This window comes from Populus trichocarpa, chromosome 15 (assembly GCF_000002775.5).
Source record: "Populus trichocarpa isolate Nisqually-1 chromosome 15, P.trichocarpa_v4.1, whole genome shotgun sequence".
Taxonomy (NCBI): Eukaryota; Viridiplantae; Streptophyta; class Magnoliopsida; order Malpighiales; family Salicaceae; genus Populus; species Populus trichocarpa.
In genome coordinates, this window is record NC_037299.2 from 1,571,620 (window position 1) to 1,643,063 (window position 71,444).

The following is a 71,444-nucleotide window of genomic DNA, read 5'->3' on the forward strand; positions in this document are numbered from 1 at the left end:
CAATGCAGCTTACCTTAGGTAGGGTGCACTAGGGGTTATGTGTCTTCCCCTTGCACAACCAGTCCCTTACCCAGACTCTCGTAGACCATAGGTTCCTAGTGACCATAATACGAGGTGGCGAGTCCTAAAAATTAATCATAATTTTATGATTAAATCCAAAAACCTTTTCCAACACAACACCTCTCATCAGGAGCCACGACAGAGAGCCTCCGCCGTCCACAAACGACATCGCACCCCCCGCGACACAAGTTTCGGTAATTTTTCATAAAATACCAAAAATAGAAAAAAAAATTGAAAATCTAAAAAATACATCTTTTAATATATTTGCATCGTTTTTAGCATTTTTAACGTCGTCTAAAAAGAATTTAAATTTTCAAAGGTCTTTCAAACGCGTTCAACTTTTCACGCGTTATTTTAAAATTATTGATTTTCCTCATTGAGTCGACATTGATATTGCTCATTTTCAAAAAATACAAAAAAATTAAGAAAAATCAAATTTACAAAAAGCAAGAAGTTGATGGACCAAATTTGAAAACCTAACAATATTTTTGCCGATAAATACTAGCCCCTTCAACACACTAAAAAAAAAAAAAAGGCCAATTTTGAACCATTAGATAACAAAAACACAAAAAAAAACCTAACTCTAAACCATCACTTTCAAAACCAGCAACCGCCCCCTCCCGCTGGCCATTTTTTTTCCCTTCACAGCCGCCTCTAACCCTCCTCCATAGCCGCTACCCAAAGCAACCTCTTCACCGACTATCCCCTACAGACCCTCACCAGAACCAGCCCCCCACACTGCCTCCTCTCCTTTTCTCTCCACAGATCCTCCCTCTCAGCAGCTCCCTCTGCCCTCCGCGGCCTTCATTCCATCCGGCTCCTCCCCACTTGGCGAAACAAAATAGCTGCAGCAACCCCGGCTTGGAATTTTTTGGCCTCCACACCGTAGCCCCATCTCCTTCCTCCTCTCGAGAAACAAACAAACCAAACAGCCGCCCCCCTGGTTTTGATTTTCTTCTCCAGCCGCCCCCCTGGTTTTGATTTTCTTCTCCAGCCGACCAACCGGCAGCCATCACAGGCCGCTACCACCGACAAGGGTGAAGACCATCCAGCAGCACGCCCACCGAGCCATCAGCACCGTCCACACCGTCAGACAGCAGCGCCGCCACAGATCCACCGTCGCCCTCTGCACCCTGCAGTGTCGCCCGATCTGCCACCAGAAACAGAGAAGAAGATGGCGAAGCCCCAAGAACAGACCTGAGAAAGAAGAAAGTGAAGCAGATAAGGATGGAAAGCAGAGGAAAACAGATCTAAAAAATTAACTAAAACAGACTGCCTGTGCGTTTTCTTTTGGTTGCAGGTGACGGTGATCTTCATCGCCGGCGAGGAAGGAAGAAGGATGAAGCCGCTCCAGATCCCCCTGCTGCCTGGAGTTTATTGCAGCGGCAAATATTTGTTTAGTTTGAATTTTTATTTGTATGTTGGAAATGTGGATGTAACAAAGAAAAGAAAAGAAAAAATATAGTGGAAGAGTTTGTGTGTGTTTGTATTTATTTTATTGGTGTTTTATTTTATTTTATTATGTATGATAAAATTGTAAAGATTAAAGTAGAATTTAATATTTTGATTTCGTCTAGAATTATTAATTTATATGAAAGTTATATTTTTAATATTCGATTAAAATTAAAACTTTTTTAACACGTTAAAATTATAAAGCAGTTTGAATATCTGACAAGATCAATATATTCAGTTTCTTACTGGTCTTTAATAAATTACTCGGTGGCAGATTCCAACAAACCGATTCAAGCAAACGCATAACAACGATAAAATTATCAACCGATGCTGCGCGGGTTATGTGGGAAATGGCATGTAATATGCCAGAGGCCAGTGATGTGAGACTGCAGATAAATATATATTTAAAAAAAAAAAAAAACAAGAAGAAAGAAAGAAAAGATATCAGAATACAAAGTGTATTAAAGAAACCAAAAGGATAATTGGTGTTGCTATTAGATGATTCTATAAAATCATGGCTGGCGAACAAGCACATCCTTGTAAGGAGTTGTTGCAGGAAGAGGTGCTGCTCTCGTTTCCGCTGCTATCATTTTCCTTCTCCTCTCCTCTTCTAGGATGAGTGGTCAGTGACCCTCCCTCTCTCGTATCAAACGCTCTTGAGCCCCTCCTCTCAATTTCTCTAACTGTAGTCCATCAATTTGCTGCATCTTGAACACCTTGACTGCGTTTGCTAACCCCCCTATAAAAATCATTAGACTTCCACAGATGCCTGTCCAGACCTAAGTCTTGCCCTGCATTAATCAAGAAACTTTGCTGTACGTTAAGAGCTACCATGCAAAAGTACTCAAAGATTCGAAGATTTTCTATTTAGATTGTGATGTTTAAACCATCTTTTTTTCTATCCAATTAGACTGCTCTTTCAAAAACTCGAGCAGATTGCCTAAACTATAACTAAACAAATTTACAGCTTACCAATAGCTTCAGTCCATGATGGCCCCGTCCTGCTTGCTCATGAATATTGAGAATGGAACCAACCAAGAATAGCGAACTTCCCATTAAAAATGGGATGTGGACGCTCTGTTGCAAGATTTGTACATGCCCATCAGCTCTTTCATATATCTGGCATGAGTTGTGTATGGATCCGAGCACCCACAAAGCCGGTCCAGCAATAAGCAAGTTTAGAGCATGCCTTTCCAATTTGAAGTGCCCATATCCCTTGTATTCCTGCAATTGTGGATTGCCTCAACATTCAAATTATTTGCAATATGTACTTAAAACTTATAATTGTGCTCCTAAGAATACAGGATTTTAAGAGGAGACAGTAGAATGTTGTGGACTATATAGGCCTTAATTTCATAACGAAGCTACAAAAAGCTTCTCTGTGAAAAGATGAATTCAATGAGACTGAAAAGAGGCATCTTTACGTTGGGTAATTAATGTCTGGCCCAAAGGAATAAGTTTTGACATGCACATAACCTAGTGCAACGCTCTTTAATTGGGTTTTTGAGGAAATATAATGGGACTTCTAATCGAGATTAGAGGCATAAGATAAATTAAATCATAGATTGATCCTACACCTTTAATTGGCAGTAAATTAATCCTTTTTTTTTATCTTATAATTATAAATATAACAATTCCTATACTAAATTGTACTAGAACTCAGATAATATCAATTTTTATGACACCACTAAACAAAGAAATTAATTAATATTTAGTACCTGAATAAAAAGAAAAAGAATACCGAAGAAAGAAAGCAAAGCCCCCGAGGCCTGAACCACAGGAACCGCAAACACAACAAGTGCAAGCTGTGTATCAAACCCCATTAAAGGAAACCGATAATCAATCCCGGCTAGATGTGCAACAAGATCATGAAGATTAACCACCATGATAAGTAGGAGACCTATAAGCAAAAGCACAAGACCTGACTTGGGTTCCTTTGACAATTCGGCCACAAACCCACCAACAAGCACAATAGCTGCAAACACACAGAGCCCTGCGTTCATATATTCTCCTCTATTTCTAGCTAGCCTTGGCCCGTACATTCTATTCTCTCTAGCTGATGCTAGTTTCACCATTGTCAACAAAATTTGTAGTGCTAAAAAGATACAAGAGATTCAAGAATAGCAAAACATTAGAAAGATTGAAGTATATTTGAAGGTTTTGATCAAGATGGAATTAAATTGAGACGTGATCAAATAGCGTGAGAGAGAAGAGATGAGAAGATTGCTCAAGGTTGTGTGGAGTTGAGGGATACGGACGTGTCTTCCTGCATGGAGTTTCTCATTTGTGAACGTTGAGTTGGTGACAAGTAGCGATCTTGCCGAAAGAGAAAATGATTACTTTAGGTAAAACAAAACGTGGAGCTCTTTTTCTCTCTTTTTTTCCTCCTAGTGACGTTGCGAAGTTTACATGTGTTTGTAAATTTTCAAGATGCTTTTAGTTAATGTGAAATGATAGAAAAAATATAAATACTATATAATAAACTAAAAGAAAACGCTATTTCACTAAAAGGATGGTGATTTTATAATTATGTTTGGGATTTTAACTATTTTGGATATTGTAGTAAATATATAGTGTTAATGCAGCGTAAATTTCAGTTTTTATTTTATTTATTTTAGAAAACAAGTTTTTTTTATGTTTTTTTTCTTTATACTTGGTATTTTATTTTTATCATTTTACACTTGGCTTATTATCATTATTTTTTTCTACTTTGTTTTAATGTATTTTTAGTTTTTTCTTTCATTTTTTAAAAAATATTATTTTTTATTCTTTTACTTGGTCTATTTATATTTTTTTAATTTGGTTTTATCATTTATCTTTTATAATTTTTTTTTTACTTTTTTTCTAAAATATTATTTTACAAGGACTAAAAAAATAATGTTTCATTGTAGAAATTGCAACATTGTTTTTTTTTTCCCCGGTTACGTTAAAGATTAGTTTGAAATTTCATATATTTTTATTAATGCATATAGTCTTTATTTTATATATATATATTGATTTTGTGATTCACAATTATATATTTTTTTACTTAATGTAAAAATAAAAGCATTAATAACACATACATATTAATTCTTTTGCATTAGAAAAATAATTATTTGACCTGCAGTTAAGCGAGTTGAATAAACATGTTAAAACTTTATTTTTTGCATTTATTGGCATAAATAGTTCAATGTATTTAATTAAATACATGCATATCTTTTTTTACTTATAATCAATTTATTTTAAAAAAATAAAAGCTTGCATATTTATTTTTTTTCAAAAAAATTAACCAATCCACGACGAAGCACTAGTCAAATAATTAGTATTTAGTTAAATGAATAAAAATAAAAATATAAAATAAATTTATCTTTCAAGTAGTTTTATAAGAAGTTTTTGTCATTTATTTAGGATATCCCTTTAATCCTAAATATCTTAGTCTTTTATTTTGAATCAATAGCTAAATATGACGTTAATTAAGGCTACAAGGGATAGTCTTTGTTACACGTATCACGTTGCATTATTGTAGTCTAAAAATAAAATTCTATTTTAATTATGCAAAAATATTATTATCTAACATCCAACAAAATTAGAATAAAAAAAATAAATTTTATCAACAGAATCAATGATCTAGAAAGTAGAATTAATTTAATTTGGTAATGCAATTAGGAACCCGAAGCACTGATTTGAAACCCATCCCATTACATATATTTATTAAAAAAAATTAAAATTAAAAGAAACTAAAAGGTGGGGTTTGAACAGTTCATTTTATTGTGAGGGTAGTTTAGTTTTTTTTTTTATCAAAATTTTTATCTCTTCAAATAGCATAACAAATTTTAAAAATAATCAAAGTATAAAACACAGAGAAATAAACTTTGAATTAGCCATCAAATAAAAAGATTTTATGCAATATCCTTTTGTCTTTATTTACTTATATTCGCAACCCTTGTCTCTTTTCATTTTTATTCAAGGTATGTTCCCGTCGTCCCTTCTTTTCTCTCTTTTTAAATATCCTGTCCTGTATCAATTCTTGATTTGGGTTTTTCCTGTGGTAAAGGGCTTATGGCTGATCGCGAGTTCTATACATACCTTCTCAACTGCTGCTTTAATTTAATTTTTTGGGTACAAAAACTTTGTCACTTGCAAAGTTCTTAGATCTGATTATTGTATTTTCTTATTAATAAACTTGACTTCATACATTAAGAAACTTCAAAAATAAAAAAAGGGGAAAAAATCAGCTGAACAAGATGATCATCACTCTCACTCCACAGAAAAATAATATAAGAACACATGCAGAGAACAAAACAATATTTTATGAGTACTGGTGCCGATTCTTAACGTTGAATGCCAGCTGAACAAGCAAAGAAATAAAGAATGAAAACGAGGCAAAAGTTAGCCAGACTGAATCAAAAGGCATAACCTCCAATCGCAACCCCCAGTTGTTCCCTTCATCCGAAACAACTAGTGATCAAGTGGGAAATCAAGACCATTTCCCCAAGAAAGAAAGAAAGAAAGAGAGCAAATTAAGCCGTCACTGCAGCAAAACAAGCCCAACAAATATTCCAAATTCTAGATGTTTCCATCCATGTATATATAAGGCAGCCGCAGCAATCCTTTCTTTTGACAATTAAAAAAATAAAATTTTTTGGGCATATCCAAATAAATTGTATAATCCTTAGTGGATGAGTAACTAAAGTCATTCTATTATTTATATCTTGGAGTCCACTTTAAAAAAATAAAAATAAAAGGATTTAGGTGAGATATATTACAATCTCTCTCTTTTGAAATGATTTTTTTATTACAATCTTTACCAACTTAATCTTGTTATCCCTCGTAAGAAATATTTATTTATGAACCTTTGCAGGAAGTATAATGTCGGGATAGCACAAAATCTTGACAATTAGCTCTATTATTTTATTTTACATGGGATCAAGTGTACAGGAGGTTATCATGTTGGTTCGTCATTCTTGGGGTTATTGTGGAATAAAAAACAAATCAGTCCTGGATAAAAATGTGCTCGAGTGAAAGGACTAACAGGTCTAGAAAAATGAATTTAGCAAAGTTACTCGACATATTCGATATTACAAAGATGTGACATGGGAAAATTAATACGCTAGCTAAGGTATAATATAACCCTTTGCAAATACCAACAAAGAACTATTTAGCAAGGGACTGAACCCATGTCAATATAGTCGGATACATTTTTTTAATAATATATATGGTCAGATAATATATTTCACTGCTATTGAGAGTTAGTGGGCTCTCATGCATAGAAAAAAAAAAAGTTGTGAGTTCTACGCTGTTGCCTGCAATATTGTTTTTAGTCTGCAAACGAAAGCAACATGAAATCTGGACGTGGTATTTTTGTTAAATTAATTGAGATCAAATAGAGAAAGAAGGCTAGAATTCTGAATAATCTGTATATTATGAATGCATAGTCTTAACCTAAATACAAATAAAGTATATATAGGTCAAACTGAAAGTACTATTCTACCCTTAATAAATAAGACTACATAAATATTATTTAACATCTCCCCTCAAACTCACGATGCGGCAGCTACAAGCATCGAGAATTTGCCAACCAGAAAAAGAAAACGAGAGATGGAATGCGCCTTGGTAAAGAAATCTGCAATCTGCAAGGAAGAAGGAACAAAAGGCAAAGCAATGGTGCCATGTTTGAGATGATGACGAGTAAGATGACAATCGATCTCAATGTGCTTAGTGCGCTCATGAAAAACCGAGTTATGAGCAATCTGAATAGAACTCTGGTTGTCACAATACATAGGAGTAGGATGAGAAAAGGAAATTCCCATATCAGCAAGTAACCAACGTAACCAAACAATCTCTTTGGTAGTAGATGCCATGGCACAATATTCTGCTTCGGTGGATGATTGAGAAACAATAGATTATTTCTTGCTCTTCCAAGAAATAAGAGAATCACCTAAAAAGATACAGAACCCGGTAACAGACTTGCGATCTGTGGGATCACTACCATGATCAGCATCAGAGTATGCACGCAACTCCAAAGAAGAGGTGGATGAAAGTAAAAGACTCTGAAAAACTGTACCCCGAAGATATCGCAAAATACGAAGAACAGCTGCCCAGTGAACAGTAGTAGGAGAAGCAACAAATTGACTAACAACATGAACAGCATATGCAATATCTGGACGAGTGATGGTGAGATATACCAAACTCCCAACAATAGTGCGGTATAAAGTAGGATCTATCAAAGGTAAACCATCAGAAGAAGAGTACCTTGCGTTAACCTCAATAGGAGTATCTACAGTCTTGTTATTAGTAAGTCTAGCCCGCTCAAGAATATCTGCAACATATTTCGACTGAGAAAGAAGGTAACCTCTAGGTGAGTATGCTACCTCAATACCCAGAAAATATCGAAGATAACCAAAATCCTTCATTTCAAATCGTCTAGCCAACTCTGTCTTCAAAACTGAAATACCATCAATATCATCACCAGTAATAATCATGTCATCAACATATAAAGACAGAATGATACGACCTGCATCAGTGCACTTAATAAAAAGAGCAGAATCATGACTGCTAGAAACAAAACCAAGAGACGAGATCACAATAGAGAATTTCTCAAACCAAGCACGAGGTGCTTGTTTGAGACCATATAATGCTTTCTTAAGCTTACAAACATATCCAGAGTCATGTGAAATACCAGGAGGGGGTGCCATATAAACTTCTACTTGAAGATCTCCATTCAAGAATGCATTTTTAACATCAAGCTGAGAAATATGCCACTGACGAATCGAAGCTACGGCAATAAGAGTACGAATAGTAGTCATTTTTGCAACCGGGGCAAATGTCTCCTCATAGTCCATGCCATACTGTTGAGAGTATCCTTTTGCAACCAGCCTAGCTTTGTATCGCTCAATAGACCCATCAAAATTAGTATTGATCTTATACACCCAACGACAACCAACAACACTCTTACCAGGAGGTAGAGGAACCAGATCCCAAGTATCTGTCTTATGCAAAGCAGAAAGTTCCTCATCCATAGCTTGCTGCCAAAGCGGATCAAGAATTGTCTCTTTATAGGAAGAGGGCTCAAAGAGACAATGAATAGAAGCTAAAAAGGAAGTAAATGATGAAGAATAACAAGAATAAGCGAAATTTGGTAGTTTTGTGGACTTACGAATGCGGATGGACTGACGTGGAGGTGGATCCACAATCTCAGATGAAGCTTGAGGGGCTGTAAATGAGAATGGAGCTTCAGGTGTGCCAGAGAGTAAAGTACCAGTACCTGCAGAGTTATGAGTACAAATTGATCGAACATAGGGAGAGGTATCATTACCAGAATCCTCAGAAAAATGATCTATATGAATAAGATCAGATTTTGTCAGGCTATGAGTAGTGGATGAAATAGAAAAGAAAGGTATATGCTCAAGGAAGACAACATGACGAGACACATAAAGTTTCTGAGTTATTGGATCAAAACAACGATACCCCTTTTTACCTTCACCATAACCCAGAAAGACACAAATAGCGGATCGAGGGGATAGCTTACTGCGTTCTACATGAGGATGAAGAACGAAACAAGTACAACCAAAGACTCTAAATGAGGAATAATCAGGGACATACCCATATAACTTTTCAAAAGGAGATAGACCCGAACTATGAGAAGATGGAATTGTATTAATCAAACTTACAGCAGTAAGAACAGCTTCTCCCCAAAACTCACTAGGAACAAAAACAGACAACAAGAGAGAACGAGCAGTTTCGACAATGTGCCTATGTTTTCTTTCAGCTACACCATTTTGTTCAGGAGTATCTGTACATGAAGTTTGGTGGATGGTTCCATCTAAGGCAAGCATTTGACAAAATTTATTAGAGGTGTATTCCCCACCCAAATCACACCTAAAGCATTTGATCACAGCAGAATGTTGAGTTTTGATAAGAACTCGAAAAGCTGCATATATCTCAAAGAATTCAGAACGATGTTTCATTAAATAAACCCAACAATAACGAGTATGATCATCAATAAAAGAGACATAATATCGAGACCCTCCTTTTGTGGAAATAGGAGAAGGTCCCCATACATCAGAATGAATCAAATCAAATGGTGAAGATGAAACAGAAATACTTCGATTAAAAGGTAAAGCAGAAAATTTTGCCAGTTTACATCCACTACAATCAGAAATGTCACAAGTTTTCAAATTTCCTAAAGCTCCTGTGGATGCCAAAAATCTCAAACGAGATGATGAAACATGACCTAGACGGGAATGCCATAAATAAAAACTAGAAGATGAAAGACTCAAACGAAAGAAAGACAAATCAGCAGTAGTAGCAGCAGCGGCAGCAGCAGCAACTGACACTTTTAACTCATCCAAAATATATAGTCCATTCTCCCTACGGTCTGTCCCAATCAGCTTCTGAGATTGCAGATCCTGTACACAACAAAAAGAACCAGAAAACATGACTAAATAATCACCAGAATCACATATTTGACCAACAGACGCAAGATTCAATTTGAGTTTTGGAATAAGATAAACATTAGGGAGAGACAAGTGAGGTGTGACAACAGAACCAACACCTGCTAAGGGCATAGGAGTGCCATAAGCAGTCATAACAGGAATGGAGGACAAAGGGGACACTGAGATAAAAGATGAGGAATCTGGAGACATATGATGGGAAGCACCAGAATCCAAGACCCATTTAGAGTGTGACATACCTGAGGAACTATGAGACAACTGACCTATGGAAGAAGCAGACATTGCTTGTGGCTGCAAGGAGAGAAACTTCTGAAATTGCTCAGCCAAAGTATTAGGATCGGTAATAGAGCCTGAGGAAGCTACTGCTGCAGTATTGTGGTGTGGTGGTTTATAACCCTGAGGTGGTGATGAGCATTAGATTGTGACTGACTGCCAGACTTCCAAGCTTGATTCTGCTATCTCAACTTAGGACACTGAGCCTTCCAATGACCTTTCTGCTTACAGAAACTGCACTCATCAAAGCCAACCCTTGTGTAAAGCTTGTTCTGATGATTAGAGAATGGCTTAGAAGGTACTACTAGTACAGAAGGATTTGAAGCAGAAAGAATTCCCTTTTCAGAATAAGACTGAAGACGTATTTCTTCAGCCAATAACTCACTGACAACAGAGTCAACAGAAGGCAGTGGAGTACGATGCAGAATTGAACCTCTAAGTCCTTCGAAGTCACTGCGAAGTGCTGTTAAAAACTGTACCAATCGTTGCTGCTCTCTACGCTCAATATAGGCACCACATGCCTTTAATTCTGCTGATTCTGTAAGAGCCAATTGATCCCAAAGATTTGTCATAGCAGAATAAAACTCTTGAATACTCATATTCTTCTGATGAAGAGCTCGTATGTCATTCTCTAATTGATACTGTTTTGCAAAATTTGATTGCGTGAATAACCTTTGCAGATGATCCCAAACCTCTTTTGCTGTCTCATACTTCGCCAACTGCGCACCTATCGAATGCTCAACAAAATTGTTGATCCAAGTAATGATCTTTGCATTATTTGCTTCCCATGTATCTATCAAAACAACATCCCCCTCCTCCATATTCTTAGGTATTATATAATTTCCACTAACATACCCCCACATCTTCTTACCCTTAAGAAAATTTCGCATTACATAGCTCCAATACGAATAGTTCTTCCCATCCAACCTCACACTCACAGACTGAAGCGAATCATCTCTTTCAGCAGCCATAATTAACAATCACAGAGAACCAGAATGCAAAAGCAGCGGAAAACAAAATACCAAATTGCAGAAACTGAACAGAGATTGCAGAAACTAAACAAATATCTTCTCAAAATTATACGATTACTCTAAAACACAAAACCAATTTGCAGAAACTGAATACAAATACCAAATTGCAAAAGCTGAAGGGTAGACGAAATACCAAAATAATTGCAGAAACTGACGAAATACCAAATTTTGCAGAAGCGGAAGACAAAATCTCACTCCAAAAAAATTTTACTTGGGATTAAGCCTCGTTTCATAAAACCAGCTCTGATACCATGTTAAATTAATTGAGATCAAATAGAGAAAGGAGGCTAGAATTCTGAATAATCTGTATATTATGAATGCATAGTCTTAACCTAAATACAAATAAAGTATATATAGGTCAAACTGAAAGTATTATTCTACCCTTAATAAATAAGACTACATAAATATTATTTAACAATTTTAACACAAGACGTGCAGGATTAAAGGCGGTAGAACTCGATCGATTATCCTTTAGAAAATTGCTGTGGATCCGAAGGCCTATATATTTACTTTTGCGTAGAGATTCCATAACATCAGGAATTCTTATATATACAAATTCTTACATAAGTCCTATTTATTTTAGCTGTGTATCCGTAGGCCTATTTATTTTTCTTTTTGAATAAGTCAATGGTTGCTGTTAGACGGGGTTTTCAACCGTGCATTTCATTCAACGTTCGAATTGAGGCAGGGGGCTTTCGAAGGCTGCAGCTGTAAATTTCAAAAGTTATTCAGATTTTAATCCTCGGGGGCCATGGCTCCGGCTGGTCCCCCCAACCTTGGATTATTCTCTGATTTGCTTTAATTTTAGGTGTTTTTGTTTTGTGTCCAGAGAAATCTAGTGTGTGTTCTTTTGTGGAGCCCAAAAACATACGTTGTTTGTTACTTCTAAATATAAAAATAAAGAAAGTATTTCGGATCCAAAAGCTAGGCACAACTTTTTTTTTTTTAATAACCATGTATAAGTTGTGATTTATATGTATGTTTAATTAAAAAAATATATATATAGCTAGAAGAGAAAAGTCGATTCCAACAAAACCAAGTTTTTTTTTTTTTGTAATTAAAATGTTCGGAATAGTTTACGTATCTCAATTAGTACTCAAACTCTTGTGCTCCTGCCCACCAAAATTTGTCCACATGAATAAACATTGTTTCTTACACCATCAAGCTTCACGACCCCAAGAAAATGTTGTCAATAAAATTCGAATCCTGAACGTAAAAAAAAAAAAAAACCGTATCTTTTAAGCCAAAGACCTTTATCATTTGAATAACCCTTGAGGTTAAAAAGATTGTTTAAACTTTAAACAAAACCGAGTCCCTCAAAGCCATACGTGTGCTTCACTCTCATACGTTACATAGTGTGAAAGGAAGGCATGATGTGATCCGCACTGAAATCAGCTTGCTATTTATTAGTCAATGAAGACCTAAGTCTTACAATTAAATTCTAATCTTCGACATATAATTGTAAATTATTTAATTTTTTTTCGACATAATATTTGCCTTGGCATACTTAACGAGGAAGAGAAGGAGCTTCTACTTTAAATCGGAAATAATCCTTAAATATTCGGTTTTTATAAATTAACCTCTGTTGAATATTGGCAAAAAAAAAAAACAAAAAATGTAAAAAACATACAAGAAAATCATACCTTCATCCCATCATATCTGGATCGAGAAATTTTTTATTTTTATACCTCTTGCATGGATATTTAATATTGTCTTGACTAATATTTCTCAGATTATATATTGTGTAATTGACCTCATTATAATAATTTATCTTCTACAAACTTTAAGGTGAATCTTGATATATTCATAAACAATCATCAATCACTTCTATCAAACCTATATCAAATAATGATGACAACATGTATTAATTAATTATATTAACTAAATAAATTTGTAAAATTTTTGGTTTAGCTCAAGGTTATTCAATATATTTTAATACTTCTCTTAATTTATTGTCATTTATTTACATAAATGCAATTTTGGACACATTTATCAGAAATTACAACCCGACAATAAAATTAACAAAATATAAAATAAACTCGTTAAATAGGTCATTATTTATTTTATCCAAAAACACCTAAATCGATAATGTAATATAAATTTCAATAATTTACAAACAAAAATATTTTATAAAATTTAAAACAAACTCTAACAAATATATATATATATATATATATATATATATATATATATATATATATATATATATATAAAGTTAGTGGTCTTCATTCTCGACAGGTTAAAAGAAAGTTTCTTTTAAGCCTGTCGACCTCGAGAATGAAGACCACCAACTTTTTGTCTCGCAAAGTTGAGTGGGACCAGGCTCCACAGATGACCACTCCCACAAACATGTACATCGTACATATATAAACACACACATATAGATGACACAATTTTAATTAATTACTTTTCAACTAGGGTTGATTTTTTTTTGATTTTTTTTGGTTTTTATTTATAAAAATAATTAAATTAAAAATTAAAAAAAAACCAAAACTGGTTCAAACCGACTGGTTTTAATTTGATTATTTTAGAATAAAAACTGAAACCCTACCGATCAATTTTGATTCGGTCAATTTTAGTTTTATTTGGTTCGGTCGATTTTAGTTTCAATTTTTTATATTAAAAACAAAAACCTATATTGTTTTTTTGGGTTTTTTATTGTAATTTCTAATCGGTTCAGTTCGGGTTTTCAATTTCAGGATTATGAAATCGAACTAAACCAGTCAGTTTTTTAAATATTTTAATCGATTTAATTTTTTTAATTTTCTTGATTTAATCAATTTTTTAGTTTTTTGCTAATCTCTATTCCCAACGCACACTTTTTAAAGAAAGACTTAGGAAGGTATCCTTCTCATGGTATCCTTTTACATGTTTTTTTTTCTAAGATAACATGTTGTATTCATATTGTAATTTATTTATTTTTTTTGCTGGGTCAAATTTTAGCTTTCTTGAGAATTTTGTTTGGTCGTTTGAGAGAAATGTAATTCTCTGTTTCAAAGGAAGAAATCTCATAAAAAAGCTGCTGAGCTATGGGGTGTTTTAATTGATATTCATTTGATTACATTTCATCCATTCATTTTTTTCTCATAAACTAACATGTGAGTTGGATATGTTTCCATGTAAAATATCAAAATATTGGTAAAATTAATATATTAAAAAAATAACATCCACTAATATTATGATAATAACATAATTTACCATTCAAGTTTGAAGGGAGGGGCCCGAAAGTACAATAGTTTGAAGAAATAATTAAAAAACATCTAAAAACATTAATTTAATATTTTTTAAATAAAAAACATTTTAAAAAAATAAAAATAAAAGGTACGACATAAACAAATACTTCTGTCCGAAATACTCCCGTGTACAAATACCGAAATGCTCCTGTATAACGAACCCCTAAAACTTCGTGGCTACAGCACCCACGTCATCTTTTTGACAATTCAAACACTTGAAAATGTTTTTTTACAAGGAGGCCTCCTCAATAACACCTCCTCTCACAAGCCAATATCAATTCAACACCCTCTCTCTAGTCTACACTCTATAGTCTATACTCTTTGCTCCTGCTTTTGCCTCAATTAGGTAAGGCATCCTGTCGATTTCTGATCTCACTGTAAACATTACTAGTTGTCTTTTAATCGTTTCCTTTTTTTTTTTTTAATTAGTTGAGTTATGGACGGCGACAGCAATCACCCGCCTGCCCAAGACTCCCCCAGTATCGGAGGCCAACCTTTGGCTCTTAAAGGAGGAGCTGCTGGGAGCCTCCTCTTTCTACTGGCTTTCATAATCTACGTGTTCCTCAAGAAGTGCGACTCATGCACCATCATCTTCAAGGTGAGAGCTGATGATGCTTCCAGCAGGCCAGTGGAAGAAGCCTGAAACGAGGAGGTAGGATGTAATTATAACAAGCTGGCTTATACATATATATCAAAGGACTTCAAGGATGAAGTAAAGTGAAGTAATGCTTATGTTCCTTTATTTTCTGATATGAATAAATTTTATAGCATCAGCATGGGAACTTGTGCAGCCAGGACTAGGCAGTTTGCTAGCTACAATATCTTCAAACTTGCTTTTTGTAATGGTTGAACTGGTTTCTTTTAATAGAATGATGATCCTTTTGTCCTTTTGTCCTTTTTTATTATTATTATATTTGGAACTCTCTCTCTCTCTCGTTTCATTAATTTTTATTTAAGGTATGTTCCTGTTGTCTCTTCTGTTTCCTACAAATGATTGAATTGGTTATGTTTCTTTTTATTAATAATTGGCAAAAATGAATATGTTTTAGGGATAAGTTAAGCCTTTTTTGGGAAAAAAAAGGAATGCAAATGTATGGTAATTTTTGTTTTATTTTTTATTTTTATCGTGGATGTATCGTATTTTTACCAGGGAGGAAAGTTTCCATTCATTCCGAAGAAATACATATTTTCTCAAAGAAAAAAAAAACATAATGTTATATTTATTCTTGTCGTAGTGGAAAGTTGAAATAAATTTTACAGAAAGTGTTCAAATTAAATGTAATAATTATAATAATTACTTTTCAAAATATTTTTCATTTTAAAATATATTAAAATAATACTTTTTTATTTTTTAAAATTATTTTTAACATTAATATATTAAAATATCTAAAAACATCAAAAATATATAATTTAAAGTAAATAAAATAATTTCTTTATAATTTTTTTTAAAATATTTTTAAAACACAGTACCAAATACTAACCTAAAATAAAAAGGAACAAATATGTAGTGACGTGTAAGTAAATAAATAAATAAGTGGATTCCACACAGAAATAGAGATGCTCATATGCAACGAGCAAAAAGATGCAAAAAAATCATAATAGCAATGCGGTGTTTTCCTTTTCAATGGGGCCTTCCTCTTGTCTCTATCTGTATCAGTGGTAGGATGCAAAAACTAAATTTTTATGTGTATTAGAATCTGATGATTAAATCTTGGAATTCAATAATTAAAAAAAAAGCATTTATACAATACTAAATTATTAATAATCATAGTGTTAAAAACTCGGTTTTATTTAATAAATAAATTTACACGATATTATTTGAATTCTAAAAAGACGGTAAAAAAATTCATTTTTTACATCATTGAATATAGGGGCGGCTAGGAAAAGCACGTTCTCCTTTTGCGGACATCCACCAAACACGAGGGTATATCTAAGGAAACAAGACAAAAAAAAAACCCAAAATAGTCAAAAATCAAAAAAGGAAAAAACTGACAAAGACTTGATTGCAAACATGATCCAAAGCCATATCCAAGCAGCAAGGGAAAGTAACAAAAACAACTAGCTAATCATGCCTTACGTACTCATGCGTTAGTGTGTGTGTTCGCATTTCCTTTTGTGTATATGCAATTTAATGTAGAAAACTAGTCCTTCCTTTCGACGTTGGCATTTAATACTTTGAAATGTAGGCCCTATATTGTTTTTCTGGTTGGTCTGTCGTGGCGAGCCTCCGGCGTCTGATCTGGCAGTAGATGAGTTTTGGCAGGGGTGCGTTTTATTAGTGTGTGTGTGTGTGTATAAACCTACATTATTTTATATTTAATTAATAAATTGAAATAACTCTAATAACTTAGGCTTGGATATGTCACATCGCCTAGCTAACCGAAAAGTGATAGGTTGTGAAGAAACCGTGTCCCTTCTGGTGTTCCACCAAAAGCATATCAAATCAACTATCTATTTTGACAATATTAATTTAAGTACTCATCTGTCATCTATTAACATCAGACCGTATCAAGCTAGAAATTAAACTAGTCTAGACATAGAATGTTGCTGATAAATGATTGAACTAGTCTTGACATAGTGAAGAAATCAACAAATTAACGTTGTGGTTGGATAAGTGGTTTGTCAAGTGTATGAAATATAAAAAATTTAGTTTTTAGTGGATCGAGCTGGCTTCATCAAATCAAATTAATTGAGATGTAATAGGTTTTAAATACCATTGTTTTTTAAAAAAAATTAACATTGAAGAAAAACCAACAAAAGCTCCCAAATCCCATTATTAAAAAATCAGACAACAGAAGCAGAATGAGATTATTTAACTATATATATATATATATGAAGGTTTCCGCAGGGATGTGGTTTATTTTCACAAGACAATGTCATCGAGAATATCATCTCAAATGTCAATCTCGGCCAAACACAATTCACATTACAAAATTCCATATATGTCTACTGATGAAAATCCGTGTCATCTGTAACATGAATATAAACTGGACAAAATGGCATGTAATATGCTAGAGGGCAGTACTGATGGGAGACCAAAAGAGCAGATAAAATTTTCAAAAAAAAAAAAAAAAACAAGAAGAAAGAAAAGATATCAGAATACAAAGTATTAAAGAAACCAAAACGATAATTGGTGTTGCTATTAGATGGTTCTATAAAATCATGGCTGGCCAACAAGCACATCCTTGTAAGGAGTTGTTGCAGGAAGAGGTGTTGCTCTCGTTTCCGCTGCTATCATTTTCCTTCTCCTCTCCTCTTCTAGGATGAGTGGTGAGTGACCCTCCCTCTCTCGTATCAAACGCTCTTGAGCCCCTCCTCTCAATTTCTCTAACCGTAGTCCATCAATTTGCTGCATCTTGAACACCTTGACTACGTTTGCTAATCCCCCTATAAAAATAATTAGACTTCCACAGATGCCTGTCCAGACCCAAGTCTTGCCCTGCATTAATCAAGAAACTTTGCTGTACGTTAAAAGCTACCATGCAAAAGTACTCAAAGATTCCAAGATTTTCTATTTAGATTGTGATGTTTAAACCATCGTTTTTTCTATCCAATTAGACTGCTGCTATTTCCAAAACTCGAGCAGATTGCTTAAAACTATAACTAAACAAATTTACAGCTTACCAATAGTTTCAGTCCATGATGGCCCCGTCCTGCTTGCTCATGAATATTGAGAATGGAACCAACCAAGAATAGCAAACTTCCCATTAAAAATGGGATGTGGACGCTCTGTTGCAAGATTTGTACATGCCCATCAGCTCTCTCATATATCTGGCATGAGTTGTGTATGGATCCGAGCACCCACAAAGCCGGTCCAGCAATAAGCAAGTTTAGAGCATGCCTTTCCAATTTGAAGTGCCCATATCCCTTGTATTCCTGCAATTGTGGATTGCCTCAACATTCAAATTATTTGCAATATGTACTTAAAACTTATAACTGTGCTCCTAAGAATACATGATTTTAAGAGGAGACAGTGGAATGCTGTGGACAATATAGACCTTAATTTCATAACGAAGCTACAAAAACGCTTCTCTGTGAAAAGATGAATTCAAAGAGACTGAAAAGAGGCATCTTCACGTTGGGTAATTAATGTCTGGCCCAAAGGAATAAGTTTTGACATGCAAATAACCTAGTGCAACGCTCTTTAATTGGGTTTTTGAGGAAATATAATGGGACTTCTAATCGAGATTAGAGGCATAAGATAAATTAAATCATAGATTGATCCTACACCTTCAATTGGCAGTAAATTAATCCTTTTTTTTTATCTTATAATTATAAATATAACAATTCCTATACTATATTGTACTAGAACTCAGATAATATCAATTTTTATGACACCACTAAACAAAGAAATTAATTAATATTTAGTACCTGAATAAAAAGAAAAAGAATACCCAAGAAAGAAAGCAAAGCCCCCGAGGCCAGAACCACAGGAACCGCAAACTCAACAAGTGCAAGCTGTGTATCAAACCCCATTAAAGGAAACCGATAATCAATCCCGGCTAGATGTGCAACAAGATCATGAAGATTAACCACCATGATAAGTAGGAGACCTATAAGCAAAAGCACAAGACCTGACTTGGGTTCCTTTGACAATTCAGCCACAAACCCACCAACAAGCACAATAGCTGCAAACACACAGAGCCCTGCGTTCATATATTCTCCTCTATTTCTAGCTAGCCTTGGCCCGTACATTCTACTCTCTCTAGCTGATGCTAGTTTCACCATTGTCAACAAAATTTGTAGTGCTAGAAAGACACAAGAGATTCAAGAGTAGTAAAACATTAGAAAGATTGAAGTATATTAATTTGAAAGTTTTGATCAAGGTGGAATTAAATTGAGATGTGATCATATAGCGTGAGAGAGAAGAGATGAGAAGATTGCTCAAGGTTGTGTGGAGTTGAGGGATACGTACGTGTCTTCCTGCATGGAGTTTCTCATTCTTGAACGTTGAGTTGGTGACAAGTAGCGATCTTGCCGAAAGAAAAAATGATTACTTTAGACATAACAAAACGTGGAGCTCTTTTTTTCCTCTGCTTTTAGTTAATGTGAAATCATAGAAGAAATATAAATACTATATCAGCTATAAACTAAAAAAGAAGGGTTTTATCGTAATTCTCCTCACAAAGCACTTGGAATTTTGATTTTTTTAATTTGTTTTTTTCTTTCAATTTCATCATTTAATATTAATTTAATTAAGAATTAAACTTCATAATTTATTTTATTTATTTTTCATTAGATTATCCTAGTCTCATGATACGAGAATAATGCTTAACGGATTAACCTGAGTTAACTTGGGTTGTTTTTTTGTGTCTTTTATTTAATTTTTATTTAATTTTATCATTTGATATTGGGTCAGTGGGGAATTGAACTTCATAATCTATTTTGATTTGCTTTTTATGATAATTTCTTGGTCATAAAATCAAGATCACGAGTTTTGGCATTTTAACATGTTAAATCAGATCATTTTTTTTTCTAAGATGATATATTGATCTTATTATCTGGGTCATGAGTCCTTTAACATTGGACTTGCTTTTTATTGGGTTGCCTCTGTCTCATAATCCGGGTCGCGAGTTAACATAATTGACTCATTTTTTCTCTTGTTTTTTCAATTGACCTTTCCCCTCAATTTCCCCAATTAATATTGTGTTTCATTGAGAATTATACTTCATGATTTGTTTTGGTTTGTTTTCAATTAGGTTATCATAGTCTCATGACTCGATAATAGTGCTTAACAGTTAACTTGGGTTAAGTTGACTTATTTTTTATATCATTTTTTCAATTAAGATTTTTACAATTTTCATCATTCAACATTAGGTCTGACAAAAACGATTGAGAATCAAACTTTATAATTTGTTAGGACTTTCTCTCTACGGGGTTATCTCAATCTCAAGACCAAAGTCGTGGATTTGACAGGTTAACCAAAGTAAAATGATGTTATTTTTTTATAAGGTTATCTCAGTCTGATGACCCAAGTTATGAGTTTAGTGGATTGACTCAAGTTGTTTTTTATGTTTTTTTTAATTGGTTTAATTTTTGAATCTCAACTGTCGCGGGGTGTGCCGCGACATCATCGGCGATGCCAAAGCTTTATCGTGCCTCTTGATGAGGTGTTGTGTTGGAAAGATTTTTGGATTTAATCATAAAATTATGATTAATATTCAGGAGTCGCCGCCTAGTATTATGATCATTGGAAATATATGGTCTGCGAGAGTCTGGGTAAAAGACTGGTTGTGCAAGGGGAAGACGCATTACCCTCAGTGCACCCTACCTAAGTTAAGCTGCATTGTTGTTTGATTGTTTTTTTAGTCGGGTTTCTATTCATTGGAGTTTTCTAAGGTTCAAGACAGATCTCTCTTCATGAGAGAGTTTCTATCTTATCGGATTAAATCCTAACCATTCTACAGTCAAAATTTTAGCATCACATTTATTTACACCTTGCATCTTTAATACCTCAGGTTGTACTTTATCGTGTAATTTTATACCCCACAAATATTAAAGTTTACATCTAGACCAAAAAAAATGATTGGAAAAGAGTTTTTGATATTTTAGCCAAACCCTAATGGATGATATTTTAGCCAATCATTTATTCTCCTCGACAAGGGCATCTTTTCAACAGTTAGTTGAAGTCATATGCAGACCATTCTCGACCTACTATCACCATAGCTTTATCTTCAAAATAATTGATTTCTAAGAGTTGGTGTGAAGAAATTAGCTATAGGAACGGTAAGTGCCTTGGCAACCCCCTTCAGTGTCCTTTCCTTTTTCAGTGAAACCATTCTTTTCAATCGAATCAGCAATTTTACCTAACCCAATGGCTTGTTCAATCCTCTTAGCTATAACAACTAAGTCAGTAAAATGTTGTGCAGAGCTTCTGTTCCCAAGTATACAAAGTACAGAGCTTTAAAGGTGTTGGAAGATAAACTGATCATCTCTTTTTCCAACATGAAAGGGTTAACTTGTGCAGCTACCTCACTCCATCTTCTGGCGTATTCTCTTATGGACTCCTTGTTGTCCTTCTCCATAGCTTGCAAGCTTAATCGATCAGGGCCCACGTCTATATTGAACTTATATTGCCTCATGAAGGCATCAACTAAATCCTTCCATTTTTTAACTTATGTATTGTCCAACTGCATATACCAAGTGAGGGCAACGTCACTCAAGCTGTCTTGAAAAGAAATGATTCAGCAGTTTCTCATCATCTACCACCTCAGCCATTTTGTTGCAGTATGCTTTGAGATAAGTTATAGGGCATTGAATTCCCGTATATTTGACAAATTCTGACACTTTAAACTTTTTGGGAATGACAACGTTGGGCACCAAACACATCTCAGCAGCCTTTATAGGAACATATAAGCGAATTCCCTCAAATGCCCTTAACCTTTGCTCTAGGGCAACTAATTTGTTCAGACCATCTTCTTTTACCATCTTGCTCTTTTGAGATTCCTTCTCTATGGAATCAATGGTAAACGACATTCTCGTGGGGTATGTTGGTTGAAAATGCATGGCTTGATGAAATTCAAATGACAACCCATTTGCCCTCATATTCTGTGGATTTACGGGCATAGGTTCAGGCTGAGCTATATGTGTTGCTTTTTCGGATTTGTCTCTCAAGGCCTGTTCGAGTAGACTAGTAAGCCTTGCGACTTCTTCTTTAAAATTGTCCACCACTTTTTGATGTTGGACTTCCAACTGGGCTCTTTCTTCGTTTTCATTTGTCTTTTTCTCGAACGAGTGTTATAGATGGGTTTCAATGGTGAACCTATATTTTAACCTGCTAAATGTAAATCATGCAATTTATGCAAAAATGTTGATTAAAAAAAAATACATATGAAATACAAACTTGCCCTTCACAGGGTGACAACCTAGTAGGAAGATCCTAATTGTTGAGTGCATCAAGGGGTTGGTCATTATGCAATTTCAAAGGGTCTCTCGCATGCTCAGTGATCGTCCTTGAAAGGTCGATATGAGGCTTACAAGTAGTGTGAAGATAGAGGCCCTGAGTAATATCAGTTTGGCATATCAACCACTTCCAAGTAAACAATCAAACAAGAGTTGGATGGTTTCACGAGTCTTACCCAGGCTAAAGCCATTGGGGTACCGTTACTCCCCCACCTATCCTAGATTTTAAGGTGTATGCTCTTAACGTGATGCATGACAATATAAATAAGGATGCATGCTAAAGCAATAAATGCAAGAAAAATAAACAAATAAACACAACATAACAAACATTATAACAATTGACAAACAAAAGGCAAAGCTTAGTCCATTAATCCCCAGTGGAGTCGCCATTCTGTCGCATCCGGATATCGAGGCGACCTTAAAAATTAAATCTTTGGAAAGAAAAGATTTCTGGTATCCTATTCTTTGATGAGAAATGGTATTATTTAAGGAGTCGCCACCTAGTATTATGGTTACTAGGAACCCTAACTAGTCAACAGAGATTCTATGGTACGAGACTGGTTACACAAAAGAGAAGATATTATCACCCCTTGAGCGTCCTGCCTAAGGCAGACTGCATTGCTGACTTTGTCATAAATTGCTAATGTTTTGTTGGTTTATGCTACAGTGGTTTTGCATGTAGTATTCCTGACTCTGGCGCCAATGAATATTTAACTACGGATATTTCCAACTCTGGCGTTGGTAAATATTACGTAGCTATAAAAACAAAATAAATTTAACTCGGTATTTTTTATTCCTGACTCTGGCGTCAGTGAATAAACAAATCAAATAAATTTATTTTTACGCATCACACAAAAAAACAAAATAAATTTAAATCAGTATTTTTTTTATTACCGACTCTGGCGTCAGTGAATAAATAAATCAAATAAATTTATTTTTCACGCATACACATTTTTTATGTAACTAAATAAAAGTAAAATATAATAAAATAAAATAAATTTACATCAGTATCTTTATTCCTGACTCTAGCGTCAGTGAATAAACCAATAAATTTACTTTATTTTATTTTATTTTTGCATGCATATTTTTTTATTTTAATGTAATTAAATAAAATACAATGAAATAAATTTGAATCAGTATTTTTATTCTGACTCAGGCGTCAATGAATAAAAACAATAAATTCATATTTATTTTTTTTATTTATACATACACACATCTATGTTTTTTTTGTTTTTTTATTTTTTATTTTTTTGGGCTGGGCTGGGCTAGGCCCAGCTAGCCCATATTTTTGGGCTGGGCCCAGCTCAGCCCACGTGGGCTGGGCTAAGTCCTGCACGCGTGAAGTAACTTCACGCGTGCTGCACTGTGCGAAGGTAATTAAATTACCTTCGCACAGTGTTTACAAACACAATATGCAGAGAATGGAAGGAGAAAGGAAAGAGCGTACCTGCTTCGAGAGGCGAAGATGCTTGCAGCGCTGATGGATTCTCGCCTATTGCCTCCCTTTATCTTCCTTCTGTCTTCACTTGTCTGCGTGTTCCTTGTGTTTTCTCAGCAGCTTTTGAAGCCGAGAAGATGATGAAGAGGCCGGCCTGCTGGGAATTTGCTTTGATTCTGGGTTTTCGTTGTTTGCAGGGACGAAGGCAATGGCAGGGCCAATACTCGTCTCTGTGTATTGCTGCTCTCTTGTTCTCTCCGTCTCTCTGTTTTTTATTTCTTTCTCTGGATTTATGCTCTGTTTTTCCTCTGTTCTTTTCTCCGGTTTCTGGTTTTTCGTCTGGGTTTAGCTTCAGTTCTGCCCCTCCCTGTTTTCGTCTTTCACCCCGGTTCTTGGCCTGTTCGTCCCTCTCTGTTTTCTGGGTTTTTCCTCTGGGTTTTACTTGAGTTTTTTCTCCCCCTATTGCTCTGCTCTGCTCTGCCTTTTATAGAGCCAGAGAGCCTCAAAACCAGTCCTGTCTTTGCAGGACTGTTATTCAAATCACGAACGGGATCGTGGGCAGGAGACGTGGTCCACGATTTGCTGCAGATTTCCTGTTGAATCGGCTTTCTCTGTGCGAATCGAAAGGGATTGATGAACAGTGCTTCCAAACGACGCCGTTTGTGTCCCTGGGGATGGCTATTTTTCACTTTGGCCCCTAAACGTTTTAAACTCAACAATTGGGATCTTAATCAGTAATAATTAATTTCTAATTGTGCCCTTGGATTAAATTCAATTTGAATCCCTGAGTTATAGCGCCATTTACACAACAGTCCTGGGTTTCTGGACTATTCAATTTGATCCTTGGACTTTAATTTTCTAGCAATTTTCCTTGAATCAGCTCCAGGTATTTCTTCAATTAAATCCCTGATTTCTTTAATTAATTGAATCAAAGTTTAATTAAGTCCTCAAACTCATTAATGCTTCAATTAAGCTCTTGATTTCATTAATTAAAATAATCTCAATTTTAATTAAATTCTCAAACTTAGTAATTCTTCAATTTCTGACCAATTAACTCTCAAATTTTAAAAATTTCAACCGTGAATTTTGAATTTGTGTTGTCTTAACCCAATTCTCAACTAAATTTATTTTTTTAATATTTATTCAAAAATTAGGTTATAACAAGGTTAATTGAGAATTAGGTTTAATAATTTATTTTGATTTGGTTTTCATAGGGTTATCATAATCTCATAACCTGGGTCATGAATTTGACACGTTAACCTGAGTTGTCTAAGGTCAATCCAATATGTTGTTATTTCAATATTAAAAAAACATATTATTTTGAAATTTTGTTTAGTCAAAATTTGTTTTAAGGGTTGTATGGGTTGTTTTTGGATCAGTAAAGTCAACCAGGTTATATCGGGTAAACCCTCACACGATTTAATTTTTTTTTCTACTAAAAAAAATCAATTAGTAACATTTGAATATTTTTTTTTACATTTAAAAAAAAATTGACTTGACTCGAAGTGTAGCACAAGTTAGTCATCTAGTAATAAACTAAAAGAAAACACTATCTCACTAAAAAGATGGTGATTCTGTAATTATGTTTGGGATTTTGATTATTTTAGATATTATAGTAAGTGGTTGTAGCGTTACGGTAGAGGTGATATAATTGTAAATTTTTGTTTTTATTTTATTTATTTTATTTTATTTTAAAAACAAGTTTTTCTTGAATTTTTTTCTATTTATACTTGGTGTTTTTTTTTTCATTTTACACTTGATCTATTTATCACTATTTTTTTCTCTTTATTTTTTAAAAAGTATTTTTAGTTTTTTTTTCTTTATACTTTTTTGAAAAAAAATATTATTGTTTATTCTTTACACTTGGCCTATCTATACCTTTTTTGCTTATCATTATTCTTTTATAATGTTTTATAAATTTTTTTCTTTACACTTTTTGTTTTCTGAAAAATTATTCTACACAGACTAAGAAAATAATATTGTTTAACTGTAACAATTGCAACAATTTCCCTTTTCAGCTATGTTAAAGATTTGCTTGAAATTTTATATATTTTTTTAATGGCTATGATTTTTATTAAATTTTATATATGTAAGCATCAATTTTGTGATTTATGATTATATTTTTTACTCGATGTAAAAACAAAATGTATTAATAACACCTACATATTAATTCTTTTGTGTTAGAAAAAATTATTTGACCCGTAATTAGGTGAATTGAATAGACATGTTAACAATTTATTTTATATATTTATTGGCCCAACTAGTTCTCAATGTATTTAATTAAATGCATGCATAGACCTTTTCATTTATAATTAGATTTTGTTTTCAAAAAATAAAATATTTAAAAAGCTTGCATATTTATTTTTTGTCAAAAAAAGTAATTAACACATGACGAAGCGCGAATCAAATAACTAGTATTTAGTTAAAATGATAAAAATATAAATATAAAAATAAATTTATCTTTCAAATAGTTTTATAATAAGTTTTTTTGTCATTTATTTAGGATATCCCTTTAATCCAAAATACCTTACTCTTTTATTTTTAATCAATAGCTAAATATGACGTTAATTAAAGCTAGTAGGTATGATCTTTGTTACACGGTATTGCACGTTGCATCATTGTACTCTAAAAAATTATATTTTAATTATGCAAAAATATTATTATCTAACATCCAACAAAATTAGAATAAAAATAAATAATTTTTTTTTATCAAAGAATCAATGATCTAGAAAGTTGAATTAATTTAATTTGGTAATGCAATTATAACCCATCCCGTCAGTAGTGTCATTACATATATTTATTAACAAAATTTAAAATTAAAAGAAAGTAAAAGTGGGGTTTGAACAGTTCATTTTATTAAGTTGTTGGTTGGTACAATTTTAATTATAAAAAAGTTAATTTTGATGTTATTAAGTTCTTTGTAAATAAATTGCTGTGAGATGTTTTTGAATCTTTATTTTATTTGAAAAAATAAATCGAGGTTCAAATTATATTTTGAAATCAGGTTAATTTTTTATTTTTTTACCAATTTAATGCTATTTTTGGATTTGAGGTCTTTATGTTTTTATTTCAAGTATTTTCAGTAAAAAATAAGTTTTTTTTTTTTTGGATCTTGCAGTAAAAACCTAACTTTTCAGCCACCTAAAATAATAATAGAGATGAAATGCATCTGATTGTCTTAAAAAAGAAAAGAAAAGAAATGTTGAGCAAACTAAGGATACTTCTCCTCACTCACACACACACACACACACATATATATATAGCACACTGGCATGACCTGTCGTTTGGTCTCAAGCATGCCCATTACGCTAAGATAACTAGGCTATTTTAAAAGGCCTTTATTTATTTAATAAAATTTAAAAAATTAAATAACTAAGAATTGTTCCATTATATGGTTTTGAATTTGTTTTCAAATGAAACTACGATATTAGGAAGCGATGTTTTTGTATAGCCCGACTTGATTTTTTTTATAATGTTTTTCTTAAAATTTGATCAAGATTACTTATAATTGAATAAATAATATTATATTTAATCTATTATTTCACTAGATATCAATAAATTCAACAATAATTTTTAAACGAGATTCTTGCCTTATTTTTGTGCTATTAGCAATCATTTTGTTTATCATTTTATATGAACTTCATATCCATTTTATTTTCTAAATTTTTGTGCTCGTGAAAATTCTATAAAAATAAAGTTCAAGTTATTATGGTTATCAAATATATTTATTTTTGAATTTCTTTTACTTTTTATTCAATTAATTATGGTTCTTATAAGAAAATATTACATGAATAATGAATCATAAAAGATAGTTTTGGAAAATAAAATGCATTTTTACTTCATGGATTTGTTTCAAGTCTTTCGTCTCTCAATCCCTTCTACCGAAATCATAGAAAATCCATGATTGGATCATTTAAATTACTAGCAAACTCTAAGAGATATGGTGAAAATATTGCTTAGTACACCACTGTTTACACAAACACACCACAATGTCCTTTTTCTTTCCCCAAACTTTTTTCTTTTTTGATTTTGCCCTTATAAAAAAAACTGATAGTCAATTTAAGTAAATTTGTTAAGAGATGGAATAATTAAAAGAGATAAGATTAAAATAAAAAAAACAGACGTAATGGGTCGTAGTTTTAAAATTCATTTAAAAAGTTCATTTTGATCATCTTACTTTCTAAATTATAACTTTTGGATTCCTTAATATTTTTTAAAAATAATTATGGTATAAAACTTTTATTTTTATTTTTTAGTCTCTAATTTAAAAGAAGAAAAAGACTAAATTTATTTAATTTACTTTTTTAAATTTGACAAACTTAATTTGTCGCACACCTTTGAATATTTACACATGACTATTATAGATGAATTTAAAGAATCCAGTTTGACCAAGTTTTTTCCCTAGAGAATTCTCTTCTTGACCTATTATTCCTAAAAGATAATTCACCAAAGTTTCTATTGTTTCTCAATGTTGTTTGTATAATGTCATGAAAGTGCACACACATGCCAGACCAAATCTATCTACACATGAAAGGAAAGCACCAATTCAGCAATTCAATGGAAAGGAAGGTGGCTTCATAGTAACTTTTTTTATATATATTATTAACGTGGGTGTCCGGGGCAGTTTGCATGCATCTCGACTAATCCCACGAGCCTTGAAGTTAATGACTATGTAAGTTTCCAGTAGCCATCATATTAGTAACCACATGGCTCGAATCTGAAACCACAGGGGAAGTAAATCCCTTAGTTCCAAACTCTTATCATTAAGCCAGCTACTAGATGGTTGCTTCATATTAACTTTGAAGTTGAAGGATATGGAGGTTGGGAACTATTATGGGTATTTTAGGAAAAAAGAAGATGAAAGGAGATAATAGTCTTGATGCAAATCCTAATGGAATTTTAATTGAATTATGGAATTTTTTTTTAAAGTAATGTGCTTCTAACTAAAAAAAACAAAAACATTATGCTATGGTTATTGAAATATCATTGAAGAATTTCACATGTTTACAAAGTCTACAAAGGGTTGCAAAACAAAACGAGCCATCTCCTAAAAAAAATTCCGTTATTTCCATTTTATATATATATATATATATATATATTGAAATTATAATAATAAATACATAACTTTAATAGTTAACCTACCTAACATTCCATTGAATTTGAAAGAAATCCAAATTCTAACTTATTTAAAATATTATGAATTATGAACAAACATTAAAAAGTAATTTTATGGACAAAAACAAACATTTAATTACCATAAAAAAATCCAAATTTTACAAGATATTCCACAATAATAAAATATATACCACCATAAACCTTGAAGGTGTAAGCAACCGTAATATTGTTTCGTTGTAAGTAAATATTAATACTATATAAAATTTACAAAAAAGAAAAACTTATTTTCATTTCGCATATTTATTAATTACCATCTCCTTAAAAATAAACTACTTTACAAAAGAATATTAATTCCCTTTTCATACTTTTGTGTAAAACTTTAAATTTCATTCGATTCCTATCATTTAATTAATTCCTATAAATATTCAGTAAACGGATAGATTTTGATTATAAGGTAAGTAATTTATCCCTCGATGATGGATTCAACCATATTTTCAGATATATATTTGGATTTAGATTTGGTGAGAGAAATTAATATTGAAATATTTGGATTTGGATTTGGATTTGGATTTGGTGAGAGAAACAGTTTCCATTTTCATCATACATTAATTAGTCCTCAATATTGGTTTAAATTCAATGATTTTAATTGAAGTTACAAGTTTCCTGCACGATAAAAATAATATAGACTTAATATTCATTTTTATTTTCATGTCTCTTAATTTAAATTCTCAAATTCCAAAATTAATTCTCAAGTTTTGATATGATTATATACCCAGTATTATCAAGGCCCCACTGATGGCTGGAAAAATAGTTTTTTTTTTTGGAAAGTAATTTTTATGAAAAATAAATTTCTAAAAAGTATATTATTTTTTATATTTAGCAGTATTATGAAAAATGAGTTGGAAAATACTTTTCGGTATTTAGTTATGTCATAAAAAATAAATTAAAAAATAACCCATTAATGTTTTTTCCAAGTTTATCTAATATATATATATATAAAGAACATTAAATATAACTTGACCACTTATAAAATAAAAGAATGAGACATAAAACATATAATGGTAATTGTTTTTATTACATCATTTATTTATATATAGATTATTTTATAAAATATAACTATATACATAATATAAATATTTTAATATATAATATTATAGATATATAACCTTGTTAAATATTTTTGAAGTAAAATCTATTAATATTAATTTTTTTTTTCATTTTTAAAACCTTAAAATAGTTTTTTTTTCATATTAAGATGAGTTGTTTTTTTTTAAGTAAGAAAAGTATTTTCCAAAGATAAGAAAAGAAAAACCGTTTCCTTTTATAAATGCTCAACTTTTTCTTTGACCGGAAATCCTTTTTCTTTGTTGATTTTCCTTAAGTTCACCGGAACTGTTTTTCTGGAAACAAACAAAGTAAAGGATTTGATAGATAACAATGCAAATACATGCATCTATCTATATATATAAGCCTAAATCTTCCTAGCTAGACTTCCCATCAAAAACAAAGTGAAGACAGTACCCATTATCAAACATATATCTCAAGAATTAACCACACCAGAAGATATGGAAAAATCTTCCATGAAGATGGCTTTCTTTGCCGTACTCTTGGTTTTTGCAGCTGGTATATATATATATCTCCCTTCTTTTCTCTGATATGTCATTTCCTCACCTTGCACCAGCACCACATCACACGTACTGGTGTATTTATTGACTTATATATATATAATATCATATACGATTCTCTGTAACTCATTGTTTGTATCTTGGTTTTGTTTGATTAAATTAACCAGGAACACAGCTTGGAGCAGAAGCAAGGAATATAAATATTCCGTGCAAAACTGTGAAGAACTGCGTACCGGCAGGTCATTGCAAGTGCATTATGAACTTGTGTTTCTGCCATCCTGATGAACAAGTTCTTAATGCTCAAGCGCTCATCGGCAATAATCCATGAACGTTCAAAAAGCAGTTTCTTTGCTAATAATTCAATATTGCAAAGAAGCTGGCTCTTCCTTGTTGTTACATGTTTTATAATTAATAAATGTGTTGGAAATAAATGTCAGAAATCTTTATTTATTTATTTATCCTCACTCTCTACAAATCTACAGAAAGTTCAGCTACACATCAAACAATATTTCCATCAAAACATACTCTGATAAATACATATTTATTTATTTATTTTTAATTTTATAGTGATAATTAAATTGACTAACTTGGACGGAAACAACCACAATTTAAGGTTGAAAGGTTAAAAGGAAACTCTAAAAGGGCTTTAGAAACCACAGTCGCGTACACTTCTCATAATAGAAAAAAAAATTACTCTTGAATTAAATTTCATCTCAATAATCAAAATTAAATATTTTTAAAAAAGGATGCAGAGTTAAAAGTGGTCCAAATCTCCATTGTTGGCTAGCGGTGTGCATCACTGCTTGTATTAACAGGTAGAAGTGGCCCTGTAAGGTGACAATATTTGTTTTTTTTTTAAATAAAATAAAATGTATAAATACCTGGGCATATTATTTTGATTTTTCAATTTATTAAGAGTAAACGGTAGTTTTTAGGGTGTTTAGAAGTATAGTAGCGATTACCAATAAAAATTTAATTTGAAGTTAAAAAAAAAATAATCAAAACACAAAAACAAAAAAATTCATGTTCACATTTTGAATGTAATAATTTTTTTTTTAAACCCAATTAATTATTCATCATCCACAACAATAGCAGTATAAGTATTTATTGACCTATAATTGCCTTTCTAGTAGCAACATCAACATCAATTGTTTATAAAAAAAATTAAAAATGTATATATAGTTGTACATATTATTTTAATTTGTAAATATTATTTAGATGTTTACTTTATCGTCTATTATTAAATTTGAATTTTAAATATATGTGGATATTTGTTTAGGGCCGATGTTATATTTTTTTTTTAAATTTAAATTGGGTCATCACAACTCCAAATTAGCCCATTAAGAGCAAGTTGTGGTCTTTGGGCCATTTTAAAGGTAATCAAAGCAAACAATTATAAAGTTCATTTAATCATCCACCACCCGTTACGAGTATTTCTTGATGCATAATTGCCTCTCTAGCAGAGGCATCACCTGCATGATGACAGCATTTATTGGTAACTTCATATCTAAGAGCTCAGCTCCTCTAGAATCCCATGCATCAGTGCCCTGGGACAGGGAAGAACTCACCTAAAAGCTCAGGTCAGCCACAAAGCAAGGGTTCAAGTGTAAGCACAACTCATACCAAATTTCCGACTTCAAAAGTGACCCTCTCCTGCGATGAAAATGCCTTGTATTTTGCATTCCTGTCAGTGGTTTCGTGCTTCACTTGATCATGAACTCCACGAAAATATTCTATGGTGTCCTCTACCCTAACACTTGAAAAGCCCAGTACGAGAAATATTTGCTGAGTCATGTACACTCAATGATTTTTTGGCCATCCACAACTTGAAAAAACCAAAGCTGAGTACGTGTGGTGCTGTTTTTATACCTGTTCTTGGCAAACTCAGCTTCAAACAAGACAAGATCCATCACTTCGGTGTAAATAAATATTGATTGTATGAGAAACCATGATATGGTTTCGATGTGAATAAAACTATTAACACTGTATAAGATTATCATTTCTTATTAGATTTATTACCATCTTGTTCAAAATAAACTACTCTACGAAAGAATATTAATTTCATTTTCATACTTTTGAGGAAAACTTCTAGTTTCAACTTAATGGGATAGACTTTGCAATTATAATGTAAGTGATTTATCCCTCCATGATAGATTTAGCTATATTCTCACTCATATATCTATCCCTCTCCATGTTAGATTTATCCATATTGTCATACACATCCGTTTTACAAGTCCGAGCATGATCAAAATAGAATAGACTTGGATTCATTTTTAATACCATATCTCTTAATTTTTGCACTTGCAGCTTATTTTTAATGGGAAAAAAATCTGGGTAGCAGATTCGCAATTTCCAAAATTAATGGTAATATTGTTTCAGTACTGTGTATTTATAAGATCATATACCAATATTAACATATTTAGTCGAGGAGTTGTTGGATAGTACTGATGTGAATACATCTATATATATAATAGAAGCCTAAATCTTCCATGGAAAACGAAGTGAGCACACCCATTATCAAACATATATATCAAGGATTAACCAAACCAGAAGATATGGAAAAATCTTCCATGAAGATGGCTTTCTTCGTAGTACTCTTGGTTTTTGCAGCTGGTATATATATAGCTCCCTTCTTTTCTTTGATATTGCTTCTAATATATATAGATGCATTCATATTTATTGACATTTATGGATTTGTTACCATACGTAATTTCAAAATATGAGATAGTATTCTTTTGTTTGTTTGTCACATGGTTACTGACCGATCAAAGTTCTACGTTAACAGATTATTAGGTTGGATTTAGTCAAACCCGGATAACCTAGCGAGTAAACTTGTAATCTAGTTGACTTGCTTAAAAAAAAAAAATTTGTTTTATTTTTGTTTCTCTCAAAAAACCATTGTTTCATTAAGAAAGATCCCCCAAAACAATATCATTTTGAGGTCGGCCCTACGATTCAATGATTCGAGCTCTTAGCTAGATCAAATACTGGCCGAGTTTGATAACGGTTTGTAACTCATTGTCTCTATCTTGGTTTTGTACTTTGATTAAACCAGGAACACAAATAGGAGCAGAAGCAAGGGATATAAGTATTCCGTGCAAAACTGTGGCGGAATGTGTACCACCGGGTCATTTCGATTGCATTATCAACCTGTGTATCTGCCATCCTGTTGAGCAGGTTTTTGATGCTCAAGCACTCATCGGCAATCATCCATGAACGCTCAAAAACAGCTATTAATTTGTCTGCTAATAATTCATTTCCAAGAAGCTATAGCTCTTTTTTATAAGCAATAAAAAGATAAATGGATGGGCAACACATGCGCTGAAGAGTTACATATTCATCAATAAAATGATGAGTTCAGGCCAGAGTACGTAGCTAGCCTGATTACTCTCATTCTCTACACGTACACTATTTCCATCAAACCATAGTGTCATAAATTTATTTTTATTTATCTTTTTATTATGCGAAGAATCCACGCCAATGGTTTAAGATTAACAATTTGAATTTCACCAACATGATAATCATGTTAACATTAACTTGAGGTGAGCCAAATCCCATAGAATCCCTTCTCTGTTTGCAGCAACAATGGGCAATAGAATCCCTTCTCTTCCCTTCCAAAATGCGATTACATACTCTCCTTGTAAATGGAAGCACAATCACATAAAGAACTACATGAACCATTACCAAACACCAAAAACCCCATTACTCTCATATGGTTTTTACAGACTTCGCTATACCCTAACTAGCCAAAATTGGCCAACTAGACTTTGCTCGCAACTGTTCGTAAAATGAATGAGCGAACTTTAATTTCATGGAACGCCATGACTTGTGGTTTCTCAGATGGGGAAAGTTCAATGAGTCACTTTCTTTACTTTTACTAAGGTCGTGACTTCTGTTGTAGATATGTATTCTAAATGTGGGGGCATGTTTGATGCTCGAAAACATTTGTCATTGATCTCTTTGGCCCAGTCTGGCTCTGTGGATAGCCCTTTTTAATGGATATGCACGCCATGGACTTGGTTCTGAAGCAATGATGCTGTTTAAGAACATGTTGGAGCAAAAAGTGGTCCCTAATGGAGCTACTGTTGTTGGCAATTTTATCTGCTTGTGGTTAGGGATGAGATTCTTCTACTCGATGGATGAATATTATGGAGTAACTCCAACTTTAGAACATTTGTATTTGTGGTGAATCTTCTGGGTCGAGCAGGGGAACAACTGGAAGCAATTGCAAATGCAGTAGATATTGTCATTTGGGTAGCTATTCTCACTGCTTGTTGGTTTTAAAAAGAGATGGAAGTGGGTGATAGGGTGGCTAAGCTTTTGCTCGGTTCAGATACCAAGCCAACCTCAGCTCATGTCATTTTACCTAACATATATGCAGCATTGGGTAGTTGAGGGAGAAGCTGAATGTGAGAAATGGATTGAGAGACTTGAAAGTGAACATGGATCCTGGCTGTTGTCGTATTAAGCTGAACTCTGGACTTAATGTGTTCCTAGTCGAAGATAGAACCCATCCACATTATACTGTAATTTATAACACTTTGGAACATCTTACAGCAAACGCAATATCTTTTTCCTTAATGTAACTCTGTTTCTCTTTCAATAACAGAGGATTATTGTTTTCATGCATCATAAGTTCAATGGCCAAACTTATTTCACGGTTGCTAAATTAAGTTTCTGTCTACTAATAAAAAAAATTCAATGATGCTAATTATACAAAAGAACTAGCTGTTCGACATAAATTCATTTTCCAAGCAATTCAAGCTGTAGATTGCTGATTATAACTAATTCCAGGTTCTATATTCATGCGAAAAGAGCAAGTTGTTAAATACCATATTCCTTTCTGTTTCTCTGCCGAATAGTCTGCTATAGTGTCTACTTTATTACAGCTGTTGTATTGTGATTTGGATGCCCTTTAGACGTTGCCTTTTTCGTTTCCTCAACCACTTTTATGTTTTTCAATGTTGATCTGCTGCAGTAAATGTTCCTCATGAGTATTCACTTTTCAAAATCCTTTTTATGGTTCTGTTCAAGTTCTGACCTATGATCAGTTGGACTCATTCAATCTATTTGCTTGTTGATGGTCGGCCTCACATCACAAATTATATCATTCCATATTTCAGAATTGAACTTCTGTTTTTCTTCTGTTTCATGCCTGTGATTCATCAGGATATTGGACAATGACAGCTGGCTGGCAATTCCAAAGGCTGTGGGTTCTCGGAATATATCCTGTGTTTACGCTTCATGCACATCAAAGTAGGTCCTGTTATTCTGCTCGTACTAATAATTATAACAGTGTTTCTGATCAACTGTTTCTTTTGCTCTTTTCAGAAATTGATTGTTGAACTATATAAAGAGGTAAGACTTAAGAGCAGCTCCATCTCTCTGTCTCTAGGATGTTTTAAAGCTGATGCCTCCTTTTCTTCAGCACACATTTTTGTTTAAACCCTATATAAACGTGGTGTTAAATCTGTCTAAGTTGACAGAGTTTAGCCACTTTTTCCCTTTTGCTAGTGAGTGCTTGAACACCAATCATTCCTCTTAATTTTCCCCAAAGATAAAAGAAGTTGTTTATGTCTTTTAGATGGCCTTCTTAGCAGTCATTGGAAGGGCACTGTTCTAGTCTATGATTTAAAAAAAGTGGTTGCTGCATAGAAAGTGGACAGTCATGAGTGATTAACATGTGGGTTTCCAACTCAGGTGATGCTGACCTGGAAATAAAGGAAAATACAAAAATCCCAGCTGACTACCAAATCAATGTGCATGATATTTTGTTAAAGTTGTAATCTACATTATTTTACTACTGTTTCCTTTTTCCTCAAGGCGTGTACACGTTTAGGAATTCTTGCAAATGCAGGGAACTGATAAAATATTATCTCAGTTGGGATTTTCATTATATTTTATGTGGGAGCAAGTATAAAAGACCATTAAATCTTCAGTGGCATCTAAAATGATGAATGAATCTAGTTTGTTGCATCTGCAGGCTCAATTTTCCTTTAGGATTTCATTGGAAAATGCTGCTCCTTTATTTACACTCATTTGTGGAAAACAGCTGTCAATTATAGTGGTACATCAGATACATTAGTCTCTACCATAGTTCTTTTTACTTTTTTCTTCATGGTATTTTATTAATTTTACAACATTAGTAAATTTTATATATCATAAACATCTGTCACCGCAAGAGCTCCTTTTTTCTTAACTTCAGCAGCTCTTACTGCCTCTCTGAAGTTCAGGAAAAATTATTCGCAATGAAATACACCCTGTTACAAACAAGCAAATAATTAAAGTTTTGTTAGTAGCCAACTGTGTGTGTGTATGTGCATGGAATCATACTTTGTTAGGAATGAAAATTAATTTTAGAGATCTAATGGAGGATATGCACACAAAACAAAACTCATTCTCTTACATAATTTTGTTAACTTTTGTCATTATTACTGTCGTTAATCACTAGCTGCAACTGTTTGGATTTCTCTTCATTCCTAATTTCCAGATCCCATTTGTGTGATTCTTCCTTGATTCCTCTTTTTCTGTACTTGCAGTACAGCACAAGTTGGAGGATCCCTAAGGGGATGCCAACAAGATTTGGGAACTGCCGAAATCCGAGAATTTAAGTTAAAAGAAAATCCAAGAGTGCATGTACTATTGGAAAGTTATTGTTGTCACAAAGTTAAGATTGAATAATTGTACAAACCGTGAGAAAGGGATCATGGCTCAGTAGTCCATATACCATCCAAAGAGAACTTGAAAGGAAAGAGAAAAACGAAAGGTTGAATGGCATGTATTCTACGCTCTTCGTCTTTATCACTTGTTTCTGCAATTTTATATTTAGAATATTTATTAAAAGGAAGCTTGAGCAAATACTTGCTTTACCAAAGGGCATGAGGGAGATGAGAACTTAGATATTGAACATGTTTATGTTATGCTACACGTGTTAGGATGCTAAAATCATGCCACATATTTGCTTCTGTTGTAGTGGCTTCGGCTATCAACTTTGGATGTATGTGGTGAATTAAAAAGAGATAAAGATGCCTCACCACAACCACTAGTGGAGAACCATACATGACCACAGAGGCCACAAGAGCAACACTCCCGACAAATATCTTGCGATGGTGGTGATCATGGAAAGAAAACAATGAGATAGCTGCCGTGATGCAGAACACGAGGATGACAGGTATCACTGTGATAGCAACCTTCATCTGCACACCCATGGTATTTAATTGTAAATACTCTTTGCGATGCACAAGTGCAAGTATATATATAGCCCGTGAGTTGTGTTACTTTTTATTATGGAAGAAAGGCAGCAAGGTATACAAGCATACTTTGAAACACACACACGCGTGTAAACTTGAGTTGTTAGTCTATGATAAGCGTACTGGTGTAGAAAATTCAAGCATGTAAGGAAAAATACTTCTCCAATAATTTGACAGATAAAGTTCAAAGAGCTTGCCTTTCCTTTGGCTGAAGAGAACCATAAATATATGAGAATGAAGGAAAGCTCAAAAAGAATCCCTAATCCATTGATGGTGACCACAGGGAATTTTTCCCATCTGTAGCTTATGACAGGCAACCCATACCATGTGTAAAGGAGACAGTTTAGCAGTGCAATGGTGTAAGGAACACATGAGAACTCTTCAGTGCTTTTCTTCCTGATGACCCTACAGAAAGTTAATCTGGAGACATGAAAAAAGTAATAGTTTGAGTTCCGTTGTCAAATTTCTTAACTTGATAAACTAATATTTTGTGTATTATAGAGTCTTGGCATTACATAGGTGCTGAAAAAAGCAACAGAGAAGCTGCATTACCTGCAAGAAAATCATGAAGATTTGATACATTAGGTTGCTTTAGTAGAATAGTTATATGTAATGGTAGATAGCTGATGCAGGGAAAGGAAAAAAACAAAGAAATTTATACCCATGACTCCCACTGCTAGGCGCAGCGTATCTCCCATGTTTTTCTCTCTGCAATATTGATGGTCCTAAGTTGAGAAAATGGTCCCCAACAAGAAGACTCTCTAAAAAACTAGTTAAGTATCTCATGCGGAGTGTTTAATAACCTTGGGGGATATAAATAAGGGGAGGCATGGGTAAAGAGAACATTAGAAAATTGAAAGGAGAAGTGCTGGCTACGTTTCCATGAATCCTGTAGACTGTTTTATCTAATCAGTAGATGGAAATAGCTTGCCTAATATTGAGATTTTGCCATAAAATCGGGTTGGTTTTTGAGAATAAGACTAGAGGAACAGACAAAAAAATTATTTACTGTTGCCTATAGCAAGTGGAAGATGCCATGGCACTCCACTTTCCACCAGATAGAAATCTCTTACGTGATGTTTGGCTAATCAATTAACATGCAGTACGTTTATTAAATGTTCTCTCTCCCTTTGTGTCTGGAAACATTTTCTCAGGTGATGTATATAATACACTTTTAATTTTATCGTGTGAAAAAAAACACATATACAAGTGTTTGTGTGTGCACCAGCTGTGACACAGATACACATAAAGCTGCATTCTCGTCAGTGAATTATGACATTTATTCTTATTTATGCCTGTATCATCATCACAGAGTTTTTCAAGGGTGATCATGTTCGATCCTGATGGTTTTAATAAAGGGATACTGCTGAGCGTGCAAATTGAAAAAGAAAGAAAGTTTTTTTAAAATGCAACCCATAGTTGAGGAGGTGTACATGGTTTTTACTTTATTAGCATTGCTGTGCTGTGTTAGAGTGCATCATGAAAGGATCTCTGCATATTTTTATCCTTCTCTGCACACTTTTTGTACAGGTATATATCCCATTCAAAAGAACTGCTGTGTATGCCTGCGTTAATAAATCATTTGTTAAGATAGCTGTGCCACTTTCTTAATCTTATGCTGAGATATAAGACATTGCTGTTGATTATGATCAAAATGAAAGCAACATGCAGGACTGTGTTTGGAAAACACTGCTCCCACCTCTTAAGAGCCGAACTTTATGAATTATTGAAGTTGATTTTCCAGATTTGCATCAGCAGTGTACACTGCTCATGACACTTGTGGCTTTCTGAAACAATAGTTCTTCAAAAAACATGTTACTAAGAGATAAATCTTGACTCGTAATTCTTACCTTTCATTTCATTGAAAAAGAACTGTAATAGTTTCATAAATTCTGATGAGTAAATAATAATTGAGTCCCTGGGTGTTCTATGTTTTTGTAAGTTAGTACTTCTGACTTTGAAAAACATAAGCCATTCCTTGACCAGAGTTGACTGTTGTTTCTTTTTCTGAATGTCTAAGTTGCCCTTTTTAGATGCTTTTTTTGTTTTTGTTTGCAAGAGGTGAGATTGGAAAATTTGACTAAAAATGAAGGACATTTTAGGGGGAAAAAACAATTGAATTGTCACCAAAAACTAAGGGAGGACTAAGTTGCAAATAAATTTAAAAGTACAGGGATTCATTACTCGTTTTTTTAAAAAAAAAACTAAAAGAGAATTTACTTATTACTTTGCTGAAAACATAGGATTATAGGAATTCAAATAATAGTTTACTCAATTCTGATAGGGCTCCTACCACATGAGAATACTGATATACATGAACTTGTTAAGAACCTTAATTTTCAAAAAATGTTCCAATACACTTATAGCTATGTAAGAATTTTTTGAACGAACTGCAATCTTTCATATATGTCAGGAGTCCATTGATGAGAAAGGGCTGGGGAAAGCTTGAACCCAATTCCTACCAGTACTGATGAATATAAGCGCAATTGAAATTCCTGAGGAGTTATACCATTCACTATTTCTTGAAGCTCGATCTCTCCCCAGATATGAACCATATAGGCTATATATAGCCAAGAGAAACTATGAACTAGAATAGAAGAGCTTGCCGCACTCATGAGTAAATATTTCATAGTAGCTCATTAGATCCCTAGATTTCAGCAGGAAATGAGTTGATGAAAAGATACGTTTGAGGGAGGTTTTTCTCAAGTAATGCTCCCTGTCATATGTAAAACTGGAAGGCCCTTTTCTCCTATTGAACAACATTTTATTTTATGTGATAAAGAGACAGACTATTTTTTTTTTTTTATGATGGTGATCTCAGCATCCTTTTGCCTGTCTTCCATTTTTATTCTTTCTTGCCTCCAACAATTCATTAAAATCCTATATCCTCCAACACTGGGGTTTTTGATGCCTTATTTAGTAATGGTTCTAGTAGATGAATGCTCGACAGAGTCCAGAATCTATATTTATAACCTAGTTTACATTACACAGGCTGGTCGCTGTTAATTGCTTTTGACAACCATTTTTGCTGTCCATGATTTGAAATTATACTATCGAACTCCTATTTTTGGACAGTAAATAGTTCAATTCCTTCAAAGTTGGAGGATGGTTTTGGTCACCATTTATAGATATTAGTCACTCAATGAGGCAGAGCAGCTTACATAAGTTGAGTTTAGGGCAAATTGTGTTAGCGTTAAGAATATATTCTCTGTACAAAAATAACCTGCTTGTGCTTCTTCTTCTTCTTTTTTGTCATGTCAAGCACATTATGTTATAGACATCGACTTAGATCATTGCTCGCATTATGCTGGTTTTATATAAATTTATTTTTTTAACGTAAACAAATATCTAAATATTGTTAATATGTTTTTTAATAAAAAATTTTTTAATATATAGGAATTGACATAGCGTGACCTAGTCAATTTTACAAATTCAAAAACAACTTAGATGACCTAGAAAAATATAATTTGACTTAAAAACAACGTTTTTTTTAATATTAAAACGAGAACATATTAGATCAACTCGAATTAACTCGGGTTAACCTGTTAAATCCAATTTTCAAGTCATGAGACCTTAATAACCCTACATAAAGCAAATAAAAGAATTATTGAACTCAGTTTTCAATCAATTCAATGTTGAAGGATATAATTGAAAATAAAATTCAACTAAAAAATAACTTGAATCAACCTGAGTTAATTTATCAAACCTGGATCATGAAACCATGATAATCTCATAGGAAACAAATCAAAACAAATTATGAAGCTCAATTTGCAATTAATCCAATGTTAAAGGATGAAATAAAAAAAAGACACAAAAAAACACCATAGTCAACAATCAAACTCGTGATCTGGGTCATGAGACCAAAATAACTTCATAGAATGTAAATCAAAATAAATTATGAAGTCTAATTCTTAATCAGCTTAATGTTTAAGGATGGAGTTGGAAGAAAAATTAAAAAATAACAAAAAATAATTTAAGTCAACACGGTTAACCAACAAAACTTGCAATCTAGAACATGAGACCGAGAAACTCTATAGAAAACAAATTGAAATAAATTATGAAGTTTAATACCTAATTAATCTAATTAATATTAGAGGGTAAAATTAAAAAAAAAATTAAGTTTAAAATAAAAAACATTCCTACAAATATGAGGATTAAAGTGAAAGAAGGCTTAGCTTTATATTATTCATTGCTACAGTAAAAATTCAAATTCTTTTAGTATATGTTAAAATTAAAATAAAATGCTTGAAAATGGCTACTGATAAATCTGCACGTGTAATAAGAAGAGTCAGGACTTGTGTTAGCAATTTAATTCACTAAAAGGGGACAAAAGCTAATGAAGAAAATCACCAGTTGTTAGAAGTGTCAAGATTTGCAACTTACCAAGCCACGGTTGGATTATTTTGGAGGTAGTTTTTTTTTTTTAAAAAAAAAAAACTACATCTCTTCTTAAAATAATTCATAGGTAAGTGATTTATATCTAATTTCGTATAGTTTTTAAATTCAGTTCAGTCTATCAATCTAGGAACCAGCACTAGACCTAGCCATGTTAAAAAATAATTCAACTTAGCATTAGCTTGGTTTGATTTAATAGATCTAATAGGCAATTTGTCCTTGATCCGGTTAAAATTTAATTTAATATTTTAATTCATCAAAATAATATTGTTTTAATTTTTTTAAAAATTAAAAAATATAATAATATTGTTTTGATTCACACGGGCCTTCCGTATAGTCATCATTGGGTTTAATAACTTTTCCATTGAAAATAATTAAAAAAAAAATACATCTTTTCAGTGTATTTGAATCTGACGAATACCCTTAAGATTTGGTTCACCGGTTGATCGAGTGTAGGATGCAACTAAACTAGACAAAGTCACATCATTTTTTGTTGAATACACTATCAGTGCAGCAATTACCTGTATCTTTTCCAGTTTACCATGTAAACAAATGAAATTACACATGATATGATTGGACAACAGGACCACTTTACGTAATCTGTCTGCCATGAACCTGGGAAATTAAAACTTGTGGAGGATAAGTTATTCAAAGTATTCCAATCACAGTGTGCAAGCAGTATAAGATTTTCTTTAGCCCAGAAAGAGATTGATGCTAGGGCGTAATATGATGTCGAGAAGCATCAGAGAAGAGATAGTGCTTTGCTGCTTTCGCTTGGATACATGCAGGCGTATGAACGAAAAACTAGTTGTGGGGTGGGGTAGGTGTGGCATAGCAGATGCCAAAAATCAAATCTTTCAGGATCCCTAGTAGATGCATATATAAAATGGAAGAAACACATGGAAAGAGTTGCTTGTTTCAATATTTTTAATCCATCCATGGTAGATTCAGGCTATTTAAATTATAGTTTTGTTTTTAACTCTGGACGGTTGCAGCTTATAAGACTTGATCTTGATATCTTCATCTAATAAAATGATTCACTTCCCTCTCACTAGTTCTTGCTGATACTATAAAGCAATGTTTGGAAATGTAGTTAAAATTATGTTTTTAAAAAGTTTAAATATTTGTTTTTATTTAAAATTAATTTTTTTATGTTTTTGAATCGTTTTGATGTCAAAAATAAATTTTAAAAAAATAATAAAATAAATATTATTTTGATGTATTTTCGAACGAAAAACACTTTAAACCGCAACCACTACTACACTTTCAAATACTCAAAATGTAGCAATATATATTGTATAATACGAACAACCTGGTCTTACCGATAACCTATTGGTTGAACCGATGAAATATATAGTAGCTAGCTTAACTGGATTATTATCTAGGTCAAGTTTAATAACGTTGTTTAAGAGGTAAGAGGAGTCAACTAGCCTGAACCAAAGCTGGATACGAGCTTACTGATGCAAGCCTATATGATTCCCATACCAAAGGCTTGGCCCAAGAAATGATTGTGTTTGTTTTTTCTACGTAGGCGAGTCTATAGAATTGAATGGATACTGCAGAAAACATTACAGATTTATTTATAGATTAGTATGACAGAGTTTGTGCTAGATGAACAGTTTGATAAAAAAAAAAAAAAACTCTCATCCAGTTACTAGATGGGCTCTGCTAGAGATCGAAAGTTTGTAAATTTCATGTTTGAATTAAATTTTTTTTTTAATTTTTAGTTTAATTTTAGGTTTTATGTTATTTTTTTTTAATCTAACTTAGGATTCTGATTTTTCTATAAGAATCGGTTTCTTTATGTCATATTTAAAGAGTTGTAAAATCTATTAAAGAGACAAACTATATTAGAAAAAAAATATTTAATTATAAAATATGAAATTCAGCCGATTCTTTTCTCGTGATTGTTTTTTTTTTTTTTGTGTTGTTTCTGTCTACTTTAAGTTTTTGTATTATTATACAAGATTTAAATCTTATAAAAGACAAAAAAGAAAAAGAAATTTAGTGTGGTTGTATCAATTTAAATGTAGATGATTTGTTTCAGTCTTCAAAAGGTGGCTACAAATTGCACGTTGATTACAAAGAAAAAAAAATATCTAGTCTGTTCTTAATATAATAGGACGAGTTTTTCAGCCTAATTAATTGAGAAAATTACATACATCCTTATAAGATGACTAACTTTGGGGAAAAAATTGTCTGGTCAACCCCAACTCACAGTCAAATGCTAAAATTTCCTGATTAGTTATAACCTAATGTATGCTTTGTGTCAATTTAAACTTTGATAATATGGCCTTGATCGTAACACTTCTGGGTTGTCCATGGTGGCGTGTTTGGAAATATAATTGTGGTTGTTTTTTAAAGTGTTTTTTACTTAAAAATGTATTAAAATAATATATTTTTTTATTTTTTAAAAATTATTTTTGACATCAGCGTATCAAAATAATCTAAAAATATAAAAATATATATTAATTTGAAACAAAGAAAAAAAATAAAAAAAAATTAAATTTTTTTAAAAAACGTGTTATATAATTTTTATTTTTATTTTTTAATTTCTGTAATGGCAAAAGACAAGACCTTGGAGAATGTTACTGATCCTTATCTGTAAAGCCACTCATCCAAAATGGAAGATATAATTAAAAATAAAAATAAAAAAAGGGCAGATTGAGACTTTAGAGTCACTTTACAGCTAATACCTCTAATATTTTGGAGCAATCGGCCAGCTGATGGAGAAAGAATTGTCACTTCAGTTTGAATCCTTTCTTGTTGAGCTGATGGGTTCGATCCAATGAAGTGAGAAAAAGTATATTTACTGAAAGAATTTTTGGAATTTATTTATAAAACATGTAGTGAGCTCTTTTAAGATTGAATTATATGTAATGTCAATTTACATTTAAATAATTTATAAACTAAACTATGAGCGTTCATCGCAATTAAATATATTTATGAATTTTTAGTTTTTATATCCTATAAATAAATGTCTTGAATGGATAGAAATTAATTCATGAAATTTTTTTTATTTGTTGTTAGTTTTTTTTAGATTTGTTTTTCTGCTCTAAAATTTAGATTCAATCTTTGGAGAAAAATATTGAGTATAATGTTTTTTTTATTAAATTTGATTGATTTTATTTGAAAATACATTTAAACAAGATAAAGTTATTAGACACTTAAAATCTTGGAAGGTTTATTGAAGAAAGATTTTTTATACCAAATAAAAAGTAATAAAATCTTTAAAAATAAATGATTAATCCTTACACCAACACAAAATTTCAATTTGATCAGATGTTAAGAACCTTAATAAATAAGTATTTTATATTATTTTATTTAAGTATTATTTCAATATATACTTTAGTATGCATATGGAAATTAGTTTCAACATCTTATATATGATTTAATATTTATTCTATATTTATTTTAGTTTTATGCTATGATTGCAAATTTACAACTAAACTTATAATTTTACATTATTATAAATTAAATATTATATGCTCAAATGTCAAGTTTCTTGAAAAAATATCTCTACAATCAAAGAATTTATTTTGCTCATGAATTTTCTAACAAAGTAGAGAATCTTGGCCATGTAGGAAATCAAATAATCAAAATCCATAAATATCTAAAACTTCTATAATAAAGTTATATTCGAATTTTTTTTTTTAAAAAAAAACAAATCTATCATGCTTGAGCTTAAAAGAAAATGATGTCACAAAAGTCACAGAATCATTGTGTAGAGATTGAGCAACATCCTTGGGTGAGAAGTTGGGCCATGGAGGAAAAAATTAAACAATCAAGATTTCGAAGTTTACAACGTACTACAATAACTTTCTTAATAAAAGTTAACAAAAAAATTATTAGAAAACCCAAAAAAAAGAAGAAGAAAAAACCATGAGCACATCGAGAAATAATGTCGCAAAAGTAAAAAGATAAATGTATACAAATGGAGTAATCATAGTTTGGTGATTTTTATTTTATTTTATTTTAAAGTTAGAGTTCTTCATAATTGCCAACATTGCAAACGTGTATCTTTCTTAATTTCTCTTATTCGATTTTGTAATCATCAAAGCTAAAGTTAATGTTCCACACTTTTAGTGTTTGGAAATAAAGTAACTTTTGTTTTTTTAAAATATTTCAATATTTTTTTTAATATTTTTTAATGATTTCGCTATTCTCAAATAAAAAAAAATAATACTTATTTAATATATTTTGAAACAAATATTATTTTTAAAAATTATCTTTAATCACCCCCACCCCCACGAAATCAACAAATAAATCCTTGAATGAGATAGCTCCTCCTGTACAAATTTACAGGTCACAGAGGCGTGAGGATTAAGTAATAATTTACTGTGAAAATAGATAAGCTATGAATCGGCAAAGATGAAGTGGTCCCTTCATGTATTTGTTTTTTTCTTCTGTATGAAAAATAGGTGTAATCATCTAGGTGGTGGTCCAGTGGTAAGAGCTTGGGATTAAAAGATTTGCTCCCTCTGTGGTCTCAGGTTCGAGCCCTGTGGTTGCTCATATGATGACCACTGGAGGCTTACATGGTCGTTAATTTCAGGGCCCATGGGATTAGTCGAGATACACGCAAACTAGTCCGGATATCCACGTTAAACTAAAAAAAAGGGTGTAAAGACAATCAATTACTCTGTATTTGGTCAAAACTTTATAGATTCTTCTTATAATTTAGATTTATTTGAATACTATTAAGGCCCGTTGATTATAGATGACAGTCCAACATGCATGTGGAGTTGAATTTTGGTAAATGTTGGTGTTGAACGCTATTATCACATGTTTATTTTGATTATAACATTTATTTAATTGTTAAGATATATAAAGATTTGTTTAATTTAAGAATACTACAAATGTAGTTTGATTCTGCTATTTTTAATTATTTTTTTATAAGAATTTTAAATATAAATAAATTATTTTGTTTATTTTTCAAAACAAAGAAACAAGAGAATATATAAATAAAGATTTTTTATACACAATATTATCGGATATAAATATATTTATAAGTTTTTTCTCTACAACCAAATTGCCATTAACTTATTAGTGATCTAGTTTTTTTTTTTTTTAATAAAATCCCAACTATTATATACATAAAAAAATATAACCTCTTTAATGATGAATAACAAATCTCAAATTCATGATGAAATTAAAAGGTTAGTAATTTCCATTACCTTTGAAACTAAAAACTCACAGTTTGCTCCTCTTGTGGTCTTAAAATTATGTGATTATCTATTAGATGTTCCAGTAATAAGAGTTTGTTCCAGTAGTAAGAGTTTGGGGCTAAGGGGTTTGCTCATCTATGATCTCAGGTTCAAGCCATGTGGTTGCTAATATGATGACCACTAGAAATTTACATGGTCGTTAACTTCAGGGTCCGTGAGATTAGTCAAGGTACGCACAAACTAACCCGGACACCCACATTAATAATAATAATAAAAAAAACAAAACTCACATAATGTTTCTTGTATAACAAATAATTGACCTTTTAATTATTGGGTTTTGTCAGGTTTGCATTATTTGCTCAGTTCAGCTGATTCAAGAAATATAAGTTAAAAAAAAATGGAAAGGAATGTAGTGTTAAAGGGTTGATTTGGTGGTTAAAAAAGTTCAAGTATTATATTAAAATTTATTTATTTTTATTAAATATACAAGAACGATACAGTGGTGTGACCTTAAAATAATTATTCGAGTAAATAAAGAATTAGTAGTTTAAATATATCTTTATCAAAAGAAAAGAAAAGGAAATCATTTCACGTTTTATGACTATGAAGTTACGTGTTTAATCCTTATACGCACAACTGTATCACATGAACATCACATCGGTGTCTGTCATTTCAATCACGACTCAAGTGATTACGGTTCTTGAAGGTCTTGTCTGCATCATTGAAGAAATCTTGCGAAATTCAGAATATTAAAAAAATAATAAAAAATAGATGATTTAATTCTTTTTATTTGATTAATATCAAGGTATACATTTGTCATTTGTGAGTGATGAACCTCATTGAAAGCCATTGGTTTATTTAATAATTATTTGATTAAAAATACTAATGATTTAAGAGAATTAGTAATAAATAGATTTGTTCCCCCACCTTATTATCCCTTTGAGAAATATTTTTTTAAAAAATATGTTAATTTAGATATGAATAATCTATTTTATATCTTATTTTTTAAAAATTTTAATTCTGGTATCTTTACTTTTTTAAAAAAACTAATTACGATTGATGTCCACAGTTGATTTGATCACAAAATTTAAATAATAATAATAAAATATACATGTGCACTGTTATCGTAATTGATATAGAAATTGAACCGATGAGGGATTTGGCTCGTTAAATTACAGGTCCAACCCATTAATTCACTAATTTATTTGTCCGGTCACATCCATTGTATATGTTAAAAAATTAGTAATTGTGTTAGAGGCCATGAATACCACCAGTTCAAGCATATAGGCAGTGTTAACCTATTTAAATTCAGAGTTTATTTGTTTTTATAGTTAAAAAATACTTTAATTTTTTTTTAAAAAAATATTTTTTTATATATATTTTTTTAAAAAAACTTAAAAAATAAAACCCTACTAAAATTTCAAATACTATCTAAATTAAAAGAGTTTTGGGTCATTAAATCACAGGTCTAACCCAGTGATTCACCCATTTAATTGTGGGGTCACATTCATCACTTATCTATTTTATTACACCAGGTCAATCATTCTCGAGTCAACCGTATAGATCTAACAAATTTTCCGGTTCAAAACAGATCCACAGAGTTAGACGAAAAACCGTTGGCTGTGGTCAAAATTCAATGGTTCATGTATGATTACTTCTTAATGTTCCAATGATTATCTTTTTAACAAATCTAATCCTTCAATCAAACATAATTTCATCCTATCCACACAAACGAACCCATTGTACTTGAAATTCTGGTGGTAGTTGTGGAAGCCCCTCGCTAGTCGCCAACCAAACCATACCATACCATAGGTAAGAAAACCGGAACGGCTCTACATGTCAGGTCAACTCGGTGCATGATCCTAGCCAATTTTCACAAAAAACAGGGGGAGAATTAATCATGTGGACCGATCAAAATCCTATTAAAATACATTGATTATTTTCAAAATAATATCATTTGATTTTTAAATTTTTTTTTAATTAACCTCGATCAATCTGTCCAGGTAGAACTTTCCTCGATCCAGGGTTTAATAACTATTAACCGTACCATTTATCCCATGCCTCCCAAATTCCCAAGATTGTAGTATTTCTTTTAACAATAGTATTTGCGTACTCACTTTCTTGGGCTAATGTAAGGTTTAACATTTCTTGTCACGAATCTCTACACTCACATTATTTCCCAAGTCCATGTGTTTCCGAGTCGTGCTTGTCGTTAAGACAAACTAGGCAACTCAAATCATGGCACATAAGAATTGGACAAAAACTTGTGTTCAACCACAATGTTAGGTTGGACCCTTTTTTTTTTTTTTCTTGGGTTTCAATTTGTTTGAACTTTGAACTTTGAAATATATATATATATATATATATATATATATATAGTTAGCAAACAGAAAAGTAATGTGATGTATCTTTCTATTCTGTTGGATATATTTGTTTAAAAATATTCTGTATATCGTTTTCCTAGATAATGTTGGACCATAGCCCTCGACGAAGGACCGCTCTATCTACCTATTTGTAGGTCTAGCACAATCTAACCCCATGTATGCAGAGGCACAATGGGGGTTGAGTACATTTTTACATGGCCCATAAAGTTTTATTTGTTTTTCTTTTTAAGCCTTTTACTTTAGTTTTTGACAGAGAAACCCCCACAATTCTGATCCGTGGCCACACGTGTGGTCCCATACAACTATGTGACCATATGGATATAAATAAATGGATGAGGGAATAATGGGTGACTGAGAATTTGAAAATGCAAGGGTTGGCAGGCTCGAAAGTTAAAGAATAAAAGTTAAATTGAAAAAAATATAAGACTTAGAAGACCACCTAATGTAATTTATCAGAGGCATTTGATGTTGTTCATGGCACGCGACATACTAGAGTACTTGACAGTGTGATAACGGTTGCTTTTCAAATAATTTTTCGTACCGAAATGCATGCTAATGATGTTTTTTTTATTTTTTAAAAATTATTTTTGACATCAGCACATCAAAACGATCTAAAATATACAAACTATATTAAATTTTAATAAAAAAATATTTAAATTTTTTAAAAATTTCAACTCCTTTCCAACTACATTCTTAAATTTGAGGTCATGGGTTACCTTCTGGCTTCAGGAGTTCTGGACCACTGGGAAGAAAGAGCCATGCGTCCTGTTTATTTTAAGCATCAGAACTTGTGCCACTATGATGAGTTGATGACTGTATTATTCCTCATGCAGTGACAACAGCTGAAGACAAACGTAAAATAAATAATGGGACTGATGAATTTGATCCGTTTATTGTTTTTATATTGCATAACACACACACACACACACAATTTCATGTCATATATTTCATCTTTTTATCTAGCAAGAATATATATATATATATATTATTAGCTCGCTCTCTACTATGGGTTAAACTTTTTTTTTTTAAAGAAACTCAAATTTTAATATTAAAACAATGTCAAATTAGATCGATTTTAATCACGTTACAACTTGAATTATATATGGACTTCAATGAGTTTAATAATTTTATTGTTTTTGTAAATTATTTTTATTTAATTTTATGATAAAATTAGATACTTGTAAAATCAAGCATCAACCATAAAAAAAATATTTATTTAAGATCATGATAACTATATAGAAAGTAAAAAATAAATAAATCATAAATTTCATTTCCCATCCAATCCAATATTAAAGAAGAGTGAAATAAAAAAAAATTCAAAAAATTAAAGGACCAAAAACTAAAAAAATATATATCAGGTTTACCCTGCTAAACCCGTGAATCGGGTAACTCGAGTCAACACGTCAAACCTGCAAACTAAGTAATGGACCTATTAATTAATAACTCGTTTTTTTTCTAAACTATTGTTTATTTAACTATATGATAACAAAAATAAATAATCGTAAAATTAAGTATCAAACAAATACTGAGATTTTTTTTTAAAAGATTATGATAATTCATAGAAAACAAAACGAAACAAATTATAAAACTAAATTCTCAATCAGTCCAATATCGAAGGATGAAATCGAAAAAAAAAAAATTTTAAGAAAAATAGACTTATAGACTTTCTAAAATTTAATAATAGATTTTTTTTTTCAAAATTTTGTTTTTTACTATATGATAGAAAGAAAAATAGACGATCATATATTCTAATTTAATTAGAAAAAAAAGTACTCTGCTAAACCTGTAAACTGGAACAATTGAGGTTATCTCGTCAAGCTCGCAAACCGGATCATTGCTCCATAAAATTTAATAGCCTATGTTTTTAAAATTTAATAAAATTTTATTTCAAAAAATAAACCATACCGCGATACTGAGATATTTTTCTAATACCAACCCGATATTGAAATATTATTTTGACACTGTGATAATCATATAAAAGACAAATTAAAATAAATTATTAACTCTAAATCCTTATAAACACATCATTTTTTTTATATAACATTAATTCATATATCTTAAGTATTAAGCCAAAAAATGTACAGAAAACATTGTTTTTCCACGCTCGTTAGCATATTAAACTCATCTTAAGTTATTAAACTCATCTTAAGTTATGTGAGCTCAGGTTAATATAAAATAACATTATATTAAGATTTTTTTAAAAATAAATATAATAACATTATTTTGAAAATAATTTTTTTTAAATTAAATTTAATTTAATTTTGACTAAGTTGATGGCATCGCATATTCACAACTGCTAGAATCAGTTTCTAAATTTATCTTGTTTCGAATTGACCGTCAAGATAGATTGCGTTTAATAACACTGCACAAAACATATTACTAGCTGATTATCAGCAACAGTTTGCCAACATGTTAAGTACTGTAGATATACAGGATTTGAAAGGGCAAAGTTCCTGAAATACCCCGCCTCTCTTCCCCTCCAATTTTGAAAGAGGATCTCTCTATTTACTTTAGGTTGTCAACTACAAGTCTACTGCATGCCTAAAAGTCAACAAACAGAAATTTTCTTGGTTGGTTGGGATGCATATGTGGTATTCACTTCAACATAAATTTAGTCTTTCTGGACTTGAGGTTGGGTAGGATTGCTTCCAAGCTCACTTTGCATCAAATAGTACCTTATCAACTTTGGCAAACTACTAGCTTTCTCTACCATCTTTTTCCTTATTCTGCTTCTTTGGATGGAGAGTATGAACCGCCGCCGCCGCCGGAAACAACCTAAAATTAACAGTTCTGAGTCTGAAGGTTAGTTAAGAAATTTTATATTCTTGGTAAAAAGCTCTGGCTTTCAGCTGTTTTTTCTAGCCCTTAAAGCAGTTAATTCTGTTCTTTTACAGGTGCCTTTCTTTGTAGAGTCTATATGTACTGAGATATAGCTCGCTGTTAATTTAATTTCTTCATGTTCTTTATTATGCAGAGGTCAGTAGTATTGAATGGGAGTTTATAAACATGAGCGAGCAAGAGGAAGACCTCATTTACAGAATGCATAGACTTGTTGGTGAAAGGTATGCTAACACATTCTGCTGATGGCTTTCTTTTCTATAATGATCTTCAACTAGTTTATCTTTTTGGTATGTGAGCAATCAATTATTCTATCGTTTTGGCCTTCAAAGGGCGGTTTATGCAGAAGCAAGAGTTCTCTAATTTGCTCCTATCCAAAAAGAAAAAGAACAAGGAAAACAAGAAAGACAACTCCGAGTTGTTGCTCATTAATTATGACTGTATACTGCAAAAATGAATTCATTCTGCTAGTGTAGCATTTATGGATCGATGCCCTTATCCTAAGACCATGCCACTACTAATTATTAAATGACCAGACCAGGCCAACTGGTGGATTAACAAGAAGATGCCTTCTGCACTTTCTTGCAGACAAAAAGTTCCTGGCATTTCACCTTTTCGTACTCAAAATTTGTCTGGTCTTTCAACAATGCACATCAACATATGTATAGTCATGTTGATGCTTACATTGATTGATTCTTAATATCATAAAATGGGACTAATTTGCAGGTGGGATTTGATAGCTGGAAGGATTCCAGGCCGAAAAGCAGAAGAAATAGAGAGGTTTTGGATAATGAAACACCGCGAAGGGTTTGCTGAAAACGGAAAATTGTATAACGAAGTGAAGTCTAGGACTTCTAGTTGAGCATTAACTTGTAATGGTTTTAAACAGTTTTTTACTTAATTTTGTTGATTGTTTCCTTCTGTATTCGTTTGTGGTTGTTTGGCTTCTGAAATTTGTGCAGGGTTTTGTTTAGTTTCTTTGCCAATGGAATTAATTAACAAAACTAATCTTCTCAAGGATCAATCCTTGTATTGGCTTGCTCATTTGCGTAGGAGCATATTGAGGCAGGCATTGCCTTCAACTCCAAGACACATGTTCTTTAAATGCTGCTCAGAATTTTAAATTGAGGAAAAAACTGCAATACGATGGATGGTTCCCATCTCAGGATTGAAGAGTTTATATTTAATTTGTAAATAATCATATTCATGCTATCCAGAGCTGTTCAATGGTGCAAATTTTCATGGGGCTCATCCAACTTTTCCTATCAACATAAAAATGTATGACTAGTAGTTGAAGCCATGATAACCTGGCAAGAATCATTGTCCTAGGTCTAAAGAAAATGCTATCCCATCAGCAAACCATTTTCAGCATAAATCTTTTTGGAAAAACTTCAATTTACCCTTAACATATTACCTCATTATCAATTGAGTCATAAACCTTTTAATTTTATCAATCTTGCTCCATCTTTTTTGATGGATTGAGTGGTGATGCTGTCTACTTTTGATTTAAGTATAGGCAAAATTTGATAAAATCAAAAGATTTATGACTCTTTTTTGATGGACCGAGTGGTGATATTGTCTAATTTTGATTATGTTTAGGGAAGATTTGATAAAAATCAGAGGATTTAGGACTTAATTAGCAATAAGGTAATACATTAAGGGCTAAATTGAGTTTTCCACAATCACTTTCTTCTGGGGTTTTCCCTTCCCAACTCCCAACTGACCCAACAAATTGCCATGTGCTCACTCTGACAAAGCCCTCAGAACCTTTCTACTAATAAATCTTGACTACAGATTTTGTAATGACTGTTCAAAACATGAGCTAAATACTGAAGTGATAACCTTTGGCAAGTTTTGCCAGCAAGGAAATCTGCTGAAAGATATAGAAAAATATATTGGTTTCTGACAACTTTTGGCATGTTTAATGAACTGAATTATTGGATCACAATTTCTCCAGACGAGACAGTAGTTGAGCTAATGGTCAACTGAACATGCACACAGCACACATAATAAATCTTAGGATTTTGGATATGGTGCCAGAAACCTGGACCCAGTTTGCTTATGCGCCCCTGGCAGTCTAACAAGGTGCCTGGCCTGGACCATCCATGCTTGTGAGAGTATGATGGATGACAGCGCTCGCTACATCATCGTTCATGTTTTGTACTGTTACCTAAGCTTGACCTCTGCTTGAGTGATTGGAGCAACACCATCAAGCCATAGAGCCAACGAACGTTGAGCATTGCAGTTCAGGTTTGTACGAGCAGAATACAGTATATTGTCTAAAAGGTTGAGTACATTTGTGAACTGTGTAAGACATCATTGTATTATATAGGAGAGACAAGATTACATGTATATGTGGTGATTTGAAATCTCAAGTTCTGTAAAAAATACATATTACATGATATGAGATCTTGTCTGTTTTCACGTGGTTAAAAAATGTCCATGATACAGATCATTAGTATGCAACAATGGCTGGTGATGAGGAGTCATCAAGAGGCAGAGACTTCTTATGATGCCGATCAATTCAGACAACATAGCGGCAAAGATAATCCACTCTCGTTGGATGCTTGAGCTTCATGAGTGCTTTAGCTTCGTGCTTCCGGACCATTTCTCTTGAGATATTTAAGTTCCCAGCAATCTCTCCTAATGTTCTATCCCCTTTACCATCCAGTCCGAATCTCTGACGGACCACCAGGCTCTCCTTTGGTTTTAATGAATCTAGCTGGAGAGGGTTTTCAGAGATTAGATATTTGTTTCTGACAAAGAATTGAAACTAACAATACAGAGAAACTATGCTAGTTGAACTTTCTACTTCAGAGGTCCTTTCAATTAAGTGACGCTCCTAGAAGCCCTTCTATAAAGTGCAAGAACATGAAGTGTTAAATTCGCTTCTATACGACATAAATTATATTTCTTTTGGTATAAAATGCAAGTTGAAAGATCAAGGAAACAATAATGCTGGTGAAAGAAAGTTTCTCAACAGGACTATTTATGAAAGGATTTTGATCCTCATAAGATTCAAACAAGGGTAAACAATTAAAGAGAGAAAGCAATGCAATACAAACTCTAAGAAAGGAAAAAATGAGTGCTTACCACATCATCAAGAGCAAGCCTGAGAAGAGCTGATTGCCTCCGGTCATCACCTCCATTGACATCAGCAACTCCACTAATCAACTCTTCTTGCGTTGTTTTGTGTCTCGAATGGAGAGACAAAACAGGTTTTGAGGCCCTCATCACTTCATGGTACCTCTCGATGGAGATCCCTACTTTTTCAATAATCTCTTCCCCCGTTGGTTTCCTTAGCAGTTGAAACCACAATTCAAGTTTTGCTTTCTGGATTTCTGATCTTATCTGCACAAGTTGAAGCTGTTATAGCATGCTCCTGCCAAGCATCCAACACAAGCTTTTTAAATTGAAGTCAACGGAAGTCCTAGTTCTGGATTGAATATATGCAACCTTTTCCATTCAACACTCACTAAACACAGCAACACTAGATGCAGAGTTAAAAATGAAGAACTGAAACATGGCAATTTAAAACATTCCCTATACAATTACCACTAAATTTCTGGCTTTTAGAAAATCCAAATATATGGTGCTATCCTAAGCTTTCTATTCCTTTCTTGCATTGCATAGTAACTGCCTAGTTCCCAATTTTAAATTGTTTGCAGTGCCCTGTATCATTGAATGATGAATTTCTAACCACTCTAACCAACTCCAAGGAGGGAAAGAGCTTCAACATTTATCTGGTGCTTCCTTGCAGCAAGAATCAAAGGGATAAGCGTAAATCATCGCGCCATTCAGAAGGGAAGAAAACCGAGTTTATGTACAAAGAGAACATACCGATTCCAGGCCGAACGAAACACGTGTAAAGCTTGAGAGTGTCATGGACCTTATGATGGCATGTCTAATCCAAAACAGCCCATAAGTGGAGAGCCGGAATCTCCTTTTGGGTTCGAAGCGATCAATTGCTGTCATAAGTCCCTTCACTCCTGCCTGACAAAGATCTTGATATCTTGGCCCATTTGCATAGTCTTGAAAATATTTGTTGATCACAAACAATACAAGCCGGAGATTGTGCTGCAACAACATTGAGAATTTGCTGTAAATTTTTCTCCTCCAAATTAAACAAGTCCTCGGGCATCAAAAAGGATACTAACAATGCCATCTGACTTGAAGATGAAAGGGAACAAAAGCACTCAACAAGCATTACAATCCTGTGTAATTTTTTCAATCTATCATAACCATGTGAGACCATGTTTCCTCAGAAATTGAGTTACTTCAATGCCACCAGTAGAAAATAAATCATTACCTTAATAAGTTTGTTCCTTGCAGCTCGACCAACCTCTATTTGTTTTCTCACTTGGAGCACATCCATATCTGTTGCCTCAGCTAATTCACCCTCAGTTGGTTCTCTCCCCGAATTTTCTTGCAAATGCTCTTTCACTTGAAGGGATGCCTAATATAAAAGAAATGGAACTGAATACCAGAAAACTACCATTCTAGCAGCAATAAAACACAACCTATTTGCAAAAGCTAAAGACATCAAGGGGAAGGTTTAGTGCTGACTTTCATAGGCTGCATCAACTTAAATAACCAGGCATGCTCTGCTGAAGTAAGGACTGGGGGGATCTTCATTTTTTTCCAGTCCAAGCTGGCCAAATCAGTTGAAGAAGAATACTCCCTCACAAGTTCATCAATCTTTTCATTTTCATTCTTTCGACCTTTTCTCTTCCCAACTGAAGTCACCAATTTTTCATCACTCTTGATCCTCAGTGCAATTCTTTTCTGAAGACTCAATCGTTTAGCCTTCTTTGCCTGGTTCCTTACGATTATTTTGCTAGTTCTACCGTCATCTTCCTTTTCACATTCACTAGTCTTCCTTTTCCGTTGCCTACATCTCCTAATCACACCATTTACATCTTCCACATCAGAAGTGTCAGTTCCAGGGCTAAGCTTGTATATGTTTTCAAGTTTCGCAGCAGCTTCATTGTAATCCACTCCCAAGGTGCACGGAGAAACTTCAGTACGGACAGCTTTTAATCGATCCGAAGATTTTTTGCTTTTACCACGTCTCTTCTTCTCCTTTGTTGTTTCTATGGGCAATGGGATTTGCTCGTGGGGTGCAACCAAAGCTGTTTCGTTGGATTTGTCTGCTTTAAATGCCACAATCAATGGCCTCTTTGCCGTAGATCTACAAGTTGAAAATTTCGTGCTGAATCCTAGTGGTGTCCAAGAAGCTGAGCTCGAAACACTTACAATTCCCATGCCAAGTTGTATTATTACAAGATTATGGAAGTGTACGAGAACTTTTTCACTCCCCAAACACTGCAAGCAAAAAATTTGCATTTAGTAAGATTTCATTTCTTCACTCACTGCAACACACACACAAACACATAATTCGGATAACCAGGTCCTTGATTTACGATAAATTGTTCAAATTTCTCATAACCAAACGGTGCCAGCATAGTCTCCACAAAAACAAAATCATCAATTTGAGTGAACCGACCAATTATTTGTATGCATAATGGCTAGTTCTGTTTTGATCACAAACATCAAGAAGAATATCAACCATCCAAAACTAAATTTCCATTGACATCTATGTAACCTTCAACAAATTCTGATCATTCAAATTTAGCAGTAAATAAACGGATGCAAATCAAGAAATATAACCCCGGCTGAAAGGTCTCAGAATTTCCAACAAATGTTCCAAATCACCATTACAACATCAGTAAAAAAACCTCAAAGAACACCCCACTTACCCCCGGGCTAAGCATTCTAGGGATAATTATAGTATATACAAAATACCATCAATGCCATCACCAATAAAACATCAAACACAGCAACAACATTTTAATTTGCAATAACTATGCGAGGATAAAACACAAGAAATCCCATAAAGAAACTACAAGGATCAAAAACATTCTAATACATAAAAATCGAAGTTACCTATGTGAACAGAGCAGCAGTATCCTGTAAGAGTTGGCTGGCACAAAATCTTCCCGTCTAGTAACTGGCAAGTCTTGTTAGAAACACAAGTAACAGAAATATTCAAAAACTGTCAAATTTTAACATTAGCACGTCAATTATGGTGTCCACTAGTTACTTTTCCTAATAATCAACGGCTAGAAAATTGGGGTCATTCTAATCAACGGTTAGGGAGTATCCAGGTATGTTAGTGGACATGGTCATTTAAGTCAAGGGGTGACGTGGCGTGAGGTGAAGCAGGAATCTATGGTGGACCTATGTGGAAGTATGGAGTGGAAGAGAAGAAATTTTGTAAGAAATTCTTGGATGATGTTTGTTACACGTAAGTGGTTTTGATTGGATGGAAGATGTTGACAATTTGTGGTGGTCTCGGGGACTCTACACGTTTCTTCTTTGTGACCATTTAAAAGTGTTAAATTTCAAAATTTAGAAGCAAATTAATGTGTGTGAAGATTAAGAGACAATGAATCCTTCTCATTAATCTAATTTTGTAAATTCCAAAATATATATATATGAATGTTTACATCAGAATCAATTTCCTTACATGTTTTTTTAGATAGCTAAAAGAAGCAAATTCTTATAGTTAATCAACTAGATTCGTGGGCATGTGATATGTTGTGTGCAGAAATAATTTTTTAAACTAGTTAAAAAATTATTTAGACGATGCGAACATGTTTTAAAAAATTAAAAAAAAATGACTTGAGCATAGACTAGACTCGACCAAAAACACTAGTATAATTTAATCAAATAAAAAAAAAATAGACAAATGATAGTAAATTAACTACATTAAACAAAAAATAATCATGAAAACCTATAAAAATAAAAACAATTACCGAAACAAGAAAGACAATGAAGCTAAGATTCCAACCAATTAAATGAAAAAAAAAAGAAATTGAAAAAAAAAATCGACCCGAGCCAACCTAAGTGAGCATGGCATATATGCAAGCCAGGTCATCAAATCAGGATCGACAAATAAAAAAAAAGCCAAAGTCTAATTTCAAACAAATCTAACATAGAAAGATGAATTTGAACAAAAAAAAATCAATTAAAAAAATACCAAAGAAACAACAAGCAAGTCAACAAAACTTTATGACTCCTACCATAATAAAGAGATAACTCAATAGAAACAAAACCTGAAAAAATCACAAAACTCAATTCTAAAACAATTCTATGTTGAAAAATAAAATATAACAAATATTAAATTTTAAAAAATTATCCTAAAAAAAACTCGAGTGAACCTAAGTTAACATGTTAAATCCGCAATCGAAGTGATGGGACCAGGATAAAAGAATAAAAAGAAAATTTAAAAAAATCATGAAGCCCAATATAAAAAAAACTCCAACCTTGAAGGATGGAACTAGAAAAAAAAATTAATTCTCAACTAATCTAATATGAAATGATGAAATCGAAAAAAAAAATCAATTTAAAAATTTTTCCAAAACAAATTCAACAAAGAACTACAAATAAAAACAACCGAGATAACCTAGATTATTTTTAAAATTAGTGAAAAATCCTATAAAAAGCAAATAAATAAAAATAACATGACTCAATCTCTAATTGAATAAATTTTGAGGAATGAAACTGAAAAACATGAGTTTAAAAAAGAGAAAAAAAAACAAGCAAACCCGAGCAAATCTTCTAAACTTGAATTAATCTCTAAAACTCTCAACCAGTGAAATCAAAAAAAACTCAATTCCTAACCAATTTAATGTTGAATGATAAAATATGAAAAAAATACCAATTTAAAAAATTTGTCAAAGAAAAAATAGCAATCAAAAGAATGGAGATTAAATTTGTTAGGGAAAAAAATTAAGAAGGATGAAATTGTAAAAAAAAAAAAACAATTTATAAAAATATGTCAAATAAAACAAATAGTGATCAAATTTGAATGATGAAAAAAATTAAAGGGGATAAAATTGAAAAAGAATTTTAATTTTATAAATTATTTAAAATAAGATAAATAGTAATAAAAAGAACATGGACCAAACTAAAAGAATAAAAAATTGAAGGACTGTATTGAAACTTGGAAAGGTAGGTGCATAAATCAAGGAGAAGAGAGAAACAAAGAAAAGAAAAAGGAAAAAGAAAAAGAAAAAAAGGACACCGAAACGATTTAAATGCTATTGTAGAATGCAGCGTTTGGTCACCGAACAACCTTACACGCGTTGCACGAAGAGCGAATGGGCAAATCACTTGTTGACGCGTGCATTGCACGTGCCAGTTTATTTTTTTAATAATATTTAATATTTACTAAAAAAAAAAATATCCTTGAGTCAACTTGATATTAACTGAAAAAACATTATGAAAGGACGAAAAAGCCCCTAGAAGATAGTTTAGTAGATTTTTTCTTTAAGGGTAATTAAGTAATTTTATGGTGCTAAAAAATTAAAAACGCTAAAAAGCCTCTGAATGTGAGTTTAATTTGTTTTTCATTTTATGAGTAATTAAGTCATTTAACTGTGAAAAAAAATAAAAAGACTAATTTGTCCTTCATAATTTGAAAAAAACAATTGAATCATGATGAAAAGACAATACTATCCACATTTTGAAGTTCCAAGGTTTTTTTTATTGAAGGGCAAATCCATCATTATAACAAAAAATGTTATATGCCACGCATGCGGCAAATCCATCATTACACTATTATAATGAAAAATGTTAAATGTCACGAACGCACCATCAAGTTTTTTTTAATAATATTTAATATTTATTCAAATAAAAAAATACCCTTAAATCAACTTGATATTAACCAACAAAGCACCATGAAATGACAAAAATCTCTTGGAAGATAGTTTAATAGATTTTTTTATTCTAGGAGTAACTAAGTTATTTATCCATGCAAAAAAAAAAAAGTAGGAAAAAAACTAATCTAACCACACATAGTTTGAAATTAACAATTGAATTATTGTGAAAAGACCATGCTGAGCACAAATGCCAAGCTCAGATGTTTCATGATTAAATAGGTAAATTCATCATTACATTCTTACAATGAATAATTTCATGAGTTTACAAGGAGAGTTTTAGTTTTTTGTTAATTTAAAACTATGGTTTTTAGATAAAACAAAAAAATAAAAAACAAAATCCGTACTTTGTCACACTCAATGTTGGCTACTTTTATTTAGTTTCCGCTTGTTTTGGTCCGGAATATGTATTAGGTTTGATGTGGGATTATCGGTTATTTCAGGATTCAAAAACAGGGTTTTCTTTGATTAATAGCTTGATAGGATAACTGGGCAGGAAGTTTTCTGTTTTGTTTATATTTAGTGGCTCTCAATGTTTATGGCCTTTGCAGGTTTATATACAGTAATTTGTTGAGATTGGATTTGATTAGAAAGAGATGAAGTTGCTGTGCTATTGAAATGGACTAATAGTTTTAAGGCCAATCTGTAATATCAGTGGAACATGAAAGTGAGATTTTGCTTTTCTTTTACTTAATGGTTCAGTGAGATTTGGTTTACTTATGTTGGAATATGAAAGTCATTATCCTGTTCCTTCAAAGAATTATGGGGGTGTCCTGCAGAAGTATGAAACCATGAATACAAATGCAGAGAGAAATCAATGGCTAGAATTTTCGTATGGATACTGCTGCAGTATTAGGGTTCATGTCCCCAGGCAATTCTTCGAGTTAGTCCCCGGTTAGGCAAGTCATCTCTGTATAACATTTTGCGGCCATTATAAATGGCTAACATGGGAGACTGGGAGCAAAAGAATCCTGTAAATGAGCTAACACTAGGGGTCGATGGAGATGGCTAAACCACTTCAGGTCTATCTCAACGTGCTATTTTGTTTTTAAGAGAAACCCGTGAAAGGTTGGTCCAAGAGATCTTGACTTCCTGCGAAAAGGCGCTTTCGACGCTAAATCCTAGTAGAAGCTTTGTGGGAGAGCTGCATCCAGTAGGAGGAGTTTCCGTTGAAATTCTCGATCGCCGCCTTCACGCAGCGGAAGTCCTCGGAGTGAAGACTCTGACCGGTGGATCATGGCTCTGGTTCAAGGTAGTGTTTGTCTACAAAAATGTTTTTGCGGTATAAGTTCGAGATTTTTGGAATGTTAATTGATTGCAGAAAAAGCATGACCAGGTGGGCAGGACAAGTGAGAGTTAACCCAGGAATGGGACTGGAAGGGCCTCTTGCTTATGGATTTAAGTTGGAGAAAGCATAGAGATCTAAATATAGTTTTAAAATGTTTGTTGACCAATTTTGTGGGATTGAGTATATTTTTTAAATTTTATATTGAAATGAGTTGAAATTTTACAAGGAGATATTAGATAAATGAAAGTATGTTTTGGTAAATTTTCAGGTCAAATGTAGTTCAAAAAGATATTATTTCATATGGTCGAAGTCATTATATAAATCTTATTAAATGTATCAAACTAGATCTTTGTGTAGTGTTCATGACATGTGTACCTACATATGCTTTTTTTTTTTTGTGATTCAAGTTTGGATGGGAACTAAACATCTCAAGCTTTCCAATCATATATGATAGGCCCAGTAATTCATCCATAAGAGAAAGAATAACGTGTTTCAAGTTAGAACTGAAAATCTGCTAAGAACATGAGAAAATTAAAGATTCCAGCTACAGGGAAGAATTTTAGCATGAAAACCTTGTTTTTATTATCCTATTTTATTTATTTATTTAATATTGAATAATTATTTTTAATTTGGGTTTATTCTAGCCTATTAGACATTGTTTAGAGGTTTATTTTATTATTGGACTTATATTAGTTGATTATTAGTTTAGGCCCATTAACTTGCAATCCAAAAGGGATCCATTAGCTTGTAACCCAAAAAGAGATCCATTAAGGTTTAGTTAGAGAAAATCATATCATGTTCATTTTGTTTGTTTGTGGCAAAACAACCTTTCTTTGCATGTTCAAAAATCGTAAACTGATTTATCAAAGATTAACTAGCTTGTGATGTCATTAACATACTTAGGATTCTTAGATACAAGGTTGTCTATGGGTCCAAGTCTTTTTTCAATACCTTTAGTTCTTAAATATCGGGTTACCTTCTTGATCAAGATTCTATCAAACCTGATTTTTGACTTTTTGAATTGTTATCTACTTCGTTGAAAGTTGTTTGACCATATAATCAAGAGGTCCGCATCAGTAGATGTCAAACACGATCTAGGGACTAATTTGGGAAAAAGACATGGGTTATTAAGTCAATCCATGAATTATTGAGTCAATCCAGATCAATCGTTTTTATTATAACAACAACATTTTATTTCTTTTCCTTGGCTGTTGACCCAATCAGGTTGTACCGGGTTAAATAGACCATTAAAAATCTAACCAAATCAATTGAGTTTTATCAAATCAATATCTCGATAGTTCAACAATAAATCCAGCTTGAATCAGACTCAAGCTTGAATCAGACTCAGTAACTCATATTTACTACTTCGAACTAGCATAAAAAGGCATGGGCAAGAGCTAAATATCAAAGGTGGCATCCTTTATCCCATTTAGAATCATGTAATTGATCTAAAATGGTTTTTTTTTTTTTTTTTTTTTTTTTGAATATAGAAAGAGTGCTAATTAAATGACATTCTCTACCTAGATTCACTTGCAAAACATAGCAAGTCCCTTTCTCATACACATCTGTGACAATGTCCTAGTAATGGGGCAAACAACCCCCCTTTCCCTTTCCTTCTTCAGGTCAAGCCCATGCTTTGTAGAGAGTACCTTCTATGATGACCACCTAACAGTATAGCTCCCTCCCTTCGTACGTGTAGGACTTGTAATAAAGCTCCAAAGTAGTTTTTCATTTTTCTTCTTCGAAATAGTTGAGGGGAACCCTTTGTTCATTGGAAATTCCTAACTGTGGCCCCCTAGGCTTCTTTCTTTAATTTCTAATAGCTCGCAACACTCAAACGCTTTGTATTTTCTCATAACAAAAGGATTATTTGTGCTTGTAGAGGATATTATAGATCGATGCACTCGTCAGAATGTCCGTGGTTGTTTAGCCACAAAGCAAGTGCAAAGATCCGATAAAGATCCAGCCGCGGAAGGCACACTTGCACTCAAGCCTCTCATTTGCAGCTTCCCCTTTCACGACCCCAAGAAAATCAAGAATATGTAATACGTAGAACTTCAACCCCACAAAGAAAATAATCCACGTTCACAAGAGCTACTCTTGAACTTTCGCAGAGAACTTAGAGTCACAGCTGAAGACTTAGACTCTCACGATCAACAAACATGTCCAGCTAATTCATTCCAGCTCCCTTCAAAATCCAATGTCAGGCCTAAAAATAATTCTGTGTTTTCTCCTTCTGTGGTGGAAAAAAGTTTCATGGGGCCTTTTTCACCTTCATTTATATCCCCTTCAGGTTCTGCAACAAACTATTACTCCGTGTCTCCAAATTCTATGCGACAGTTTGGAGGGAACCAGAATTTTCAAAGTTGAGTCTGAGCTCTCTGATATCATCTCTTCTGCTACTTCAACTACTACCTCTCCTACTGTTGGATTATATTTCCCATTTGGGACTGTTGAATTTGATCCAAACTTTACATTTGATAACTCAGGATTCCTCTCTTAAGCCCATTAAAGTAGGCATCAAATAAAGTGAAGATAGCTTAAGCATCTTCGGTTACTTTAGGCAACATGGTGAGTGATCACAATTTGTACTAATTATTAATTCAAGAGAGTGAAAAGGATAATTTTGATTTGATTCATTAATTAGCTAAAGCTAGGTGTTCAGGAAAAACGTTTGAAACAAATTTTGCAATAGTAGTTCTAAGACAATATTTCTGGGTTGACCTGCTAGTCAGCAAGTGAACCCAAGTTTTGAAATTCTTTTAAGAAACAACCTTGAAATTGCTGTTATATATTTTGATTAAAAAAAAATTGAATTTTTTCATTGATCCGAATCAAGTTAGGCTCTGAGTCAATTGAACATCCTAATGACTCGTCAGCCAGACACTAAATTGGTGTTGACTTGCAATACAAGTCTGAGTCTTATCATTTCGGTATTAATTTCCTTAGGATTCTAGTAATTATATTGTTTTATAATTAATCAAGCCACTCTGGAAACTTAATTTCGTTTAAATTGCGTGATTTACTTCTTAAGTATCCGCAACCATTATTAAGGGTGTGCAAGTGCATCCTTTGGTTAATTATAATTTAAATTGAATTATTTGTATACTGCACTCGGTATATTAATTTTCGGTAGTTTAAGACTGTAGTTTCAAGATTTTAATTCTGTGCGGTCTAAATAACTTGGCCTTTGTTCTATAGTATTTAACTATAAGAATCCATAACTAATCTATTTTTTGTTCTTTTATTTGGTACCCTTATATACAATTTATTCACAAATTAAATTTGTAGTTAATTATAAATTAATCGCTTTAGTTTCATAAAACTAATCAATTACTCCCTGTACTCTTAAATTCAAAACCCCATCATTTCCTTTTTTTTGTCTGGGAGTTAAACCCCCCCAGCTTACAGGACAAAACGAACTTGGGTCCAACTAGCCCCCTTGGACTGGCCATTAAAGAGAATTTGTGCAAGGCCTGACCAGGCCCCAAGCTTGCAGCTTGGGGTGCCTCAATGATGCCTAGTTAGAGCCACCAAGTTGGTCTGGTTAGCCTCAATGATGCAGAGCCACCAAGGTGGTCTGGTTACACTCCGATGACAGCACAACCGTATACAGTTCTTTCAAACAAACATGAACAAGAACAAGAACAATAAATTCTCTCCTTCAAATTCAATTCCAAATGCAAGCGAGCCATTTCCTGTGGTCCATGACCCTTTAAGGCATTCGTGCAGTTTCTGGCAAGCTCCCCTGGTGCTATCTCTATCCAAGATTATAGGGGACCAATACCCTACATATATACTTGATGCGATCCAAGCTCTTAAGCTAATTTTTTTGTCAATATATAAGTTTGGGATGAGTTGAGAATTAATTGAAACTATATATAGCAAAAGTATACGTACCCATAAATATTAAATATAAATCTAATAAATATACCTATTTTTCTCAAATGATTAAAAGAAAAAGGTACTTTCTGTTCATGTCTTTAATTCATAATACTTCCAAGACAAATAAATTTTAGAATTGCCCGCTAAGTCTTGGCCAGTGGTCCATTCATGTTTCCATCCCTCAAACATGCCGCTTCGTAACTTCGAAGGACACATCTAATTTTAGGGCTAAATATATATCCATGTATTTTTTTTATATTTTGTCTTGAAAGATCCATTTATTAACTATTATCTAAAATACCAACTTTATATTTTTTTGTCATTTTTACATCCTCCAATCACTTAGTGTCATTAACGAGTGTCTCATGTCCACAACGTATATTTTTTGCTAATGTACATTTTGGTCTTTAGATTTTTTTGAAAATCTTATTTTGGTCCCTACATTATTTTGTTCTTGCAAATAATTTCTTAGTTAAGATTTTTTGGTCATCATAATTTACAGTCATATACAATTTAGTCCTTGAATGATTTTAAAAAATAAATTAAGCCCTGCATATCAAATATAAACTTAGTAAAAAAATTAAATAATTTAAATAGGTTGATGGGTAAGTTAAGATTTGAGTGAATTTAAATAGTATGCCTATTATATTAGGAAAAAAAAGGTAAGGAAAAATTATCATATCATATACCTATTATGATAATTGTTTTAGATTTAAATAAAGAAAATGAATTAAAAAGAAAAAAAAATTATAACAATAGATCGAGATATGTGATATCATAGGAGATCTTTTTTTAAAAAAATGGTATACCTATTTAAATTCACTTAAATCTTACCTTATTCATCAATTCATTTTTAATTATTTGACTAATTTTGCCTAAGTATGATTACCACATGTAGGAACTTTTTTTTTAAAAAAAAAAAATTGTTTTGGAACTAAATTGTATGTGACTATAAAATATGATAACAAAAAAAAAATTCAATGAACTTATTTGTAAGATGAAATAATATAGTGACCAAAATAAGATTTTTTAAAAAAATCTAAGAACAAAATATACATTAGCATAAAAATATATGTTGTGAGCACATGACATGTGTCAATTTTCAACGGCTTTAATGAGATTAACTAATACGAGGATAAAAGAATAATAAAAATAGAAAGTAAATGGTTGATATTAAAATAAAAAATAGTGAATGGACATTTCATATACAAAAGAAATAGTATGTCAAGCATTAACCTTTTTTTTTCCAGGAAGATTTTGAAGAATTTAGTCCTCTACATTGATGTTACATGGTGGGTGAGCGTGCGTGCATGCACGTGTCTATGATGATTACGTTTGTATATTAGGTCAATTTAATTAAATGCATTTGTGTCTGAAAAGGTTAACCTTCAAGAAATTATTTATTTATTTTTATTCCTTAAGAGTTATATTCTTGTTAAGTAACCCATATAAATTCTTAATTAAGTACTCTTCTAAAAGAGTGATCATTTGATGTATGTCAATCCCTCTCAACAATGGAAGACTTTGGTTTCCCAACACTATTAATAAATGTCAATCCCTCTCAATAACAAATAAAACCTCAAAATCTTTATTTTAAAAACCTAAGACACAAGACTTTCGTTCAAAAAATAATCATACTTACAAATCAGATCTGAAAAAAAATCAAGTTCTAACAGTACAAAATAAACAAAACAATGATAAAAATCTCATCCATATAAATGAAAACTAGGAAAAAATAATTAAAAAGGTTTGCACAGATTGAGGTTTAAGATGAAATGTTTTGGTGAGAGAAAGAGAGAGGACCTTACTTCTGGGGCTATGCAATATTGAATGTTTAGATTATATACTTAGATAATCATCTCTCTTGTTTAAATTTCTCACCTTTTTCAAGATATGAAAGAATTGAATTCTAATTTGAAAATTGAAATCTCAATATTGCAAAGTACTCTCAATTTTAAGTTATAAATAATGGATATGTATTGTTCCCTCTCCTAGAGGAGGAAAATAATTCAAATTGTACTTGGAACTTCTAAAATAGTAGCTATGCAATTTTAAGTTATATATATATATATATATATATATATATATATATATATATATATATATATATATATATCATCTTATTCATATCAAGAATTAATCTATAGATGTTGACGATTGGATTTTTGTTTCGAGAAAATCAAACCATTTGAGTACTAATTAAAATTCTTCATCTCTACCAATCAACTATGAAAGCACGAGGGGCAAGAGGAGATAGGCAGACACTAGTGAGTAGACACTACTAGAAAGACAAGAAATTTGATTTGACCATGACATGGAAATTGAATTCGCACAATGAAATAAATTAAGTTTGAGAAATTGACAACACTCGAGCAATACATAGGTCATATCCTAGCTAGCCAGCTACAACAAGTCATGTCTCCTCTCTACAATTACATTAGTTAATTATGCAGGAATGCTGCTAAATGCCTTCCTCAACTTCTTCATGGCTGCCCTTCTAAAGAAGGAGATGAAGAGTTTCTAGGTCGGGGCTGGGGGGACGCTAGCTAGCAGAATGTTTGCTGGATTTGTTGAGCAAGATCCTCGGCACTAAGCTGGCATTCAATTCCAATCTGTTAAGAAAAGCAGTAACTTGCAATCATTAGCTTCAATAAATTACTGCTACTCTAAATATAAGTTTAATTTAGCACAAGGAGACATAAACAAAGTTCTTGGTCGATTCAAACTCAATGAAGACAAATGGCTAGCTGCAAAGATACCCTAGTTTTCAGCTGAATTAATGTTGTGGGTTTCGAGAGACATGCAATAATTAACTTCAAAGTCAGTACAAGTGTATGGTACAATAAGGTTCTTTCTCACAAATAGACATGAAATTACTACTATACAACTATGGCAATTATATATTTACTATTTTTACGACAATAAATCCCACATTTAATTAGTGAATTGTCATGTCCTTTTCAATTCAATCCTACCATTTTGAGGCGTAGCTGATTCGTAATACTGTTTAATTATTTTTTCTTCCAAGAAAATTGAACTATTAAAAAGAAGAAAATAAAATTAGCTTTCCATTCATGGACATGAGATAATAATTTCTTCGAAAAAAAAAACATAAATAATCACTTCACAGGTGACATTCTATGTACTTCTGCTCACAAATATTTTCCCACTTCTTCCGCTAACAAAGACAGAGAGAGGGGGAGAGAACGAAAAACTTGATGAGAGGAATTGGTATGTCTGTCTTCGTACATCTAATTTAAGAGGCCTACTTGGTGCATAAATTCTTTTTTTTTCTCTCCATTATTAATTTGAACTTATATATCAAATGATAATTAAAATGGTGCAAGAAATTAAATTTGGAGGAGGTGACGTCTTTTACCTTGATTGTGAAGGAATTAAGCATAGTTTCATGATCTACTGTGCTAATGCTCACATGTAGAATCTCGAGGGCAAGGCCTTCAAGGGCAGAGACTATTTTCACAGCTTGACCAGGAATCCGAGGAGATACAGTCTTCAATAGAACATTTGGACCAGAGAACTTAACCTCAACATCAGCAATTGCTGACTTAGAATTCGCGATGAGTTCGTTAATGTTGTCATTAATGGACGAGGAAGAAGAAGAAGTTGGAGATGGTTCGAGTGAGGTGGCCATGGTAGGAGAAATGTAACCTTGTTGCAATCTTGGCTTGTAAGGGCTACATGGTTGTGGCGTTCTTGGGCTATTGGGCAAATTAAGTCTAGGACTTAGTGGTGGTTTTCTAGGGCTAAGTGGAGGTCTTGGACTTGAAACGATCCTAGGGCTAAGAACTTCACTATAAACTTTCCTTTGCTTCTTGGCTTCAAGAGATTGTAGAACTTGTTGCAACTCATTGATGTAATCAACAACTCCTCCAATTATTGATGCTTGGTCTCCCTAAACATAGTAGAACAAGAAGATAGAAATTAAGACAGGAAAAAAAAAACACTAGGGGTAAAGGAAGATGAAGCAGAACATCAAAAGAGAAGAACAATACTACGAGTGAAAAACTTACTCTTTTGACATAGAAGCAAGGCATGAGGGACCTTAACACGGACAAGTGTTCATTCATTTGCTTTCGCCGGTTCCGTTCCACTGTAATATGAGATATACGTTGCTGCCCATCTGGGTTCACTTCCTGATCTGAAGAAGCTATGGCTGCTGCTGAAGCTGCAATCTTTTGTCTCTTACTTTTTGGTGAAGTTTCAAGCTCATTATTGGTCTCATCAAAATCTTGCAAAGCACTAGAAGATGAAGACTTTTGTGAGACTAACCGCCTCGTTTCTTCGCTTTCTTTTGAGCAAGCAACAACTTCATCTAATGGAATCACTGGCGGAAAATCTGTTACACTGTCTAAGCTCTCAAAAATAGCAAACAGATCATCTCCATCAAAGGTAGTGTCGCCAAATTCAGGTTGTACTTCTTCGAGAAAATCAGACAAACACTCACTCATTTTGAACGAACGTTCGGCTTTTCCTTTCTTGAAAAGAGTTTTCGTTTTCTTGGATTTTCCAGGGAAAGTGATGGGAAAAAAAATGAAGGGCTAAAGGGGAAAGAAGAGAGTCATTAAGTGGAATAATAAGAGGGCGCCGATGATAGCAGCCATGAAAATTATGAGTAGTATAGTATTTGTATTTTATAAGATTGTCAAGATCAAGAAAAGGATGCCAAAAGGAGTAAATATAAGAGGTGATGTGAAAGGTATTAAACTATCACCATCATTGCTATCTTTTTAAGTTTCTTATATGAAAGTTACGTTGATCTTTGCCGTCTGTTTCTGGGGATCGATCTAACGGGGATTCAAGGAGCAGCAGGGCAGAAACTGAGCACAGAATCCCAAGATAACGCATGCAAAGCCAAAGGACTGAAAACTCAGAAACGAAGACGAGGTGCCCTTGAGAGAGAGGGAGGGAGGGAGAGAGAGAGGAGCGAGCGA

At 32.6% G+C, this 71,444-nt stretch overlaps 5 protein-coding genes and 2 pseudogenes across 8 annotated transcripts; 2 read left to right on the forward strand and 5 right to left on the reverse strand.

Annotated features, from left to right (window-relative positions):
• Positions 1-1,981: 1,981 nt before the first annotated feature.
• On the reverse strand, positions 1,982-3,878 carry LOC7475615 (uncharacterized; annotated as a pseudogene).
• A 13,685-nt stretch (positions 3,879-17,563) lies between these two features.
• LOC18105508 (uncharacterized) lies at positions 17,564-24,461 on the reverse strand. Of its 2 annotated transcripts, XM_024586568.2 has the most exons (5): positions 23,831-24,461; positions 19,397-19,454; positions 18,853-19,229; positions 18,106-18,357; positions 17,564-17,920 (listed from the first exon to the last, which is right to left on the reverse strand). In XM_024586568.2, exons 3-5 carry the CDS (start codon positions 19,207-19,209, stop codon positions 17,642-17,644), a joined length of 888 nt encoding a protein of 295 aa, XP_024442336.2. In that variant the 5' UTR covers positions 19,210-19,229; positions 19,397-19,454; positions 23,831-24,461; the 3' UTR covers positions 17,564-17,641. The 2 variants fall into 2 exon arrangements, with proteins under 2 accessions (XP_024442336.2, XP_024442335.2); XM_024586567.2 differs by lacking the exons at positions 19,397-19,454; positions 23,831-24,461 and having other exon boundaries at positions 18,853-19,377.
• Positions 24,462-36,563: 12,102 nt separating this feature from the next.
• LOC112324332 (bidirectional sugar transporter SWEET3) lies at positions 36,564-38,708 on the reverse strand. Of its 2 annotated transcripts, XM_024586517.2 has the most exons (7): positions 38,473-38,702; positions 38,327-38,363; positions 38,009-38,231; positions 37,596-37,757; positions 37,253-37,372; positions 36,968-37,150; positions 36,564-36,821 (listed from the first exon to the last, which is right to left on the reverse strand). In XM_024586517.2, the coding sequence occupies exons 1-6, from the start codon at positions 38,507-38,509 to the stop codon at positions 36,977-36,979; spliced, it is 753 nt and encodes a 250-aa protein (XP_024442285.2). In that variant the 5' UTR covers positions 38,510-38,702; the 3' UTR covers positions 36,564-36,821; positions 36,968-36,976. The 2 variants fall into 2 exon arrangements, with proteins under 2 accessions (XP_024442285.2, XP_024442284.2); XM_024586516.2 differs by lacking the exon at positions 38,327-38,363 and having other exon boundaries at positions 38,473-38,708.
• Positions 38,709-52,259: 13,551 nt separating this feature from the next.
• LOC18105511 (MYB-like transcription factor ETC3) lies at positions 52,260-53,620 on the forward strand. The gene is made up of 3 exons (XM_006374070.3): positions 52,260-52,560; positions 52,733-52,820; positions 53,323-53,620. Exons 1-3 carry the CDS (start codon positions 52,497-52,499, stop codon positions 53,456-53,458), a joined length of 288 nt encoding a protein of 95 aa, XP_006374132.1. The 5' UTR covers positions 52,260-52,496; the 3' UTR covers positions 53,459-53,620.
• A 1,281-nt stretch (positions 53,621-54,901) lies between these two features.
• LOC18105512 (RNA polymerase sigma factor sigE, chloroplastic/mitochondrial) lies at positions 54,902-58,673 on the reverse strand. Of its 2 annotated transcripts, none has more exons than XM_024586286.2 (6): positions 58,543-58,673; positions 57,163-57,921; positions 56,906-57,052; positions 56,437-56,673; positions 55,690-55,947; positions 54,902-55,318 (listed from the first exon to the last, which is right to left on the reverse strand). In XM_024586286.2, exons 2-6 carry the CDS (start codon positions 57,859-57,861, stop codon positions 55,121-55,123), a joined length of 1,539 nt encoding a protein of 512 aa, XP_024442054.2. In that variant the 5' UTR covers positions 57,862-57,921; positions 58,543-58,673; the 3' UTR covers positions 54,902-55,120. The 2 variants fall into 2 exon arrangements, with proteins under 2 accessions (XP_024442054.2, XP_024442053.2); XM_024586285.2 differs by having other exon boundaries at positions 54,902-55,369.
• A 3,583-nt stretch (positions 58,674-62,256) lies between these two features.
• On the forward strand, positions 62,257-65,110 carry LOC18105681 (probable WRKY transcription factor 30; annotated as a pseudogene).
• A 3,654-nt stretch (positions 65,111-68,764) lies between these two features.
• On the reverse strand, positions 68,765-71,409 carry LOC18105680 (transcription factor SPEECHLESS). The gene is made up of 3 exons (XM_024585893.2): positions 70,524-71,409; positions 69,872-70,405; positions 68,765-69,104 (listed from the first exon to the last, which is right to left on the reverse strand). The coding sequence occupies exons 1-3, from the start codon at positions 70,959-70,961 to the stop codon at positions 69,039-69,041; spliced, it is 1,038 nt and encodes a 345-aa protein (XP_024441661.1). The 5' UTR covers positions 70,962-71,409; the 3' UTR covers positions 68,765-69,038.
• Positions 71,410-71,444: the final 35 nt, after the last annotated feature.

What these genes read in the sequence shown, in the direction of transcription:
- LOC18105508 (XM_024586568.2), bottom strand. Translation starts at nt 19,209, where the DNA reads ATGGTGAAACTAGCATCAGCTAGAGAGAGTAGAATGTACGGGCCAAGG. An exon ending in TTCTTTTTCTTTTTATTCAG is followed by an intron (nt 18,358 to 18,852) that starts GTACTAAATATT and finishes CCACAATTGCAG; the next exon opens with GAATACAAGGGATATGGGCA. An exon ending in ATCATGGACTGAAACTATTG is followed by an intron (nt 17,921 to 18,105) that starts GTAAGCTGTAAA and finishes TGATTAATGCAG; the next exon opens with GGCAAGACTTGGGTCTGGAC.
- LOC112324332 (XM_024586516.2), bottom strand. Translation starts at nt 38,597, where the DNA reads ATGAGATACTTAACTAGTTTTTTAGAGAGTCTTCTTGTTGGGGACCAT. An exon ending in CCTAGCAGTGGGAGTCATGG is followed by an intron (nt 38,232 to 38,472) that starts GTATAAATTTCT and finishes TCATGTCTCCAG; the next exon opens with ATTAACTTTCTGTAGGGTCA. An exon ending in TCTCTTCAGCCAAAGGAAAG is followed by an intron (nt 37,758 to 38,008) that starts GCAAGCTCTTTG and finishes ATGGGTGTGCAG; the next exon opens with ATGAAGGTTGCTATCACAGT.
- LOC18105511 (XM_006374070.3), top strand. Translation starts at nt 52,497, where the DNA reads ATGGAGAGTATGAACCGCCGCCGCCGCCGGAAACAACCTAAAATTAAC. An exon ending in TAACAGTTCTGAGTCTGAAG is followed by an intron (nt 52,561 to 52,732) that starts GTTAGTTAAGAA and finishes TTTATTATGCAG; the next exon opens with AGGTCAGTAGTATTGAATGG. An exon ending in CATAGACTTGTTGGTGAAAG is followed by an intron (nt 52,821 to 53,322) that starts GTATGCTAACAC and finishes ACTAATTTGCAG; the next exon opens with GTGGGATTTGATAGCTGGAA.
- LOC18105512 (XM_024586285.2), bottom strand. Translation starts at nt 57,861, where the DNA reads ATGGGAATTGTAAGTGTTTCGAGCTCAGCTTCTTGGACACCACTAGGA. An exon ending in AGTTGATGCAGCCTATGAAA is followed by an intron (nt 57,053 to 57,162) that starts GTCAGCACTAAA and finishes CTTTTATATTAG; the next exon opens with GCATCCCTTCAAGTGAAAGA. An exon ending in GGCTTGCTCTTGATGATGTG is followed by an intron (nt 55,370 to 55,689) that starts GTAAGCACTCAT and finishes CTGTATTGTTAG; the next exon opens with TTTCAATTCTTTGTCAGAAA.
- LOC18105680 (XM_024585893.2), bottom strand. Translation starts at nt 70,961, where the DNA reads ATGAGTGAGTGTTTGTCTGATTTTCTCGAAGAAGTACAACCTGAATTT. An exon ending in CTTGCTTCTATGTCAAAAGA is followed by an intron (nt 70,406 to 70,523) that starts GTAAGTTTTTCA and finishes TACTATGTTTAG; the next exon opens with GGAGACCAAGCATCAATAAT. An exon ending in TTAATTCCTTCACAATCAAG is followed by an intron (nt 69,105 to 69,871) that starts GTAAAAGACGTC and finishes TTTTCTTAACAG; the next exon opens with ATTGGAATTGAATGCCAGCT.